The sequence below is a fragment of the Saccoglossus kowalevskii genome, chromosome 1 (genome assembly GCF_978046115.1).
Source record: "Saccoglossus kowalevskii chromosome 1, keSacKowa6.1, whole genome shotgun sequence".
NCBI classification, from domain to species: domain Eukaryota; kingdom Metazoa; phylum Hemichordata; class Enteropneusta; family Harrimaniidae; genus Saccoglossus; species Saccoglossus kowalevskii.
Genome location: NC_140641.1, coordinates 20,429,555 through 20,501,643, shown reverse-complemented (window position 1 = coordinate 20,501,643; position 72,089 = coordinate 20,429,555). Strand labels below are relative to the sequence as shown.

The 72,089-nt window shown below is 38.2% G+C and overlaps 1 protein-coding gene across 1 annotated transcript; it reads left to right on the top strand.

The window, feature by feature from the left end:
• The first annotated feature begins 47,028 nt into the window (after positions 1–47,028).
• On the top strand, positions 47,029–58,246 carry dbx1 (developing brain homeobox 1). Its single transcript, NM_001164898.1, is given in 4 exon segments — positions 47,029–47,511; positions 48,322–48,435; positions 55,142–55,341; positions 57,623–58,246. Coding segments are annotated over 4 exon segments (963 nt in total). The 5' UTR covers positions 47,029–47,195; the 3' UTR covers positions 57,956–58,246.
• The last annotated feature ends 13,843 nt before the right edge of the window (positions 58,247–72,089 follow it).

The following is a 72,089-nucleotide window of genomic DNA, read 5'->3' as shown; positions in this document are numbered from 1 at the left end:
GGTATAACATCCCTGACAATCGTATAATATCGCGTAACCAATGGTATAACATCCCGACGAACGTATAATATCGCGGAACCAATGGTATAACATCCCTGACAATCGTATAATATCGCGTAACCAATAGTATAACATCCCTGACAATCATATAATATCGTGTAACCAATGGTATAACATCCCTGACAATCGTATAATGTCGCTGAACCAATTTTATAACATCCTGACAATCATATAATATCGTGTAACCAATGGTATAACATCCCCGACAATCGTATAACATCGCGGAACCAATGGTATAACATCCCTGACAATCGTATAATATCGCGTAGCCAATGGTATAACATCCCTGACAATCGTATAATATCGCGTAGCCAATGGTATAACATCCCTGACAATCGTATAATATCGCGTAACCAATGGTATAACATCCTCGAAATCGTATAATATCGCGGAACCAATGGTATAACATCCCTGACAATCGTATAATATCGCGTAACCAATGGTATAACATCCCTGACAATCGTATAATATCGCGTAAACAATGGTATAACATCCATGACAATCGTATAATATCGCGGAACCAATGGTATAACATCCCTGACAATCGTATAATATCGCGTAGCCAATGGTATAACATCCCTGACAATCGTATAATATCGCGTAACCAACGGTATAACATCCTCGACAATCGTATAATATCGCGTAACCAATGGTATAACATCCCTGACAATCATATAGTATCGCGGAACAATTGGTATAATATCCCTGAAAATCGTATAATATGGCGTAACCAATGGTATAACATTACTGACAATTGTATAGTATCGCGTAACCAATGGTATAACATCCCTGACAATCGCATAATATCGCGTAACCAATGGTATAACATCCTCGAAATCGTATAATATCGCGGAACCAATGGTATAACATCCCTGACAATCGTATAATATCGCGTAACCAATGGTATAACATCCCTGACAATCGTATAATATCGCGTAAACAATGGTATAACATCCATGACAATCGTATAATATCGCGGAACCAATGGTATAACATCCCTGACAATCGTATAATATCGCGTAGCCAATGGTATAACATCCCTGACAATCGTATAATATCGCGTAACCAACGGTATAACATCCTCGACAATCGTATAATATCGCGTAACCAATGGTATAACATCCCTATCAATCATATAGTATCGCGGAACAATTGGTATAATATCCCTGAAAATCGTATAATATCGCGTAACCAATGGTATAACATTACTGACAATCGTATAGTATCGCGTAACCAATGGTATAACATCCCCGAAAATCATATAATGTTGCGAAACCAATGGTATAACATCCCTTACAATCATATAATATCGCGGAACTAATGGTATAACATCCCAGACAATCATATAATATCGCGGAACCAATGGTATAACATTCATGACAATCGTATAATATTGCGTAACCAATGGTATAACATCCCAGACAATCATATAATATCGCGTAACCATTGGTATAACATCCATGACAATCGTATAACATCGCGTAACCAATGGTATAACATCCCAGACAATCATATAATATCGCGTAACCAATGGTATAACATCCCTGACAATCATATGGTATCGTGGAACAATTGGTATAATATCCCTGAAAATCGTATAATATGGCGTAACCAATGGTATAACATCCCTTACAATCATATAATATCGCGTAACTAATGGTATAACATCCTCGACAATCGTATAATATCGTGTAACCAATGGTATAACATCCTCGACAATCGTATAATATCGCGTAACCAATGGTTCAACATCCCCGAAATCGTATAATATCGCGGAACCAATGGTATAACATCCCTGACAATCGTATAATATCGCGTAACCAATGGTATAACATCCCCGAAATCGTATAATATCGCGGAACCAATGGTATAACATCCCTGACAATCGTATAATATCGCATAACCAATGGTATAACATCCCTGACAATCGTATAATATCGCGTAACCAATGGTATAACATCCCTGACAATCGTATAATATCGCGTAGCCAATGGTATAACATCCCCGACAATCGTATAATATCGCGTAACCAATGGTATAACATCCTCGACAATCGTATAATATCGCGTAACCAATGGTATAACATCCCTGACAATCATATAGTATCTCGGAACAATTGGTATAATATCCCTGAAAATCCAATAATATGGCGTAAACAATGGTATAACATTCCTGACAATCGTATAGTATCGCGTAACCAATGGTATAACATCCCTGACAATCATATAATATCGCGTAACTAATGGTATAACATCCCAGACCATCATATAATATCGCGGAACCAATGGTATAACATTCATGACAATCGTATAATATTGCGTAACCAATGGTATAACATCCCAGACAATCATATAATATCGTGTAACCAATGGTATAACATCTCTGACAATCATATAATACCGCGTAACCAATTGTATAACATCGCTGACAATTGTATAATATCGCGTAACCAATGGTATAACATCCCCGACAATCATATAATATCGCGGAACCAATGGTATAACATTCATGACAATCGTATAATATTGCGTAACCAATGGTATAACATCCCCGACAATCGTATAATATCGCGTAACCAATGGTATAACATCCTCGACAATCGTATAATATCGCGTAACCAATGGTATAACATCCCTGACAATCATATAGTATCTCGGAACAATTGGTATAATATCCCTGAAAATCCAATAATATGGCGTAAACAATGGTATAACATTCCTGACAATCGTATAATATCGCGTAACCAATGGTATAACAACCCTGACAATCGTATAATATCGTGTAACCAATGGTATAACATCCCCGACAATCATATAACATCGAGGAACCAATTGTATAACATCCCTGACAATCATATAATATCACGGAACCAATGGCATAAAATCCCTAACATTCGTATAATATCGTGTAACCAATGGTATAACATCCCTGACAATCGTATAATATCGTGTAACCAATGGTATAACATCCCTGACAATCGTATAATATCGTGTAACCAATGGTATAACATCCCTGACAATCGTATAATATCGCGTAACCAATGGTATAACATCCTCGACAATCGTATAATATCGCGTAACCAATGGTATAACATCCCAGACAATCATATAATATCGCGTAACCAATAGTATAACATCCCTGACAATTATATAATATCGTGTAACCAATAGTATAACATCCCTGACAATCATATAATATCGTGTAACCAATGGTATAACATCCCTGACAATCGTATAATATCGCGTAACCAATGGTATAACATCCCAGACAATCATATAATATCGCGTAACCAATAGTATAACATCCCTGACAATCATATAATATCGTGTAACCAATGGTATAACATCCCTTACAATCGTATAATGTCGCGGAACCAATTGTATAACATCGTGACAATCATATAGTATCGCGGAACCAATGGCATAAAATCCCTGACATTCGTATAATATCGCGTAACCAATGGTATAACATCCCTGACAATCGTATAATATCGCGTAACCAATGGTATAACATCCCCGAAATCGTATAATATCGCGGAACCAATGGTATAACATTCCTGACAATCGTATAATATCGCGTAACCAATGGTATAACATCCCCGACAATCGTATAATATCGCGTAACCAATGGTATAACATCCTCGACAATCGTATAATATCGTGTAACCAATGGTATAACATCCTCGACAATCGTATAATATCGCGTAACCAATGGTTCAACATCCCCGAAATCGTATAATATCGCGGAACCAATGGTATAACATCCCTGACAATCGTATAATATCGCGTAACCAATAGTGTAACATCCCCAAAATCGTATAATATCGCGGAACCAATGGTATAACATCCCTGACAATCGTATAATATCGCGTAACCAATGGTATAACATCCCTGACAATCATATAATATCGTGTAACCAATGGTATAACATCCCTTACTATCGTATAATGTCGCGGAACCAATTGTATAACATCCTGACAATCATATAATATCGTGTAACCAATGGTATAACATCCCTGACAATCGTACAATATCGCGTAACCAATGGTATAACATCCCCGAAATCGTATAATATCGCGGAACCAATGGTATAACATTCCTGACAATCGTATAATATCGCGTAACCAATGGTATAACATCCCAGACCATCATATAATATCGCGGAACCAATGGTATAACATTCATGACAATCGTATAATATTGCGTAACCAATGGTATAACATCCCAGACAATCATATAATGTCGTGTAACCAATGGTATAACATCTCTGACAATCATATAATACCGCGTAACCAATTGTATAACATCGCTGACAATTGTATAATATCGCGTAACCAATGGTATAACATCCCCGACAATCATATAATATCGCGGAACCAATGGTATAACATTCATGACAATCGTATAATATTGCGTAACCAATGGTATAACATCCCAGACAATCATATAATATCGCGTAACCAATGGTATAACAACCCTGACAATCGTATAATATCGTGTAACCAATGGTATAACATCCCCGACAATCATATAATATCGCGGAACCAATTGTATAACATCCCTGACAATCATATAATATCACGGAACCAATGGCATAAAATCCCTAACATTCGTATAATATCGTGTAACCAATGGTATAACATCCCTGACAATCGTATAATATCGTGTAACCAATGGTATAACATCCCTGACAATCGTATAATATCGTGTAACCAATGGTATAACATCCCTGACAATCGTATAATATCGCGTAACCAATGGTATAACATCCTCGACAATCGTATAATATCGCGTAACCAATGGTATAACATCCCAGACAATCATATAATATCGCGTAACCAATAGTATAACATCCCTGACAATTATATAATATCGTGTAACCAATAGTATAACATCCCTGACAATCATATAATATCGTGTAACCAATGGTATAACATCCCTGACAATCGTATAATATCGCGTAACCAATGGTATAACATCCCAGACAATCATATAATATCGCGTAACCAATAGTATAACATCTCTGACAATCATATAATATCGTGTAACCAATGGTATAACATCCCTTACAATCGTATAATGTCGCGGAACCAATTGTATAACATCGTGACAATCATATAGTATCGCGGAACCAATGGCATAAAATCCCTGACATTCGTATAATATCGGGTAACCAATGGTATAACATCCCTGACAATCGTATAATATCGCGTAACCAATGGTATAACATCCCCGAAATCGTATAATATCGCGGAACCAATGGTATAAAATTCCTGACAATCGTGTAATATCGCGTAACCAATGGTACAACATCCCCGACAATCGTATAATATCGCGTAACCAATGGTATAACATCCTCGACAATCGTATAATATCGTGTAACCAATGGTATAACATCCTCGACAATCGTATAATATCGCGTAACCAATGGTTCAACATCCCCGAAATCGTATAATATCGCGGAACCAATGGTATAACATCCCTGATAATCGTATAATATCGCGTAACCAATAGTGTAACATCCCCAAAATCGTATAATATCGCGGAACCAATGGTATAACATCCCTGACAATCGTATAATATCGCGTAACCAATGGTATAACATCCCTGACAATCATATAATATCGTGTAACCAATGGTATAACATCCCTTACAATCGTATAATGTCGCGGAACCAATTGTATAACATCCTGACAATCATATAATATCGTGTAACAAATGGTATAACATCCCTGACAATCGTACAATATCGCGTAACCAATGGTATAACATCCCCGAAATCGTATAATATCGCGGAACCAATGGTATAACATTCCTGACAATCGTATAATATCGCGTAACCAATGGTATAACATCCCTGACAATCGTATAATATCGCGTAACCAATGGTATAACATCCCCGACAATCGTATAATATCGCGTAACCAATGGTATAACATCCTCGACAATCGTATAATATCGTGTAACCAATGGTATAACATCCTCGACAATCGTATAATATCGCGTAACCAATGGTTCAACATCCCCGAAATCGTATAATATCGCGGAACCAATGGTATAACATCCCTGGCAATCGTATAATATCGCGTAACCAATGGTATAACATCCCCGAAATCGTATAATATCGCGGAACCAATGGTATAACATCTCTGACAATCGTATAATATCGCGTAACCAATGGTATAACATCCCTGACAATCGTATAATATCGCGTAACCAATGGTATAACATCCTCGACAATCGTATAATATCGTGTAAGCAATGGTATAACATCCTCGACAATCGTATAATATCGCGTAACCAATGGTTCAACATCCCCAAAATCGTATAATATCGCGGAACCAATGGTATAACATCCCTGACAATCGTATAATATCGCGTAACCAATGTTATAACATCCCCGAAATCGTATAATATCGCGGAACCAATGGTATAACATCACTGATAATCGTATAATATCGCGTAACCAATGGTATAACATCCCTGACAATCGTATAATATCGCGTAACCAATGGTATAACATCCTCGACAATCGTATAATATCGCGTAACCAATGGTATAACATCCCTGACAATCATATAGTATCTCGGAACAATTGGTATAATATCCCTGAAAATCCAATAATATGGCGTAAACAATGGTATAACATTCCTGACAATCGTATAGTATCGCGTAACCAATGGTATAACATCCCTGACAATCATATAATATCGCGTAACTAATGGTATAACATCCCAGACAATCATATAATATCGCGGAACCAATGGTATAACATTCATGACAATCGTATAATATTGCGTAACCAATGGTATAACATCCCAGACAATCATATAATATCGTGTAACCAATGGTATAACATCTCTGACAATCATATAATACCGCGTAACCAATTGTATAACATCGCTGACAATTGTATAATATCGCGTAACCAATGGTATAACATCCCCGACAATCATATAATATCGCGGAACCAATGGTATAACATTCATGACAATCGTATAATATTGCGTAACCAATGGTATAACATCCCAGACAATCATATAATATCGCGTAACCAATCGTATAACATCCCTGACAATCGTATAATATCGTGTAACCAATGGTATAACATCCCCGACAATCATATAATATCGCGGAACCAATTGTATAACATCCCTGACAATCATATAATATCACGGAACCAATGGCATAAAATCCCTAACATTCGTATAATATCGTGTAACCAATGGTATAACATCCCTGGCAATCGTATAATATCGTGTAACCAATGGTATAACATCCCTGACAATCGTATAATATCGTGTAACCAATGGTATAACATCCCTGACAATCGTATAATATCGCGTAACCAATGGTATAACATCCTCGACAATCGTATAATATCGCGTAACCAATGGTATAACATCCCAGACAATCATATAATATCGCGTAACCAATAGTATAACATCCCTGACAATTATATAATATCGTGTAACCAATAGTATAACATCCCTGACAATCATATAATATCGTGTAACCAATGGTATAACATCCCTGACAATCGTATAATATCGCGTAACCAATGGTATAACATCCCAGACAATCATATAATATCGCGTAACCAATAGTATAACATCCCTGACAATTATATAATATCGTGTAACCAATAGTATAACATCCCTGACAATCATATAATATCTTGTAACCAATGGTATAACATCCCTGACAATCGTATAATATCGCGTAACCAATGGTATAACATCCCAGACAATCATATAATATCGCGTAACCAATAGTATAACATCCCTGACAATCATATAATATCGTGTAACCAATGGTATAACATCCCTTACAATCGTATAATGTCGCGGAACCAATTGTATAACATCGTGACAATCATATAGTATCGCGGAACCAATGGCATAAAATCCCTGACATTCGTATAATATCGCGTAACCAATGGTATAACATCCCTGACAATCGTATAATATCGCGTAACCAATGGTATAACATCCCCGACAATCGTATAATATCGCGTAACCAATGGTATAACATCCTCGACAATCGTATAATATCGCGGAACCAATGGTATAAAATTCCTCACAATCGTATAATATCGCGTAACCAATGGTATAACATCCCTGACAATCGTATAATATCGCGTAACCAATGGTATAACATCCCCGACAATCGTATAATATCGCGTAACCAATGGTATAACCTCCTCGACAATCGTATAATATCGTGTAACCAATGGTATAACATCCTCGACAATCGTATAATATCGCGTAACCAATGGTTCAACATCCCCGAAATCGTATAATATCGCGGAACCAATGGTATAACATCCCTGACAATCGTATAATATCGCGTAACCAATGGTTCAACATCCCCAAAATCGTATAATATCGCGGAACCAATGGTATAACATCCCTGACAATCGTATAATATCGCGTAACCAATGGTATAACATCCCTGACAATCGTATAATATCGCGTAACCAATGGTATAACATCCCTGACAATCGTATAATATCGCGTAGCCAATGGTATAACATCCCCGACAATTGTATAATATCGCGTAACCAATGGTATAACATCCTCGACAATCGTATAATATCGCGTAACCAATGGTATAACATCCCTGACAATCATATAGTATCTCGGAACAATTGGTATAATATCCCTGAAAATCCTATAATATGGCGTAACCAATGGTATAACATTCCTGACAATCGTATAGTATCGCGTAACCAATGGTATAACATCCCTTACAATCATATAATATCGCGTAACCAATTGTATAACATCGCTGACAATTGTATAATATCGCGTAACCAATGGTATAACATCCCCGACAATCATATAATATCGCGGAACCAATGGTATAACATCCCTGACAATCGTATAATATCGCGTAGCCAATGGTATAACATCCCCGACAATCGTATAATATCGCGTAACCAATGGTATAACATCCTCGACAATCGTATAATATCGCGTAACCAATGGTATAACATCCCTGACAATCATATAGTATCTCGGAAGAATTGGTATAATATCCCTGAAAATCCTATAATATGGCGTAACCAATGGTATAACATTCCTGACAATCGTATAGTATCGCGTAACCAATGGTATAACATCCCTTACAATCATATAATATCGCGTAACTAATGGTATAACATCCCAGACAATCATATAATATCGCGGAACCAATGGTATAACATTCATGACAATCGTATAATATTGCGTAACCAATGGTATAACATCCCAGACAATCATATAATATCGTGTAACCAATGGTATAACATCTCTGACAATCATATAATACCGCGTAACCAATTGTATAACATCGCTGACAATTGTATAATATCGCGTAACCAATGGTATAACATCCCCGACAATCATATAATATCGCGGAACCAATGGTATAACATCCAGACAATCATATAATATCGCGTAACCATTGGTATAACATCCCTGACAATCGTATAACATCGCGTAACCAATGGTATAACATCCCAGACAATCATATAATATCTCGTAACTAATGGTATAACATCCCCGACAATCACATAGTATGGCGAAACCAATGGTATAACATCCCTGATATTCGTATAATATCGCGTAACCAATGGTATAACATCCCCGACAATCATATAGTATCGCGGAACCAATGGTATAACATCTCTGACAATCATATAATACCGCGTAACCAATGGTATAACATCCCTGACAATCGTATAATATCGCGTAACCAATGGTATAACATTCCTGACAATCGTATAATATCGCGTAACCAATGGTATAACATCCCTGACAATCGTATAATATCGCGTAGCCAATGGTATAACATCCCCGACAATCGTATAATATCGCGTAACCAATGGTATAACATCCTCGACAATCGTATAATATCGCGTAACTAATGGTATAACATCCCCGACAATCACATAGTATCGCGAAACCAATGGTATAACATCCCTAATATTCGTATAATATCGCGTAACTAATGGTATAACATCCCCGACAATCACATAGTATCGCGAAACCAATGGTATAACATCTCTGACAATCATATAATACCGCGTAACCAATGGTATAACATCCCTGAAAATCGTATAATATCGCGTAACCAATGGTATAACATCCCTGACAATCGTATAATATCGCGTAACCAATGGTATAACATCCCTGACAATCGTATAATATCGCGTAGCCAATGGTATAACATCCCCGACAATCGAATAATATCGCGTAACCAATGGTATAACATCCTCGACAATCGTATAATATCGCGTAACCAATGGTATAACATCCCTGACAATCATATAGTATCTCGGAACAATTGGTATAATATCCCTGAAAATCCTATAATATGGCGTAACCAATGGTATAACATTCCTGACAATCGTATAGTATCGCGTAACCAATGGTATAACATCCCTTACAATCATATAATATCGCGTAACTAATGGTATAACATCCCAGACAATCATATAATATCGCGGAACCAATGGTATAACATTCATGACAATCGTATAATATTGCGTAACCAATGGTATAACATCCCAGACAATCATATAATATCCTGTAACCAATGGTATAACATCTCTGAAATTCATATAATACCGCGTAACCAATTGTATAACATCGCTGACAATTGTATAATATCGCGTAACCAATGGTATAACATCCCCGACAATCATATAATATCGCGGAACCAATGGTATAACATTCATGACAATCGTATAACATTGCGTAACCAATGGTATAACATCCCAGACAATCATATAATATCGCGTAACTAATGGTATAACATCCCCGACAATCACATAGTATCGCGAAACCAATGGTATAACAACCCTGATATTCGTATAATATCGCGTAACCAATGGTATAACATCCCCGACAATCATATAGTATCGCGGAACCAATGGTATAACATCCCCGAAATCGTATAATATCGCGTAACCAGTGTATAACATCTCCGACAATCGTATAATATTGCGTAACTAATTGTATAACATCCCTGACTATCGTATAACATCGCGTAACCAATGGTATAACATCCCCGAAATCGTATAATACCGCGTAACCAATGGTATAACATCACTGAAAATCGTATAATATCGCGTAACCAATGGTATAACATCCCTGACAATCATATAATATCGTGTAACCAATGGTATAACATCTCTGACAATCATATAATACCGCGTAACCAATTGTATAACATCGCTGACAATTGTACAATATCGCGTAACCAATGGTATAACATCCCCGACAATCATATAATATCGCGGAACCAATGGTATAACATTCATGACAATCGTATAATATTGCGTAACCAATGGTATAACTTCCCAGACAATCATATAATATCGCGTAACCAATCGTATAACATCCCTGACAATCGTATAATATCGTGTAACCAATGGTATAACATCCCTGACAATCATATAATATCGCGGAACCAATTGTATAACATCCCTGACAATCATATAATATCACGGAACCAATGGCATAAAATCCCTAACATTCGTATAATATCGTGTAACCAATGGTATAACATCCCTGGCAATCGTATAATATCGTGTAACCAATGGTATAAAATACCTCACAATCGTATAATATCGCGTAACCAATGGTATAACATCCCTGACAATCGTATAATATCGCGTAACCAATGGTATAACATCCCCGACAATCGTATAATATCGCGTAACCAATGGTATAACATCCTCGACAATCGTATAATATCGTGTAACCAATGGTATAACATCCTCGACATTCGTATAATATCGCGTAACCAATGGTTCAACATCCCCGAAATCGTATAATATCGTGGAACCAATGGTATAACATCCCTGACAATCGTATAATATCACGTAACCAATGGTATAACATCCCCAAAATCGTATAATATCGCGGAACCAATGGTATAACATCCCTGACAATCGTATAATATCGCGTAACCAATGGTATAACATCCCTGACAATCGTATAATATCGCGTAACCAATGGTATAACATCCCTGACAATCGTATAATATCGCGTAGCCAATGGTATAACATCCCCGACAATCGTATAATATCGCGTAACCAATGGTATAACATCCCTGACAATCATATAGTATCTCGGAACAATTGGTATAATATCCCTGAAAATCCTATAATATGGCGTAACCAATGGTATAACATTCCTGACAATCGTATAGTATCGCGTAACCAATGGTATAACATCCCCGAAATCGTACAATATCGCGTAACCAATGGTATAACATCCCTGACAATTGTATAATATCGCGTAACCAATGGTATAACATCCCCGACAATCATATAATATCGCGGAACCAATGGTATAACATTCATGACAATCGTATAATATTGCGTAACCAATGGTATAACATCCCAGACAATCATATAATATCGCGTAACCATTGGTATAACATCCCTGACAATCGTATAACATCGCGTAACCAATGGTATAACATCCCAGACAATCATATAATATCGCGTAACTAATGGTATAACATCCTCGACAATCACATAGTATCGCGAAACCAATGGTATAACAACCCTGATATTCGTATAATATCGCGTAACCAATGGTATAACATCCCCGACAATCATATAGTATCGCGGAACCAATGGTATAACATCCCCGAAATCGTATAATATCGCGTAACCAGTGTATAACATCTCCGACAATCGTATAATATTGTGTAACTAATTGTATAACATCCCTGACAATCGTATAACATCGCGTAACCAATGGTATAACATCCCCGAAATCGTATAATACCGCGTAACCAATGGTATAACATCACTGACAATCGTATAATATCGCGTAACCAATGGTATAACATCCCTGACAATCGTATAATATCGCGTAACCTATGGTATAACATCCTCGACAATCGTATAATATCGCGTAACCAATGGTATAACATCCCTGACAATCATATAGTATCTCGGAACAATTGGTATAATATCCCTGAAAATCCAATAATATGGCGTAAACAATGGTATAACATTCCTGACAATCGTATAGTATCGCGTAACCAATGGTATAACATCCCTGACAATCATGTAATATCGCGTAACTAATGGTATAACATCCCAGACAATCATATAATATCGCGGAACCAATGGTATAACATTCATGACAATCGTATAATATTGCGTAACCAATGGTATAACATCCCAGACAATCATATAATATCGTGTAACCAATGGTATAACATCTCTGACAATCATATAATACCGCGTAACCAATTGTATAACATCGCTGACAATTGTATAATATCGCGTAACCAATGGTATAACATCCCCGACAATCATATAATATCGCGGAACCAATGGTATAACATCCCTGACAATCATATAATATCGTGTTACCAATGGTATAACATCCCCGACAATCATATAATATCGCGGAACCAATGGTATAACATCCCTGACAATCATATAATATCGTGTAACCAATGGTATAACATCCCCGACAATCATATAATATCGCGGAACCAATGGTATAACATCCCTGACAATCATATAATATCGTGTAACCAATGGTATAACATCCCTGACAATCGTATAATATCGTGTAACCAATGGTATAACATCCCCGACAATCGTATAATATCGCGGAACCAATTGTATAACATCCTGACAATCATATAACATCGCGGAACCAATGGCATAAAATCCCTAACATTCGTATAATATCGTGTAACCAATGGTATAACATCCCTGACAATCGTATAATATCGTGTAACCAATGGTATAACATCCCTGACAATCGTATAATATCGTGTAACCAATGGTATAACATCCCTGACAATCGTATAATATCGCGTAACCAATGGTATAACATCCTCGACAATCGTATAATATCGCGTAACCAATGGTATAACATCCCAGACAATCATATAATATCGTGTAACCAATAGTATAACATCCCTGACAATCATATAATATCGTGTAACCAATGGTATAACATCCCTGACAATCGTATAATATCGCGTAACCAATGGTATAACATCCCAGACAATCATATAATATCGCGTAACCAATAGTATAACATCCCTGACAATCATTTAATATCGTGTAACCAATGGTATAACATCCCTTACAATCGTATAATGTCGCGGAACCAATTGTATAACATCCTGACAATCATATAATATCGTGTAACCAATGGTATAACATCCCCGACAATCGTATAACATCGCGGAACCAATTGTATAACATCATGACAATCATATAATATCGCGGAACCAATGGCATAAAATCCCTGACATTCGTATAATATTGCATAACCAATGGTATAACATCCCTGACAATCGTATAATATCGCGTAACCAATGGTATAACATCCCCGAAATCGTATAATATCGCGGAACCAATGGTATAACATTTCTGACAATCGTATAATATCGCGTAACCAATGGTATAACATCCCTGACAATCGTATAATATCGCGTAACCAATGGTATAACATCCCCGACAATCGTATAATATCGCGTAACCAATGGTATAACATCCTCGACAATCGTATAATATCGTGTAACCAATGGTATAACATCCTCGACAATCGTATAATATCGCGTAACCAATGGTTCAACATCCCCGAAATCGTATAATATCACGGAACCAATGGTATAACATCCCTGACAATCGTATAATATCGCGTAACCAATGGTATAACATCCCCGAAATCGTATAATATCGCGGAACCAATGATATAACATCCCTGACAATCGTATAATATCGCGTAACCAATGGTATAACATCCCCGACAATCGTATAATATCGCGTAACCAACGGTATAACATCCCTGACAATCGTATAATATCGCGTAGCCAATGGTATAACATCCCCGACAATCGTATAATATCGCGTAACCAATGGTATAACATCCTCGACAATCGTATAATATCGCGTAACCAATGGTATAACATCCCTGACAATCATATAGTATCTCGGAATAATTGGTATAATATCCCTGAAAATCGTTTAATATGGCGTAACCAATGGTATAACATTCCTGACAATCGTATAGTATCGCGTAACCAATGGTATAACATCCCCGACAATCGTATAATATTGCGAAACCAATGGTATAACATCCCTTACAATCATATAATATCGCGTAACTAATGGTATAACATCCCAGACAATCATATAATATCGCGGAACCAATGGTATAACATTCATGACAATCGTATAATATTGCGTAACCAATGGTATAACATCCCAGACAATCATATAATATCGCGTAACCATTGGCATAACATCCCTGACAATCGTATAACATCGCGTAACCAATAGTATAACATCCCAGACAATCATATAATATCGCGTAACTAATGGTATAACATCCCGGACAATCACATAGTATCGGGGAACCAATGGCATAACATCCCTGATATTCGTATAATATCGCGTAACCAATGGTATAACATCCCTGACAATCGTATAATATCGCGGAATCAATGGTATAACATCCCCGAAATCGTATAATATCGCGTAACCAGTGGTATAACATCTCCGACAATCGTATAATATTGCGTAACTAATGGAATAACATCCCTGACAATCGTATAACATCGCGGAACCAATGGTATAACATCCCCGAAATCGTATAATACCGCGTAACCAATGGTATAACATCTCCGACAATCGTCTAATATCGCGTAACCAATGGTATAACATCCCTGACAATCGTATAATATCGCGTAACTAATGATATAACATCCCCGACAATCATATAATATCATGTAACCATTGATATAACATCGCGTAACCAATGGTATAACATCCCCGACAATCGTATAATATCGCGTAACCAATGGTATAACATCCCTGACAATCATATAATATTGCGTAACCAATGGTATAACATCCCTGACAATCGTATAATATCGCGTAACCAATGGTATAACATCCCTGACAATCGTATAACATCGCGTAACCAATGGTATAACATCCCTGACAATCGTATAATATCGCGTAACCAATGGTATAACATCCCTGACAATCGTATAATATCGTGTAACCAATGGTATAACATCCCTGACAATCGTATAATATCGTGTAACCAATGTTATAACATCCCCGACAATCATATAATATCGCGGAACCAATGGTATAACATCCCTGACAATCATATAATATCGCGGAACCAATGGTATATCATCCCTGACAATCGTATAATATTGTGTAACCAATGTTATAACATCCCCGACAATCGTATAATATCGCGGAACCAATGGTATAACATCCCCGAAAATCATATAATATCGTGTATCCAATGGTATAACATCCCTGACAATCATATAATATCGCGTAGCCAATGGTATAACATCCCTGACAATCATATAATATCGTGTATCCAATGGTATAACATCCCCGACAATCGTATAATATCGCGGAACCAATGGTATAACATCCCTGACAATCATATAATATCGTGTAACCAATGGTATAACATCCCCGACAATCATATAATATCGCGGAACCAATGGTATAAACATCCCTGACAATCATATAATATCGTGTAACCAATGGTATAACATCCCCGACCATCGTAAAATATCGCGTAACCAGTGGTATAACATCCCCGAAAATCATATAATATCGTGTAACCAATGGTATAACATCCCTGACAATCGTATAATATCATGTAACCAATGGTATAACATCCCCGACCATCATATAATATCGCGGAACCATTGGTATAACATCCCTGACAATCGTATAATATCGTGTAACCAATGGTATAACGTCCCCGACAATCATATAATATCGCGGAACCAATGGTATAACATCCCTGACAATCATATAATATCGTGTAACCAATGGTATAACATCCCCGACAATCATATAATATCGCGGAACCAATGGTATAACATCCCTGACAATCATATGATATCGTGTAACCAATGGTATAACATCTCCGACAATCGTATAATATTGCGTAACCAATGGTATAATATCCCCGAAAATCGTATAATATCGTGTAACCAATGGTATAACATTCATGACAATGGTTTAATATCGCGGAACCAATTGTATAACATCGCTGACAATTGTATAATATCGCGTAACCAATGGTATAACATCCCCGACAATCATATAATATCGCGGAACCAATGGTATAACATCCCTGACAATCGTATAATATCGTGTAACCAATGGTATAACATCTCTGACAATCATATAATACCGCGTAATCAATGGTATAACATCTCCGACAATCGTATAATATTGCGTAACCAATGGTATAAAATCCCCGAAAATCGTATAATATTGCGTAACCAATGGTATAACATCCCCAAAAATCGTATAATATCGCGTAACCAATGGTATAACATTCATGACAATCGTTTAATATCGCGGAACAAATTGTATAACATCGCTGACAATTGTATAATATCGCGTAACTAATGGTATAACATCCCTGACAATCGTATAATATCGTGTAACCAGTTGTATAACATCCCTGACAATCGTATCATATCGCGTAACCAATGGTATAACATCCCTGACAATCGTATAATATCGCGTAACCAATGGTATAACATCCCTGACAATCGTATAATATCGTGTAACCAATGGTATAACATCCCTGACAATCATATAATATCGTGTAACCAATGGTATAACATGCCTGACAATCATATAATATCGTGTAACAAATGGTATAACATCTCTGACAATCATATAATACCGCGTAACCAATGGTATAACATTTCCGACAATCGTATAATATTGCGTAACCAATGGTATAACATCCCCGAAAATCGTATAATATCGTGTAACCAGTGGTATAACATGCATGACAATCGTTTAATATCGCGGAACCATTTGTATAACATCGCTGACAATTGTATAATATCGCGTAACCAATGGTATAACATCCCCGACAATCATTTAATATCGCGGAACCAATGGTATAACATCGCTGACAATCATATAATATCGCGGAATACATGGTATAACATCCCTGACAATCGTATTATTGCCGAATTTGTGGGTACAATACTGATTTACATGGGTACGCACTATACAGTAACGCATTTTAAGATATTTTCTAGTGTTCGTCTCTACTGTAATTGTGTTTGTAAATTAATGTCACAAGCTAGAGAGATTACAGACCGCTGACTGAATACAAACTTGAACTAGGGCGAATTTTGTCTCGTTTTAAGTCTAAGTCGAGCGTGTTTACTTTTACGCGGAGCGCAAGTTGAAATCTTTTGTCAAATTTGACATTGAATGGGTGGTAAACCGACCCATCGACAGGCTGGGTAATAAACAAGTGAGTTAGTTAGAGGAAGACTGAATAAGCTTCCGGCGAGGAATTGATCTGTTTCCTTTTTTTGTAAATATATTATTGATTTGAAATGTGGGAACTTAATATATGAATTCAGATGCTTTGGACAAACATTGGTGTCAATTTCACAATCATGAAAGGGCCATTATGGGCTCAATGTAGTTTATTAAGTGCGGCAAAATAACCGAATCATGGGTCTTTAAAACTTTGTAAATAATATAATAACGCTGCACGAAGCCAGCGGTACTCAGCAGGTGTTGGTGATGGTAAGGTCAACACCACAAGGGCACTGCCATGCAACTATTCACGATCTGTGGGCAGGCACGGTGCGTATTCGTACCATTCTAACAACAGTGCACTTGATAATCTGTATATTTAACAACGCACATCCTGAAATGGCTCCGGTGTCACTCTTTACGAGTATTTTTTTTTACCCACTCAAACATCGGAAACAATAAATGTTCGAAAAAAAAATCGCATGACAATTTATTCTGTGTTTTGTTATTATAAGCTCATTATAATCTCAAATATTAATTGTCTCTGTATTCATATATTCGTTCAAAAGAAGGTCATGCTTCAAGTTTGTTTGAATGTCTTGGCGTTACGCTGATTTCTTTGTGTCGCGAAGAGTCATTGATGTTTTCCTCGTCGCGGGACTGTATTGTTCAGCACTGTTATACCATTCAACTGCTGAAAGCTTTGAAATTGTTTCGCTACCTAATATTTGTTATAGTTCGGGGTCATTTATGCACACGATCTATATTCCTGGTTGGTCAGTCACTGTGAAAGTTCTCAACGATTTTCACCTGTGTTTGAATATTTAGTTTGACGCAATCGAACATGTTTTGTTGAAATACTACGATGCCTGTTCTTGATTTCATTTTTTTTTTAATTGGGTTTAATTCAGATCGATTCAGTGCGAATATTACATTGCATATGTCGATTTCTAGTCCGTGTGTGGTAGTTTAAGAGACTGGGAACTGTTAGCTGCCATGGGAATCGCTGGTCACGTAGCTGTCCTGGAAATATTTAATAATTGAGGGAACATATCAGTAAGCCATTCGCCACTGAATGATAATAAAACATGTCGTATTTTAAACAAAATGTTGTATCAACTCCAACACCGCATTTGAAAGTACTTGTATTTGCGTACGACACGTGCCGAGAGCGTTTGACATTCCGTATATTAACACAAATCAGATATTGATTTTGAATTCACTTTTCAGGTGACTTTGAGTCAGCGCTTGATACATAGGTCAATAATGACAACAATGTAACAATCCGGTGTGATCACGTGATGTGTACACTTGACGTTAAACTATCTGCGGTACTGTTCATGCAAATCACGGATACGTATTTCCATAGCAACAAATCTATGCCGTGTCTCTGCAGTCTGGCAGTCGTGTGGTTCAGTCAAATTCAAGTTGGCAATATTTTAACTGCATCATGGCTTCCGTAGCTCTCTGTTCTTTTGTATCGCCTGTACCACGGTTACTATACTTTAATGACCGTTTTGACCACAGAACAAAGCATAGCGTCAGCGCAACTATACGTATCATAAAGTACTGCTAGCGTTGTTCATTGAAATGACACTCAAGTCACATATATGATCGATTACATCACCACATTAATTACTATTTAATGAACTGATCATTGAATAATGATTCGTTCTTTAAGTCCTGCACTTCTAAACAGTTCGGACGTCTAGATCGCAGGTCTCACGGCTGGATTAAAGCATCATCTCTATTTTCTCTACTGTCTATGGTTAATCTCACCCGGGCCGCGGGCAGTAGAATGCGTCGATGGCCTAAAGGTTGTGGCTCAGCAACGTTCAGTAGGCACGTGTAAAGCTCCGCGGTCTCCGTTCTCACCATTTTCCGCGCTCCAGCCAAATGAATTGACGGTTCTGGTTACATTGTTTGCGAACGCTCGCTAGTACTCAACCCCCGATCCAAAACGTAACTGCGGCACGTCGTGCATAGAAGTAAACACGCTCGACTTCCGGACTTAGTCACACAACGAGATAAAACTCGTTCAAGTTCAAGTTCACATTCAGTCAGCGGTCTGTAATCTCTCTTGTCACAGGCATTTGTTGACAAGACCAACTTCATAGCTCGTCATTGTCCATGAGAGCACAGAAACCCACGTGGATTTCGTTGACTGAATGTGGATTCGGGATTATCACCAAGTCGCGTGTTAGGGATTTCTCCTACACAGTGAACTGTGAAATCTTCCTATTACCAACTCAGACCCTCTTTGCACCTGGTTTTAGATGTATCATACCGATCTACAAACAAACAACGACTCGTAGCTATCAAGAAATATATAGCGAAGACTGTCTTCACTTTCTGAGTACGAAATTGTTGACATAAAATTGTAAACGCTGCAATATAAGAGGTTGGCCATTTGAAATCCCGAGAGGGCATGGAAAATTTGCAAAAAAAAAGGGCAACCAAGCTGGCACATGAAAACAAAATGGAAAAGAGTAGTAGCATGGGGAAAAACCTGATTATTACACGATGAAAAAAAATATTTGCAAACTGAGATAATATTGCATTTCCAGCTTAGTTCAAACTTGGCATTTTTTAAACTCACAAAATATATCCTTTTTTTAATTCATTGTCAAATTCTGTCCGATTTGTTTTCCTCCAGGGAAGGTATGTGTAAGAGTATTATATCCAACACGTTACGCCGTGGCCTGTAATACCAACTACTAGTAGCCGGATATAATTTGTAACCAACAATTGAATTGTGCTGGAATAAATAAATTATAAGCAATGATTTATCCAAGGATTTATAAGATAAGTATATACAAATGTTCGGTGATATGCGATGACGATCACAGGAGAAGTGAACTCGCAGTTGTGTGCGAATGTTAGAATGCCATCCAATTTCGTCCTCAAATATAGTTCTAACCAATAGCGCCATAGAACGCAGTTGGTGTTTTTGGCTGGTTCCCGCCTCAAGGGGCCGTCATGGTGACCAAGCCACAAGAGGCCGGTAACTAGTAACGGTTCCGGCATTCTGATTGGTCCATCATTTTCTCGTTGCTTGTTCTGTTTCTCTTGGTTACCTGACGTCAGCGCTTAAGCTCGTGGCCTTAGAACAGGGTTTCCTTTTACTCTCAAAAGTCGGGCAAATATAAAAATATTTTCTATTTGTTATAAATTTGCACAGAAACAGCGAGAAACTGACAGAAACATCTCAAATATGTAAGTCTAAGCAGGCAGAATGTATGGGCATGGCGTAATGAAGACTTGTTTACAGAAAACGAATAGTAAAATGTTTTCAAATTACGTCACAAATTCACCTGACTTTGGGCCGGAATCCCGGCCCAGTGGAACAATATGGCGATTACTAGTCACTAGTACCTCATTCTCCTTCCCAGAGATCCTTGCGGCCAGAACACCGAAAGTATATATTCGTCCTAGTAGCCATTCGTAAGGGACGCCGGGAACCAGCGAATGGGGGCTTGGGAAAGTTCGATAGCGTACTAAACATGCAGAATGCACGTATTATATGCTTTGCGAACATGCAAGGACAATGCTAATAACTGAAAGTTAAACTCTCGCGTGAATACAGAATATACAAAAATCATTGGTGTTTTTTTTAACAAAATATCTTAAGAATCCAACTGCATAATGCCACGGACATGGCTCCAAAAAACTAACCATGTCTGCAAATAACCTTAAGCTAAAAAGGTGATAAATTGGATCAAAATCCGCTCAGAAATTTTAGAGAGTTTGCTTTTAAAAAGACATACAGACACACGCACACGTGAGAGCTACTAGTAAACACCGTCGGTCTGAGATAAACATGAACCAGTCCTTTCAAAGTATAATTTCTAAAAATGTAAGGTTTTCTTTCGATTTTGTGATCACGTGACTTCTTCAATTAGCGTATGATTTTAATTGCATATGTAATACTCAATAAATATTTGTTTATTGGAGTTTCTTCATGGAAGTCACACATGTAATTTCAAAACCATAATATTCCTGTTGTCTACTGTCTTGTATGACGACAAAAGATACATTAAAATAAACAGTTAACATACAGTAAATGGCGGGAACCTAGAGATGTTATAAACATTTTATAAATATAAATTTGAATAATGGCTGTTAGATTTCAAATCGACCAGTTCAGAAATGATACTGAAACAACATTGTGAGTTCTAATTATTATTAAATAGTTAGTTCATTGTCATCCAATCAAGCAAGCGGTGTTAGTTAAACGTTATCCAATCAACAAGCGGTGTCAGTTCAACGTCATCCAATCAGCAAGCTGTGTCAGTTCAACGTCATCCAATCAGCAAACGATGTTAGTTCAACGTCATCCAATCAGCATGCGGTGTTAGTTCAACGTCATCCAATCAGCATGCGGTGTTAGTTCAACCTTATCCAATCAGCAAACGGTGTTAGTTCAACGTCATCCAATCAGCATGCGGTGTTAGTTCAACCTTACCCAATCAGCAAGCGGTGTTAGTTCAACGTCATCCAATCAGCATGCGGTGTTAGTTCAACCTTATCCAATCAGCAAACGGTGTTAGTTCAACGTCATCCAATCAGCATGCGGTGTTAGTTCAACCTTACCCAATCAGCAAGCGGTGTTAGTTCAACGTCATCCAATCAGCATGCGGTGTTAGTTCAACCTTACCCAATCAGCAAGCGGTGTTAGTTCAACTTCATCCAATCAGCAAGCGATCATTTCAACTTTAGTTGTGAAAAACATGGAAGCGGTCTAAACCCAAAAGCTTTGCAGATATTAGTCATGGTTTTATGCTAACTTGAAGCAATTTATTATACTACTGTATATTCTATGGACATGAGGAAAACAAAATTGCAGACTACATGGATCAGAAAGAAATATTTTCTCACACAAATTGTCTACGAGTCACAAAACCGTTGGGATTTCAGACGGTCCATCCCTAACACTGACGTGAAACGTAGGGACGACACTCGATCAACTCGGCGTAAAGCACAGAAGCACCTGCTTGGAACCGAACTGCCGTTTCGATGTTCTGTCTTACCGATGTCCCTGATTAGCCTTGATTTGAAATTCCAATAGCCAATTTAGTATATTTTCGATTCGATAATAGAGAGCGACTGTGAAAGCCGTTTTCTAAAAACGTGCAACATCGGGACGCTAAACGGCGTCTCATATGGTGGTATATTTAAAGCGGTAATTCGTATTTCCTAAGGCATTCAGCGTTTACCAGCTGTGAACTCCAGCTCCACCGCAACGCCATGTGCAATGCGTTTCTGGAGTGCACCATCTCCTATGCTGCTCTGTTTTGTCAATGCTACAACTGATCTTGTTCTTTACCAGAAATATCGATAACAATCATACCAAAGTACACTTTCTATAATAATTGTCCTAGAACTACATGTATTTAACTCGGTTCGCATATATTTTCAATCATATGATAAGCGATTCCTGGCGACTCTATAACACAGCCCAACCCCGCCATGTGCATTCATCGTGATGTTTTAAATCACCCTATCATGATGGGAGACCCGGGATAGACCCAACATGATGGTTCATCGTGGGTTGAAAATATATGTATCTGACGGTGCACATATCACTGACGGTACACAAGCATGAAGGTGTGTATCTAATATATCCGATGAAACATAGAGCTCGAATATGTATCTGTATTACTGATCGGCAACCCAGACTAGCCCAAAAAATGAATTCACTTTCATCTGTGTATCTATATAAATGCGAGTCTAAAACTAGCCAAAACATGAGGGTTAATCTGAATGCTGTGAGAATGGAATTATGGTTAACGCAATCCAGGTCTCATACGTAATCATCCCAGATTGTTAAGTACAATTTGTGTAGGCATGCACAGGGAAGACAGTGGACAATGTAGTCATCATCACCTCTCTTGCCTAAAATTGTTCTTTATGTCTCACGTAGAAGTATCATTTATAAAAATCTAGTGAATTAAGTTTATTTTTCATGGCTGTTATTTTCCAAGACCAATTGATGTAGGTTTGTATATTTTGTCGATATTCGAGCTATGTATATACCACGTTTAATGTTCACCCTTCCAACTGTGACCTTATTCTTAATTCCCTTACATCACAGTCTGGTGTTATTCTACGAACTTGATGTGTAATATACATTATGTATGGTTTAAAGGGCGGTGGTCGCCGCGCCACGCATGTGCGAGAGATATGTCTCATATAAACAAAGATGGCGACTTTGACTGTTGTCGCAGATCAACGAGTACAAACTGAGGCGTTACCAAGCTTTGATTAGGTAATTTTTTTAGGTATCGAAAGAGCCACCGGCGGTAATTAATGCAAGTCGTGACCAGGTCAAAATTCATTCGAAAGTGATTTACATTAGTTGAGCGCGTTTGATTGTGGGAAATCAATGTTTATCAACACAAATGTTGCACATGCGCGGCGCGACGACCAACGCGCTTCAATGGTTAGTGTGTCCGTTCAGCGGCAAAAGAATTGGGGTTTCTATTCCCGTGGTCGGCTCCACGCCCAGCAGCTCAAAGAGTACCAGCTGCCCACTTGTCAGGCTTGTGGCATTCAGGGTTCGGTATATGAGGGAACGTAAACCTGTCGGTTCCCGGCCGTGTGCTGTTGCTATCGTAACTGTGTGTAAACAAAATTACAGAATCCTTGTCGAAACGAGTAGCGGATTACCGCGATATCATGTCACCGGAAGTACACGTGCATTCCCGAACTGGAGGGAAATAAAATTGATTTCTGTAAATTCCTGTCTTACTCTTCATGTATGTCAATATCTGTCATCTTATTGAAACCAAATGGTATTTCTAGCCAAATTGTTTGGACAAATTCCCAAAGGTTCGACAGAAGTAGGGACCACCACCGACATACCGGTCCAGACCCTAGACTGGTACTGGTACTGAAATGCGCACAACTTATGGTATGAACACACAATCACGTAATATACCAATACTTGCAATTGCAGGTCATGCAACTCATCCACAAGTGTGTAATTTGTGGTATATTTCTTAGTTCCTAAGCATTGCACGTTGAATGTCTGACTATAAATAAATAAAATAAGACAAGGCTTTGGACCAAAAATCATATTTCCATGTCGAGTTATTCAGAGAGCTTCAAGTGTTTTATTGTTAGATTTATATATGATAGATCTCATAATATAATGAGTTGGTTGTCAATTTACATAGCATAATTTGAAATCTATTAAAACATTAATAAGTAAAGTTAAATTACATTCAGAAGTAAAACAGATACAAATTTATAAAAATTGGAATTGAAGCATATTATTCTTTATTTGGATTGTGAAACAGAAAAGAAATTCCCAAGACTTTTCGAGTCGGTTTAGTTTCCACGATTTCAAATTGGAAAATTCGAGGGATATAATAGCAAACCATGACATTGGTCTATGGTTTTAACTTATAATTAACCGTTCACAGAAAACAACATGGCGGCGGTGACGTACGTGCGCATTACCGGGAAGTCTCACAATATATTGATTGGGCATAGAGAGTTCGATCACACAAACCCACGAAGACCATACAATATAGGGCCGTGATTATATCGACCAAAAATAAAGACATTCAATGCCCTGGGTTATTGATAAGAGCAACCCATTGGCACTAATCCTACTGTTGAACGAAAGACCAATTACGAACCCAACGGGAATGGCCTCAAGTTAGTATTTGTTGTTATGTTCCATTCATATGATTTGTATGACCACGGGGATCGTTAATGAACATGTAAGCGTGGATTTGTAGAAATATCGTCAATCTCGTTATAAAGAGAGTTGTAATAAGGGGAAAAAGTCATCGCCTCCAGCAAGACTGGTGTCAGCTGAGTTCTCCGCTGACCAATCGCATGGTAGCGTTCAAAAAACGTTGTCGGAATTGAACTTAAAGAGCACCGTGACAACCACAGTCAATGTGTAGACAGGTGGACTGTAGGGCTAACGCTGTTCTTAGCCTCATGGAGCGCTATCATTTTTATCTTGGTATAACATCACCTACATTTGTATGTGTTTTTCTTTTAACTTATTTGTTTATTTATGAACTAAGTGATTTCTTTAAATATGCAAGGAGTTGCCCGTGACGCGCTATATTGGGTATCAAATAAGACTGTGAATCTGTGAAGTAATAAACGGTCTTGAATAATGAAAACTTTGGGAGGCAACAACCTGAGGTCATTACCAACCACGTATCTTGGTATACCCCACGGAAATTAATAGATAATAGTCCTGTAATACAATAGATCACGTAGGGAACGCGATGACAATTGTGAGTTAGGTCGCTGGGGGGCGCGCGCCTGGGAACAGACCGGAACTAGACGAGAATGCATTAAACAATGTATTTGTTTTAACTTCTAAACAAAATGTGCAAATGAAAACCTTTACCTCATGATTTGATCATGGGAAAGGGCAGTAAACATAGTTTCAGCCTATAGTTACTAGTTAATTACACCTCCCCCTCATCGTCCTTCTCTGAACAAATCACCGACAGTTGGAAGCTTGTCTATTATCAGGAGTCAGTCAACACGGTCTGGTGCCGGGGGCGTCAGTGACATCATTATCACCGTTCACAACATCGTTTGGATTATTCATGTATTGATGTAACTGGATACATTTGAAGAGATCCACGAACATTGAGTAACAACGAGTGGGACCCACAACGGCAAATCCCATTAGTGCGTATAAAGCTGGTGCCAACGGATTGTTCCAAACTCATTATCACTTACGTAAATCATTTGGTACTGACGCACGCCTTCTGTCAAGAAAAAAAAAACGAGCATTTACTTTAGTATCTTTTATGAGTATCATTGCAAATTACTTGCAATTGAACTTGTATCTGGTTTCAACTGCACACCCTGTATTACGGAGATTAAATGGTGAGGTTTACGCCAGACACGTTTGGGGTGCTCGATATCATCTTTGTCAGGTTGACAATGCACAGGTTGAAATAGATACATAAACTACGCGTAATATATACAAATACGGCGAATGACAGTATTGTTACGTTAAATGTTCAAATATTTGAAATTCATGAAGGAAAATGTCTGTAAACATGCGTCAGTCATCATCGTGTCGTATTTTTTTTTTTTTTTTTTTTTTTTTGCGCTGAAAAGTATGTTTTATATATCAAAAATATCAATGTGAGGCCTTGACTTGAGTCAGAATCTCATCCCAGAACCTTCGTGTTCAGGCTGATCGCCATCTTAATATTCCCTGTTAAATTAAGACTATATCTTACCTGCAAATTAAATGAAGTTTAGATTTCAAGTATGCCCATTCTACTATGTCTTAAGGTGTAAATACAATATAAGAAGCCCCAGGCAACATTTATCAGTCTTGAAATTCACGGCCCAAAATATTAAAAATTATACGTAATCTTAATAAAAATATACAGCTTCTAATGTTTAATAAACAACCCATGAGATATGTAGGAATTATTCCAGGCATGAGACATACAGTAAAAGGTATATCAAATCATATTATTATATTATACAATTATTGACCCTGGCCAAGTCGATATACCGCAGCTGAGGTTCATATTTTTATTATTATACCCAATAAAATAAAGAATGCACTGCACGATATCTCTCACCCCAGTTGCCAATAATAACAACAACAAGTAGCTATTTATTACATTTCGTTATGTATTTATATTCCGTAATCCCTTCTAAAATTATTGTCATATTTATCATTTTTGAGGTCAAGGTATGATCTAGCTACGGGCCACCGCCCGAAATTTCAGAGGCCGCGATGTTTACACATGACGCGCCCGCACATGAACAAAAAAAAAACCAGCACCGTGACTGCACTGGGCCATTCGGACCTGATGAATAAAACGCAATTCAACAACACATTCTCGGTTAAATGAACAATTTAATCTAACCCAAAGTATATGTAGGATACACAAAGAGTCATAAAATTGCCTTGATGAAATAAATAGAAGCATTAAACATCGTTGTGTATACGATAATGTACGTGTGGGAGTGAAATTGTTCGTATATTGAGTGATATGAGTGTCACGGGACCGAGTAAAGTTCAATATTTAAACGTTTGGACGACCACGAGTACATTACTCGGCTTACAACGCGTCAACCAAGGGGGAATAAACTGATTTCGTGCGAAACTCCCTAAATCTGAGGATTTGAATGATGTTGTTCTTTATTTTTCTAGTTTATTTTTCTGTTTTATTTACGTAGAAACGGGAAAATGACATTCTGAACACATCGTCAACCGCATCTGGAGTTTGTGCTGACCAATTACGTTCGATTGGTTGTGTCGATATCAATGTTTATACGTGTTTCAGGCTTTGACATTTTACATTTACATGTTAAGTTATCGCAGGTGGACGAGTTACACTGTATATTAGCTCATAAATATTCCTTACTACATTGCCAAGGCGACACGGTACAACATCCGACCACTGACATCGAATTCATGGTAGACGAAAGAGAAAGCATTCGAGCTTGGAGTTGTTAGTTCGAATCCATCCAGCGGCGCTGCTTCTAGCGGCGTCAGTTCAAAATTTAGTGTTTTGTGAATTTATAGTGAAGGTCGCTAAAACAAGTGTCACAACTTTGTGTATATATGAGTCGTGACGGTGCAAAATCTGGACATGCAATTGCGGCGAACGCAGTCGTACACAGAGAACAGGGAACTTAAGATGCAAGAGTGTCGTAAATGCCATGTGTGCGAAATTCAAGTTTTAGCCACACAGTGTGGCGACTACGGGACGACTGTGGAATTAGTCATGTTGTTCGATGATCATCTCTTGGTTACAAGTATTCATATATAACATAACTCGGTACAATACCCTGTGGAGTAGACATATTACGTTTGGTCGACCTGTTCACAAATTAGAGGTGAACCATTGAGAAAACGCTGACAAACCTCAACGGAAGAAAACATCCGTTTTCGTCGTCCTGTGATAGAAAAATTATATTGGAAAATATTGCCCACCAAATGCGCGAATCTGATTGGCTTATGGGGATGGTATAACTATAATAATTATTTACTATAATATAAGAAATATTATAAATTGGTATACAGTATGTCGATGTTTATCAATAGGTGAAGACGAAATCCCTAATATTTGGACAGCTGGTAATTGTGTGTGTGTGTGTGTTCATATACACAATCTATAACATAATTGTTTAACACGTACAGCTTATTTTTTTGTTCTAAGAGGGACTGAACATTTTAATATTTCATATTGTGTTTATTTATTATTTCAATGCTACCTATTTAACAGATTTCACCCTGCTTATCAATATGTGTTAATATCTAAGGTAAAATGGTACTTTATATATTGACATATATATATTTATCGTTTTTTTTTTGTGTTCATTTGTTTGTAAGGATGTTTGGGAAATTCGCGGTTTTTACAATTTTGAACTTATTTTTGAGCTAGATTTTTCCCCGAGACGAGATAATGCTGCAGCAGCTGTAATTGGGTCTGCTTTTTATTAAATATTTTTTTCCCGGGGCAACGTAGGAATAATTCCTTTCATTTTCTGAATATTTATAAAATTCACAATTTAACCTAAAATGAGAGGTTTATATCAGTTTATATTTGCCGGTTGAACGTGAATGACATTAGAACGTTTTTAAATGACGTTGCTACACGCTGTGCTCGTTGATTGGTTGGTTTGATTCAACTGCCATTGAAATGTATAGATAATAAAAAGATGAAGGGAATACATTTGTTGCGTCGGGAGTAAATGTATGTCTTTTTTTTATATAATTTTCCGTTTATTTTCTTTGAGATTACTCTATGCAGATTGTTTTTTTTTATTTGTCACCCCAACTCGTTAGTCATTTCACGTGACCACGTTCTCGAGTAGCTGATTCACTGTGGTTCCAATTGTTGGAATGTGTTCTATGATCTTACGCTCCATTAACAATACTTAGAAAATCTTTGCTTGTGGTCGATCCGAATAACCATTCCGTGTACAACAGTGGAAGCAGTGTGCTAACATATAAATTAAACCCGTGATGTCCCACTGTCTTCCTGGTTTATATTTCAATGGTAAGTGGACCATTTTCAGAAAAAAGCCGTCCAATATCGTGGCCGTTATTGGCGATAGACATTTGAAAATATTTCATGGCGGTTTGAAATGTAGAGAAATAAACAGACCGTCCATGGACGTAGATATTTGTTGTCATATTAACAATAATTTCTGGATCCTGTCCTTGAACCAGTTTTATTTTGTTTAAATAAAACGAGTATTGTCATATAATTTCACTCTAATGGACTAACTGTTTTTAAACGATAGGTCAATTAACACGCTATGAATACGTCCCAGCGTCCCGTGAGCATTGTACATTACACGACACGCCTAGCGATAAATGATGTCCATTCTTCAATTTTAACTGTTTCCAGTTGCCTGGGTCGAAAGTAACACGAGTAGATATGTAAATGACTGAGGGCGGGACAGGGATTGTCGTTAACTGTTTTTATTAGGCCTTGGCGCTGATGGCCTATTGGACATACAGTAGAGCCGCGGGCTAAAACACATTCGCCAACTGGCGCTTCTCGTCGAGGGAATGGAATAGTGCCGTTGCCACAATCCCGGACATGGCTTCGTAAGAATGATATGAATTAGAACACTTACACTGGCAAAATTTTGTATTTAATTTTTTGTTTCAATCCTCAGGTGTTAGAACTTGGCATTTTGTTTGTTGGTGTTAATGTTGTGATTTCTTCCCCCAAACATGAGACTACCATTTCGAGTATTCAGCACAGCTCGAGAGTGTACGGGTATATGAACAAGAATAGCCTGGATATTTGTTAAAGTATATCCATTGAAATCAAACGATCTCAGCGGTACACCCCCATGCTCTATATTGTTCACACAGTGAATGGTAAACGGAATCTAACGAAATGTTACCAAATCGAGGCTTTGTCTGTGTTCGCAATAACTGTTGCATTAATTTAGAGATGGGGGATATTCACTGTCACTGTGAACTTTGAAGTGTGTCTCCCGCACTGACCGTGAAGGCCACTTCTGCATACCCTTGTTTTGAGGTGTATGGGAGCGACAAGCCATAGTATCACGCGAGAAATGATAACACTTTTCTGACATGAGTCAGTCCAGCCAGATTTCAACGTACTGGTGTATTTCTTTGAGTATTTACTTGATGTCTGTCACCATCATTATCCGTAATCAATATATCATCACCATCATCATCACCATCACCATCACCATCATCATCATCATCACCACCACCATCATCATCATCATCACCACCAACAACAACAACATCTATTCATAACCCGCTTTGTTGAAATTGGACGTAAATGAAGGTACATTTGTATTGTTTATACTCAAAAACTCTTCATTAGCCACTGTCTTCATCGTCGTTTTCGTCATGTTGTGACTAACATCATCATCACTGATCATGATTATCTCATCATTATCTCATCATCATCGTCGTCGTCATTGTCATCTTCTCATTATAATCATTATCAGTAACCATAAATGGCGCTGGAAAATGCCACACTTAATACATAATACGTACATAACATATATAATACATAATAAATTATAATATATCAAAACGTATCGATGGAGTAATGTGTATTGAACATTGTCCGACAACTGTTAACACATTATATATTTCCGCGATATACTTACCCATGACCGCAAATGATACCACAGCCGCCACATTATGCATTGTATGCATGTATGTCAATTTCAAGTGCTTCAATGAAGATGCGGTTTTATTCAACCGTCGCTCGTTGCCCAGGGTAGCCGATACAAGAAACGTGCTATTTCGATAGAGATTTCAACCTTTGCCGACGTTTGTAGTATATTTTTTGCCTTCTGTCCGTTCAGCGGCACTTGATTCTACTCCCCCCCTTCACCACCTGTTGAAATATATTGGAATTAACGTGAAAATCAATGTCTAAAGAGACCTACAATTTGGAACTAACCAAGCGAACGGGAGCTGCTCCATTACAACAGTCCATCATTGCGCGCGGCGTTGTCCTGGTAACTGAATGCCCGAATGTTTTTCACGTTTCACCCTGGGGATATTTAAGCCGTTAAATGAGGAACAGGGGGATTAGTGGCAACATTCAAAGCCAAATTGACTGGACCATTCTGTAGCATCGGAATATACCTTCTTTGACTTAGTGTGGATCCCGATACGGATGATTGCACATGAATACATAGATGTACCCCCCCCCCCTTCAGATGCGACTATGCAATGTACATATTGTCTGTTAGTTTGTTAAAGCATATCGTTTTGACATGTGGCTTATTTCCCAACCATTTCAAACTAATAAAAACAGAAAATGGGCGAGGTTTTAAACTAATCCTTCAAATGCTCTGGGGAGAAACCAACTTCAGGGAAAATATCATTCAGTAAACTCCCATGGACAGCAAAGAAAGGGGGTTTGTTAACGTGTACGCGTGTACGAGAAACCTCTATGCTTGGCAGCAGAGTCACCGAGTAATAAATGTAGCAGTACTCTCAAACACGTGATACAGTTATATCACAATGGGAATAAATCAATTGAAAGGCAATTATAATATTTGTTCATGTCACCATTACGCTATATTCATTGTGTGACTATCTATAGTGGTGTAAACAGTGGGAAATACACGATATTTGTAATGTCTATACTTTTTACTTGTCTCTGAACCGCAACAATTGCGCATGCGTGCCGGCTTCAACTTTGTTTGAGACTACATGTAGTGACGGCGACCGGATACAAACAATCTCCGAAGAAAACTAGTAACGTTTCTGGACGCCAGTATTGGGTAGTATATTATTATGTGGGGTTTGCGTGGATATCCACCGACGACGATGTTTCTAAGTTTCAGTGACACTTGTCACTCCACGTGATAAAGGGCGGACGATTATAAACTCTGGAGGCGATGGTAGAATTGAAAACAAAATGCACAGGACAAAATCCTGCAGGTATCGTTAACACATGGAGCTAAAAAAAGATCTTTTTTTAGCTCCATGGTTAACAGAAACAATAAATCTGCACGCCTATTTCCTATGGAAAATTATTACACACAGAGGAAATGGAAAAACAGTGAATTTATCATTCGAAAAAAAAGGTACACAACTTAGTGAAGAAGAAATATTTTGCATAGATTTGTCTGCCATCGCCCTCCCCAAGAGATTCTAATACTGTACCCCGGCCTAATACGCACTTTTGTCCGAGGCAGTGACCGGACGTGTCCCACCGGTCTGGACCCGTGTGCGAATATACCGTCTTCTGAATACAAATGTATCTGGTTCCGTGTATATTCAGGCGATAGTAACCCTAAAAAATACTAAGTGTAAAATGGAAAAACGGTAATATACGGTATACTAGTACCTAAAAGGGTTTACCTGCCTACCTACCCCATTCCAATTGGTTGCTGATAACCCAGTAGCGTACAATTACGTCATCGCGTCTCACACCAAGATATACGTGTAGTTCCTATGGCCAAGTTCAGCAGTATGGCGTTAAACATATTCCCTGTTTTATCTGACATGGTTGAACTTAGGATCGTTAGCGCGAACAATACCTTATTCTCGTGGAAATCGCCATGAGCGTTCTTTTTGGGGGGAGAAATGGTGATACTCTTTGCATATGAAATAAGGTCGCGCGTCATAGTTACCAATGTATACGACTCTCCTCTATACACGTAATTGTTTTCCATTGGATCTCATTGTGAGAAATGGCCAGGGGGCTGCGTTCAATGGGAGCGATGAGACGCTAGTTAATGTTGGCCTTGGTCCCAGCGTCTCCGGTACGGCGCATATTCCGCGCATCTTGACAGCACAAAACCAGGCATATGATCGTGTCGTAATCATGACACATACACGCATACACACGCTTGCAACACCGATCAGAGCGTGGGTTTCCGTAGCAAAAATGATCTGGTAAAGTCCAGCGTATTGTTCTTTGTTTTCGCTAAAATACAGGTCACGTAGGAAGACGAACTGATAATATTTGAACTAAAATCACTGTAATAATTTAAAGAAGAAAACAATTATTGTGTTTTCTAAACATTACCGTGCTTAATGTTCTCGCAGAATGTTTTTTTTTTTTTTTTTTCCATATGGTTATTGACCATAAGCAAATATACACATACAGCCCCTATATGATCATTACATTGTGACGAAGGAATAAGTACAGCAGAACACTTTACCATGCCTATACCCACCTATACATTAAAACAATACCTTCTATTTAAAACACCCCAAGTTTACCAACGTCATAGCCCTCTACCACCCACCCCCATGCACGTCCGCGGTCATTGGTTTTATTTTATTCTTCCAGGGGGCGATAAAACAAGGTTAGTAGTCCGAATATGTCCCGTGCATTTATGGGTTTAAGCAATAAAACAGCAGTGATGCGAACTTAAGACTGCACCGACACCTTGCACCTGGGTTTATATGTGTTCGACGTGTAATCCTGTTGTGTAGAAAGTAGGGCAGTCATTCAGAACAAGACTTGAGGTCGTCTTTCTTGTTAAGGTTGACTGGCTCGAAGAACGGTGATACTGTTCTTCGACGGCCATTCACCGAGTACATTCTTTTGTACGGCAATTCACCTTAACACAGCTCCTTAGCGGGGTAATAAAATAAATATACTTTGTGTTATTGGCTTATACAGAATTGCCCCCCCTTCTGTTGTCGCACTGCCATGGCGTGTGTGTGTACCTTCCAACCAACTAGACACGACGTTGACGAACAAACACAAATTCGTCGTTATATAGACGAAAGTGGACATTCTGTTCATTGGCGTTTAGCAGCTACCTCGCAAACACCCCTCTCCACCCCCGTTTACATTATGCCATATATTTCCTCTGCGACATGTATGAGTAATCGTCAGTGAATGTGGTTTTCTCTTACCCAACATGCATCGCGTTGCCATTACCTCGATATTTGTTTTTGTTTGTTTTTTTTGGAGGAGGGGGGGTCTTCAATTCTCGTGACATCCGCTTCGTCGCGTCTTGTCGAAGACAGCGAATAGATTATAAAGGGTCTTGGACCCCCAAAACGTATACGTTATGTTATGTCCACTACTTTCGGTACCAGGTGAAATATAAACGATTAAAATGAGGCACTTAGCAGTAAAATAGCATGCCGGTCGTTCGTTGTCTTGTTTTGTAGTTTTTACACAGCTTGTATATGTTATCCGCACTGCTACACTATGCATCGTCTTCATTACGCATGCGTAATAAGTAAGACAATGTTTCGCCTGAGCTATTATTTATGCAACTTGGACGTTAATTAGTTAGTTAAGTCATAAAAATGAGTTCGGATAGTTTAATAAATACACGTAGAATAATTCACCTTTATTGGTACAAAAAAATGCACATGTCTTTTTGACAACGTATTTTGTACAGTATTTCGAACAATGATACAAAATAAGGGGGTTGAAGGATAATCAGCCTAGCTAATTTTTCGAACTAGGGACCGAGTCTTTGAATGCGCACGTGTTACCTACTCAGTCGTACCCATGGTTATATAATAAATATGAAATATAACGCCATAGTTTCTAAAACTGTTCTTTCCGTCTTAAATATAATTTAGGGAGCGGTGTTCCTCTGGAAGCATCATAATCATAAATGTTATGAATTGTCATGAGAGTCCCCCGTCAATGTCCCTATACGTAGTTAGTGAGTATGGCGTGTGCGGCAAATAGTATTAAGCAAAGAGAGAATATTTATACCCATATGTAATACAGTTAGTAAAACAACATACATTAAAGAAGAAAAACTGTAACATGCATTTATCATATGGCAAGTTTGTAGCTGTATTAATTTTATACTGGTTTTAATGATACTTAGTTTCATTCTTGGATACGATGTATGTTAATTTAATTGAACAGGTGGATTAAGTAGGTCGAGTTCCGTAAAGTACCTTTCGGAAGACAAAAGTTTAGCGAAAGTTGGAAATCACACTCTTTCTTTCTGTCCAACTGCAGTATCATCTGTATAAATCGAATAAACTTATCTGCAATGTTAAACTCCACCGAGGTAATAATATACACGGCATAGTATTTGAGACTAGGAGACAAATTTGGTAGTGGCTAACATTTGGGAACTGTTGTTGTCTGTTTAGCGTGTTGAATCAAATAGTCAAATAACCCTCTACACGAACGGTCATGGCGTGTCTTCTCCCGACTGACGCAGTCAACCAGGCGTAGTTCTGATTTGCTTAGGAGAAATTTGAACGGCAGATGGGGAAAAGGGATCTGCATTTTTGACATTTGTTTTCCAGCATCTATAAGTTCTTGATAACGGGGCAAGTAACAAAAACGTTCGGGTTAAGCTTTTGTTCATGTCTGTCTGCTGGTTTGTTTCTGTGTGTAGTCTGTATGAATTATGGGTAGTGTCGGGCAAAGCGTGTTCAATATACGTGTCCCAAACAGCCAATACGCCCGATGGTATACCATTTGCAATCTAATTTCTTTTCCAAGACGTATTGTTTTGTCGATCTTAATTTTCCTTTATTACGCCCCAGATTGGTAGCCTGCGGCCCGTCATGTATCCAATTCGCACATTGTTTTTGATTTGCATACAAGTCTCGGCGAACGCGTGAGCGTCGGACCAGAAATACTCAACAAAATAGGCAAACAGCGCGTCGGTTATTGGTGCCCGGACGCCGTTTTTTTCTTTGTCGTATTTCCCACTTTTGACAAATTTCATTCGGGGTCGCCCTCTGCATCGGATAAAAAAATATAATTAAAAGCCATAATCAAAATATAAATAGGAGAGTCCTGCATTAAGTATGTATTGGGTGTCCACGACTGATAGTGCTAAAACCATGGATACAAACGGGGTGCTGCCTTGCGAATATTTAAGCCTGCGCCCACTCACAATAGGGTTATTACATCAAAAACATTATATGTTTTCATATTGTTTGTTTTTTTAACATTTTGTTTTCTATTTAATGAGTAAATTTGCCGCAAATTGGACTTTTCTATTGGTTGTTAATAGTCCTTTTGACCCTATATGGAGGACAGGAATGAGACTGGAGTACTAGAGTGTGGACCCCAGTCTCGAGCTTTCCTCCCCATAAAACCCGCTCATAAGTCGTTACATTGCCTATTGTTTATGTTTTCACTAAAAACATCAATTATAAGAACAAAAATTGTAAAACTTTGCGCATTTCTAACGACCGAAACGCGACTGGCCAAGCAAATACTGAATCGAAACAGGCACCTAGGCGAGCCCGAGCTCTACTAGCCACAATACGACGGGGTTCCACTTAAACGACGCTTAACAAAAGCTGTCTATTATCTTACTACACAGTGCCAATAATAGGTAATTGAACTGCGTTTGCGCACTGTTTGGAAGCATTGGGAGCGCTTGAAAAAAGTTTGCCGCGAAGCGAAATATTAACGTAAAACGCTTATAACGGACGCGTTTTGGGGAACAGGTTCATCGCCCATTTACACCATGAGTGCGTTATATATAAGAGTCGTGCAAATACGACCTGAAAACGACTCTTTCAGAGCCTTTTTTGTCGTCATTTTGAAAGCGCTTTACATTGAAAATGCCGCGCCAGCGTGCTTTTCGCCCGCCGAAAAATCGTAAATTTTCGCGAAACTCGCGTTTGTTTCGTAGACGCATCAACTTCAGTTGGAAAAAAGTGCTGAAAGTTGTTTTAACTTTTCATGAGGCATCGTTTGCCTACAAAATATCGGGAATTATTCCGGTCATTGGAACTTTTTAAGTACTTTTGCACATGTATACCTTATTGAGTTTCAAAGTCAGGCGGCGGGGAGCCTCGCGGAGGCCTCGCTCGTCGCCGCACGTGTAGCCGCCTTTTATCAGCTGAATGAATCAAAGTCCATGGTATATGCTGTCTCTGCCACTTTTCATTTCTGCCCATATAGGGGCTTTTATCAGCTCTACGCTGCAGCTGCCCTCAAACAGATTGGCCTTTTTTTCATCTGTCTCCTTGATGAATCTCTGGCGGCTGCAGCCAGTGCCCCCCGTTTTGTTATCGTCATATAAATGAGAAAAAACAGCTGCCTTTTTTAAATGAAGTCTTTAAAACATATAAATAATAACTATAAGAGCTGACAATGCGTGAGACTTGGTATTTCCACACTCGGTACTTTGGAGAAAAATCTGAATAACAATTCATATACCCCTATGTTGAGCCCAGTGTAGGACACATATGAGCGGTTTTCATTTGCCTTAAAAACACTAAATAGACGTAATTACATTTTGCCGACTAAATTGTAATGCTAACTGAGTTTTTCCTTTGTGAAATATACAAATAAAATGCGTAAAAGTGCATCCATTCATAGCATGAAACAATTGTGGCTAGCAAGCAGGTGCAGGGTGTAACGACGGTGAGCATTTTCACTAAACAAGACCCCCCTACGCCTGGATGTTCGGTTCAGCCAACACATGGAAAAAAACTCTCACTAAAGAAATACATGAATAACGTTTTTCAAGTTCTGAAAGATTAGCCTGGGTTACTTTAAGCGATAGTTTTTTCAAGTCGAGTTCGAGGGGGTAAAGAAGCAATTCTTTGGTAGGAGTTCAGCAACAAACCAAAACTCTTGGACGTGAAACTCGACTGTCAGTTTCTTAACGAAGCACGTGGTAAAGGGTACCTTAAACGTGTGTTGTTGTTCTGAATAACCCGCGTTAAATCGTGCCCAAATTATGCTACGAACAACAGGCGTAGGAGCTTTGTCCGTTGCACACTTCGCCTCCTCGCTGTATCCAATTTACCACCGCCAACGTGGACAACGTTTGTTTGGAAGAAACGGAACAACCAATGGTTGGACGGTTATAGAACGTGTGAGCGCAGGACATGTTTTTTTCCACACTGCCTCTTGTGTCTTTTCCGATTCATCCCCATTCTGCATTTTTTTTAGGAATTCTCTTCTAATACGCTAGACACAGTTTCTCGGACTAGTTACTATACAACAAGCCCCTAAAGGCCATACGTCTTTTCACACTGACACTGTAAAGGATAACCCAAATCGATTTTATTGCCCCCAACATAACGTTTTTCAAATTACACAGTTTAATGGTAGGTGCCAACAACAATGAAGTTCAAGAGCGAATTGGCTATTATCACCATGGTGTTTAACGGATTTCTTCGCCTTTCATACTTTATATGTTTGCGTACGAAACACTCAATAAACGGCCCTCCATTACCACGCACCTGCCCGGCAAACAAGCAATTTCTTACTAGAACCTGTAAGATTTTGTTTCTTCTCCAACTTTCGGCTGCCGCACAACTTATTAGTTGTTATTGAGCAAATGCAATATAATTAGACTTCGTAACGATGGCAAAGCAGGGTGAAAGTAACAGAACCCAACAAAGAAATTGCGATTAGAGCAGCTGTCATATTCTTCATATAAGTTCGAAAACCGTGTTTTTCCACTTCTGTGCACTCACCACGCCTCCAGAAAAACTAGACGTTCTGATCGTCGAGTCGTGCTTTTATTTCAGAGTCATCTGTTCTTTACCTCTCACGGGAGATACTGTGTAACAATGCCCACAATTTCGACCTGTACTCACCGAATTAGTAGATTACTTGTAGTCTAGTATAAGTTAAAGAAGGATACGCCAACAATAATAATAACAACAACAACAACAACACTGAGAAACAACATAAGTTAGCCAAACATCCATAATCCAATTATCTGCGGCGTGGTAATTTTCCCCATCCACTTTGCTCCAATCATTTTGCTTTCCATTTCAAAGAAACGAAACAGATGTTGTGTCAGTTCATGATGGTCTCCCTTTACCAGCCTGCTCTGTTCCATGCATTGCATTAAAAAGCCCATAAATTCAAGACTATTTTTCACTATTCACCTGATAGCATGCATTTAATGTTCGAAGAGTGTGTCTGGTATTTAAATCGATTGCGTTCCCTCCTTTCTCACAAATAAAATACCATAAACCAAAATCAGGGCGTGCACGGATAGGACGCATGTGGCTACAAGTTAAAGCAATTGTCCGGGCTTCCGAACGCAAAGCATAATGCCTTCATACGGGGAGCTGGACATATCCAGGAAAACAATCTACAAGTTCCAGACAACAGGTGGGCTTTCGAAAGCAGCCAATTGTAAAAAGAATCAAAAGAGTCGGTCTGCTTGGCAAACTTTTCCGCAAATTTAAGCTCTGGCTTAGAAACCGCGTCAACTTATTTGCAACCCCGAGAGGGGGGTTTTTGATTTCAGAATGGATCGCAGAATGTTAGTATGAGTCGATTGGATCGATTGGCTAGCTAGCGAAGTTTGTTAATCCAACAGATTACTGCTGTGTCTCAGTAACGTGCCTGAATAGCGATGATTTGACGAGGCATTCTACTACTATTTGACTTATTTTCATTACAAACTAATCGATATAGACGTTGAGTGCTTCAGATTCAGGTTCTGGGCACTGTGAAACATCAACGCCTGAAACACTACAGAAGTTAAGTTTGTTGAAATCATGTCCACGTCCAATGTATGCGCGATTTAAAGCTGAGTCATCTAATGATAGTAAAAGTACGATGTGGAGGCAATCGTAGGTGTACCGACATATATTCAATGCTTGCATTTCAACTCTCTAGAACCGAACTCGAACAAACTTCATTTACACTCCAATTCACTGAATCAGCTCAATGATGAGTGATGATTTGGAAATGCGTAATTTACGTCACTGGATACAACACTAAGATGTACCCGGGTCGTACCTGTCATATAATACTAGTATACGTTGTTTCAAGATATTGCGAATGAATCGTCGCGATATGCCAACAAATTATACTTTGCATTATAATGACGAGTGCAGAGAGGAACAGTGTGGTTTTCATGTGCGTACATGTCCCATTGTTTAACGCTTACGTGGCAGGTACTGTGGGTCACAATATGGCCATCTATTGTGTGCAACCCACATGACAGGTTAACGATTAATGGTCATCACGTGACCCGTGTCAAGACGACACACTTGGTTGGAGTCGACGCCAAATTGTGAATCCGATTTTTACTGTATTCTTCATCGAATCGTGTGAATGAAAATACACCTCTGGGACTGACTTAAGAGGCATTATAAATAGCGACAGATTGCCCTTGTAATATGAATCACGGCAGTGTTCTTGGGATCAAGAATCCGGTAAACTAGCGAAGCGCACTCGTGAAGACTACAGCTAACCCGGCCTGCGCATGCGTAAAAACTTCGACGAGTCAGTACAAAAGCAACGTCATGTTCAATACGCACAGAACATATAAATCTATACATACAACTGTTACTTGGAAATCACTGTGCTTAGGGATGGGTGCGACTAAAATATAGATATTGTGTATAACCCGACTACTGTGAAGTGTACCTCGGTTGTATGTATTTTCGACCATTTTTCAAAATTAATTGAAAATCAAAAAAGTCATTATTTCCATGGAAACATTTGCTCTTTATGTTCTTGGTTGGAACCTTTCGCTCAGTAAAACATCATGAAATTGTAGTGATTTTACATTGTCCATGTGCTTGCTAGATTTAACCGCGCCAATCTTTAACATCGAAGAGCGTGACATTAAAAATAACAGCTCCCAATCCAATTTACCCCGCTCAAACTATTCGAACATCATCTATCTATCTTCAAGGAATACATCGTAGCCAAAGTCATCCCCATTTATGATTCATTCATCGAGTTGTACGTGACGTCAAATTATACTTAACATCTTCATAAAAGGACCCCCATGCACCTTTTGACAACTTCAAACCATTTTTTTTTTACTCTGGGGTCACTGTTTATGTTTCTGTAACCATGGATACAGAGCATAGTGCTATAAAGATGTATGTGCTTTCCCGGTATGGTACGATGTCGTAATACTGACACCAGGCTGGTGTTCGTGGCTCTTCATCTCAAAGCAAATGGAACTGAAAATGAATTATCTGAGATTTTGAGAATAAAAGTGTCGCTCATTATGTCATCTTGGTACACTAAACAGTTTGGGTGTTTCAGAGTAGGGAAGGGGCCCCAAAAAGTGGCTATCCCAAACACTTTTCTACACATTAGTTAGTATTACACAAAATTAGAACCTAAAATATGGTTTCAGTTTTCACAAAAGTCGACAAAACTGGCTATTTACCGCACAATCAGACTTGATATATGAATAGATTGTATACATATATAAATTTACAGAATATCCTACTCATGTTTTCGAGCATAAAATTAAATCCCGTCAGGTCAAATAAGGCCAGGTCATAAACGGGTGGGCCAGAAGGCAGATAACGTTATTCGGTTTTCAGTGAACTTGACTTTGTGTAGTTGATAAAGAATACGAAAAATGTTGATAATCTTGACAATTAATCATACAGATGATATTCGTTGTAGGTGTTATAATAGTTGAGTATAATAGATAAGAACATTTAACCAACCTATCCAAGGAACATGTGACCAAAATAATGTAAACTTAACAAGTCAAATTCAGGGTATAACAGTTGTTGTTTTGAACTCATGGCCGGTAGATACCTTGTTAAGGGTTTGACCCCCGACCCCATCCACAGCCCCCGCCATGATCACCCAACAATACGCAGCCCACCCTAACCCGCGTTCCACACTGAACGCTTAGCGTGATTTGATATTCGAGGCGACGTTAGGGACCAGTTAGGTGATTGAGTCCCATCGGGTCTGGCATTAGATTACCATTATGATAGGTAGATTGTTATACAGTCTCGCCTCGCCACGTCGTCTCAAACACGGAGCAGAGCAAAATGCACAATGTGCGCTATCATCACTTGTACTTGTGTTGACAAAAAACAACAATAAAATTAATTATTCAAATACGCACAAAGCGATATCCAAAACACAATATAATTTGAAAAATATCGTAATTGGAATATTTTTATGAATGTTCACAACGTGACAGGACTCAATAATAAGGACATCACTGTAAAGATTGTGACAAATTTGATTTACAAAATATAAATCATTTCTGTAAATGGATATCGATAATCAGTCGTACTTACAGTACTCGATCGGGAAAAATCTCAACGGAGCGCTTGAATTCGTAGATGGGAGAGTCAGTGTAGAATGAATCACGGTTGTGTGGTCACTGGTTGAAATCGTCGGACGGGTGGAGCGGGGGCGAGAGGCAACAATCATATATGCAAAATTATCAAGGGCCATCTTTTTAACTGTCTTTTTTTCAGTGTGTTTTTCGTCAAAGCTCCGGAGAGTACAAGATAACATCGTAAGGTATAGATTGTTGGAACATGCGTCCCAATTTGGACTTCCCGGACTAGGTCGAATGAGTAAGTTCCTAATATGGCGTTTACACTAATACCAACTGCTGCCGGCCAGGTTACCCCACGGCCCGCTTTGTCTCAAATCGCGCCGCGTGTCACCTTCTTGCGAGTCTTTGCCATCTATCCGTGGCATCACTGATCTCTAGGCTCCGTTTTATTGTGAGCACCTACTTCTTTCAAAGCACAGACAATAACCATGTTTTGTCTCACGAAGACACGATTAGGAAGCTTCAACATTTTGCCTCACGCTTCACTGAGCAGGTACCTCTCATCTGGTCGTCCATATTGTCATGGGAGGTCATGGGAATCATAAGACCGATAATTTCCTCAGAATTTCTTAGTAACAATTATAGGAACACAAAATGGCCAAGCTTAGCTAACAAAATATGTACGGAGAATGAGTAATTATCCTGTATAAATGTCACTCAACTACAAAATTTATCTGAACTGCTTGTCAACATAAATCATTACGAAGCATATAGTCGATGTAGGGCCGTGTACTATGTGGCTGCATCGATACACTGCTCATTCCTCTGCGAAACATTGGGAAACGGCGAGTCACTGAACCATGTCTTTCAGGTATTGAGTAGCGTAAAGATTCTCGAGTATGTAAAATCGGATGATTCTCATTTTACAAATTCTTTGTGTATAAAACAGTAAATTACGGAGATTTTAGGAATAACGGATTCGCGCCAGTCTGCGCCATGTCGTGACTTCGAATTCCGAGCCTACGGTACAGGGTATATTTTCTAATTTCAGCTCATCACAGCATAAGCGAAAAGATATATTAAGTATAAAGTGTGTTTCCGAAAATTTGTTGCACTTGAAAAACAATACAACAGCAGCACTGTCACGGTGTATTGCAGTTTCATGGTCGTACGGATACTATGACCACTAGAATAATTCCTCAGGGTACTAATATGAACGTACATTATACGGCGTGTGACATAACCCGGTGATGCGGGCTACCGGCACCTTACACCTGCTTACCTGTTTTTAGAATTTCAACATTCTGTCGAGGAAGAAATACACGATACTATTTCCTAAACTTGGCGTTTTGTGTACTAATATAAGGGTTTATTAAGTTTATGCTTCGTAACAGTGTCGCTTTAGTCTCACCAGATACGATGACTAACAAACGTGGTAGTTTTGTGGTTTACATTATTTTATTCAAGTAACCTCATAATGCCTGTTCCGGGCGACGGTCACAGGGCCAATAGCGATTTCAAGTTGCAAACGAACAAAGCTCCGATGCGTACGCGTGGTACTTAGCTGCACGGACTATATAGTTATTGTCATGATTGTGTATTTTATTGGAATTTACATTTTCTTTTCCCCTAATACGTCGCGTGGACATCATATTTACTAAACTGTGTATGCTGGCTCCGCCACCGGGACAACATTGTGCTGTACGAGTGTCCGAACGATGCAATATCCTTATCTAAACCTACGAATAATCAGTTGCGATTGTAACATTCGCCCAATCAGAAAACATTACATTTCATTAAACAATCTCGGGACTTTCATTGTTTCAAGATGTCAATTCCGACAAAAACGCGGCCATTGATTCTGTCTGAGTGATGGGCATCCCTTGAATCGCCTGAACTTTGCAAATTTATCCTTGTCGAGGCTGCTCTTTCCAACACTTTTCGAAACTCAACGTTTAGCTACATCAGTTATACTAAGGCCCCTCTACTGTATTCATGTTGCTCATTCGGTTTATGACGTCACTGTGATAATTTGCATATTCACAGTGATGCACCACGGGTACCAATAACAGAAGTAATGAGGGTGTTCTTCACTCGATTTAATATTTCATGTATAAATGATTTATAATGATTTAATCAAATACGATTAAAGCGCGGTAGTCGTCGCGCAGCGCGTGTTCGAATTTCATGTAAATAAACAATGTATTTTACACGCGTTGTATACGTCGCTATGAGTCCCATATCGAACAGGACGCGGCACGACGACTGCTGCCATTTAAGCATTTCCCTCTGATTCTTCACGCTGGCAGTAGCGTGGAACTACAGTAACGAAATATGGATATCTCCACTACATGTACCGCTCGAGAATCATTCGCGAAAAATTTCACAGAAAAAAAAAACGATAACCTGTGAAGTCGTTTTGGAGGTATTGAACAGTTCGAACATTCAGAATGTTTCGAAGCTCGTAAAATATACCGAATAATTTACAACTTCCAGCGTCATGGCTACCATGTGGTTTACCTTGAGTGTTACCATAGTTACCGCCACGAAAGTACCTACATTTGGTGTCCTCGCGAGGTCCCTACTTGTATCGGCAAGCTTTCTTCATTTCCCAAGTTCTGTTAGAATTGTCTGTTTTTTCATATATAAGTGAAATATGCACCAGACACGATTTTGAAATGAAGCGACAAACCGTGAACAGGGGTAAAATGCCAGTTTGCATTATTATCTGATTCCTCTTCAAATTAGAAGTCGAATTCACCTCCAGTCAAAAACCGAATCCCCAATTCGGTAGTAGTAGGATTTTACGACTGTTAATTAGGGTTCTATTGTCGGTGGTTACACTCGGACATGCCAAGATTCAAAGTGACAACAACAGAAAATAATAATAACACCGTTTAAAATATTCATACACTATATATATTGCATTTTGTGGTATTCTGCTCAAAGCCATTTCCAACGCGCTGCCGTCATGGCAGTATAGTCGTTCACGTTCAGTTGCAATGGCCGCTGGCGGTGCCCAGCCCCGGATTAAACATCTTTCAGTTTTATGGAATTAAAAGTCTATATCGGGGATGGCATTTTTTGGCTACCTACATACTCCAAATTGCTAATATAGCAAAAAGCGCTTGTTTTATGGACGTTTCGCTTCGATTTAAACCAATGTTGTTATCTAATTAAATAAAGTCTTGAAAGCACCGAATCATCATATATACTGTTGACTGAAACGCGGCGGAAACATGCTCGATAACATGACTATGGTTACGATGTATTTATTTATTTAATAATTCATTCATCAATTTTTTTTCATTGAAATTATTAAAAGGGATATCATAATACATACGTCACAGACCAACAAGCACGCGATTCCAAAACTGTATTTATATATTGAATTTTATTGGTGCCCTGGAAACTTGATTTCCCATTTGCCAAGATTGGCTCTTCGTAATCTAATCAAGTGGCTTTTCATGGGTCGTGGAAGTATTTCAATGATTCCCTCGGAGGGGGCGTTCTTCTAGAGCGACAATGAAGCCGCACACGAGTCCATTCATTAAGAAGAAAAATTGCGCCCGCCCTTTTTCATTAAAACGCGTTGGCAAGTATGGCTACCGCCGAAGCGATGGACCAATCCCCGCCCACTTTCGAGTGTCACTCACTTTGACGCTTGAAAGGCACCTGTAAATGGATAGCACTGTTATAACCAGTATACAACACAACTCTCACACATCGAGTGACCATAACACGCCGTAAACTGTTGTCGTTGCTGATCGTAGTGCGAAATCCGGAAAATTGTATGTGCTTTTGTGCATGCTCTGACTACATTCACCGACGTCCAGTGGAGGCCTGCTTTTCCGCTGAACGGCCTTGGAATAAAGCAAACTCTGTTGGTGTTCACAATGTTTCACAACGTACTCGCTCCATCCCCAGTATACCAGAATGTATTTCGGCCACCGACAGTACCTCAGCCGGCTCCGGCCGCTAGCACTTCTTTCTACGTGGAAAATTTACTCCGGAACAGTGCTCCGGCGTGCTGCATCGCGAGACCAATCCCCACTACACAGACTGCCACAACGGTATCTACGCTATGCATGCATTCAGACTGTCGAACGTGTAGCTCTTCTGCGGCAGTTACCACTGCAGCGTCGGAGACCTCTGGAACGTATCTGAAATTTGGCGTTAATGCAATTCTGTCTTCAGCCACCACATCAACAGGTAACTTACACAAACATAGTGTCCATTCCATTTATGTCACTTTCATTTCATTTGTTGTTGCTTTTATAATATTTTACACGGATGCAATAAATGTAATGCTTCCGTAATTGTTTAGCAAATACGATAATAAGGCTATGCATAGTCAGTGTAATTCACATTGCATGGAATATGTATATGCCATAAATGTAACATTCATCTTAATGTTGTGTTTGCTGCGATGATGATACTTTACGAACTTTTACTTATTAGTTTGATAGACGAAAAAAATAATGTTTTTGTAACTGTAAATCGGATACGACTATTTACGTTTCTCTCTTCGATGCTATCAAGTGAAAATTAAAAAAAAAATCTTATTACTTTTTTTTTTATTAGGTTTGTATTCATGATTTGGCGACATACGTTGTTGTGTCATTTGCATTGGTCGGAGCCCGACTCCGCCATGTGACGCAGCTTGTCGCGGTGTCGGCAACGTAGTGTCGAATTAGTGATTCGTCGTTTAATAATACTCAATTAAAACATGGATTAGTAGAAGAGATGGAGAGGATGTTGTAATGCGCCAAGTTGTAATTCACGGTCGCCCGACTTTCTCGTCATTCCCTAAAACCAACCTTGCCGCACGTACCGTTTGTGGAACCTTTGATTTGCAACTACGATTTGTTTGCTTCATATGTTGACAATAATAACTTCAGCTCAACCATTGGCACGGTCACGGCCCATCAACACGCAAATTAGGCGAAATACTGCTTGCTCAAATAATAATAAAAAACACTCGTAATTCAAAAATGTCTTATTTTATCTTATTGTAAATAGGTGCTAACACGAGTGCCTTTTCTACGTATTCGGCGGGAAAACCACTTGTCAGCTTACCGAGGCCGTTTTATGATTCACCTGTACAACCTTTATCGAGGAATCCATACTTTCCAGGTTAGTTTTTAAACGTAACTCTTTTGTTTTTTACCCTTTAAGCTTCCGGGACTGTTTCACCACCAAAGACACATCTCAACGACAATGCGTTATCTTGTTTCCAGGGTCGTTGCAATTAACATTTTCGAGTGAGGCGCTTTTGGTAGTACTAAGCCAGTGATTGTGTTCCGTTCATCGACCACGACACAGCACTTATGGCTTACAGCTAAAACCACGGTTTACAGCTGAAAAAATAAGAAAAAAATGTTTCAGCTCTCGAGCTGACACTACGGAGACATAATTAGCTATATTGCCAATGACTGCGTCGTTGAGAATCCACGGCAAGAGTAATTCACATGGCGCGAACCCGCCGTCGGCTGAGGGCGCTCTTCGTTCTGGCGTACTATCAGACCGTGGACACTACTGTTTGATATATAGGCAGGGAAATAGGTATACCGCAATAACACCCAGGGACAAAGCAGAACTGTGCGTCGATGCTAATCTAAAATCAGCGTCCTGGAAACACTGAGTTCTCCCTTCATTGTATTTTATTATCCGGATCTGTTGAGGTAAAACGTTGCCCCGTTCTCTACTCAGAAACAGATAAGAATATAAATTGCCATATTTCATATTACCGTCCGCACACAGATGTGTATCAAACCAATGAAGGTTTAGTATCATTATGAAAGGAGAGAAACGATATCGGTCTTTGTCATCGAACAAAAAATTATTGACGAAGTACAAATTACCAACGCGGGACTAGACCCCTCCTAGACTGCACTGTATAACGTGCACTCATTGCCCCCTGCTGAGAGGACAATCCTGGAACAGACATGGTCGTTTCTGTGATCGCGGATGAAGACAGTGCATTTCGACATTTTTTTATCTTCTCAAGCGATTTTGTACATTATAAGTATTATTCACAGCAGATTTGCGAGTTATCGCCAAATATGTGAATACGTGTTTAATTATATTATATTATATTATATTATATTATATTATATTATATTATATTATATTATATTATATTATATTATATTATATTATATTATATTATATTATATTATATTATATTATATTATATTATATTATATTATATTATATTATATTATATTATATTATATTATATTATATTATATTATATTATATTATATTATATTATATTATATTATCAGATTGTCATGTATACAAATGTGCTCGGCGCGCTTTCCGTGGCATTATCGGTTATTGAAATGAACATGAATACAAATTGTTGTTATTTTCGTGCGCAATATGGCACATCATTTTAATATTACTTTTTTATTAATGATACACACTAATAACGGTGTAATCATACTAACATATTGTGATGCACCAAATTTGTATTATTCACTCACAAAGCTGTCACGCTCCGATTGCTCATAATAGTGAGTGCTCTTGGTGAAACACACGGTTTTACAGTCAAAGTTAGTTCAGTGGTGTGACACCAGCGATTACTTATCAAACACAGACAGCTCAAACCGATGATAGCCGGTCTTTGTCTCCCCTATTGTCGTCTGATTGGATTTTACCGCCAATATCCGCTGCCGTCATTGATGTTGTTTTTTTGATCACGTTATGATTCATGATGAGGTTTCATCCCTTAACATTTTATTTGTTTATTTGACGACAAAATCAAAATTATTTTTATTGGTCGGGATCATTCGCGCTTTCAGATTGGTGGTACACAGTTTTCATAGCAAATATAATATATAGTGTTGTTTTCCTTTCACTATAAATAAATAAATAAATAAATAAATAAATAAATAAATAAATAAATAAATAAATAAATAAATAAATAAATAAATAAATAAATAAATAAATAAATAAATAAATAAATAAATAAATAAATAAATAAATAAATAAATAAATAAATAAATAAATAAATAAATAAATAAATAGTTTTCATGACACATTCATCATCAATGGAAAAAATCACCTGGGTGTGGGTTGCATAACAACTTGAAAAGAATTCACAACCCGAATTCTAAGTGAACCCGCTCATGCTGCATGTATGGCAGTCTCGGCTCAGTGGGTACCAAAACTAGCTACGAGTAAAGTTTCCGTTCCGAATCCGTTGTCCGAGTTTTTTTTTCCGCTACGCGTTTCTATTTAATTTTCGTATTTTACTCTCATGGGAAAAAGAAAATGTTGCTATGATGTCCCTGGTTGTGTCGGCTTCTTTATTTTGTCAGCCGAGCTGTTGTTGTTGTTTTAATTTGGCGCCGTGGGCTATTGTTAAAGTGTTTAGTGTCCATTTGGGCGGGCGCTTAATTTTGGTATCACTTCTACTCGGCATTGGGAGGTGTTTCTACGGACACTTCTTAGAACAGAATACACAAGAGACTATTAACTAGCTGCTTGTCCATAGTGAACATAATATAACTGTTATTTTGTGTATGGCACGTAGACGCGATGACTGCGATGTGGTGAGACTAATAATAGAACCAATATCGTCAGATGGTTTGGGGTAAAGACCGTTCAAGGTACTGATTTCGTACATGATATCGTCACGCTAATGGTGCTGTTAATACCTGTTATGTGGGCTCTTGTTTATCGAAGCGCTACTAAAATCTGGGAGTTTGTTAACTTAAATAAGTCACATTAAAGTAGAGAGTGGTTGTAGACAGTTAAACGACGCACGACATACAGATGTAGAGTTACTTGAGTCCATCGAATCATGGTACTTGTACTTGTTGAAATCGAAGGAAACTGGTATGATGACGAGGCGCGCTCTTTGTTCGTGTCGCTTAAAACAACTGTATGTATTTTCTTCTGTATTCCTTATGTCCATATATTCTTTATGTATTTGATGTGTGTGTCGAGCTGAGTGGGTGACTGGGGCGAAAACATAGATTTCAAGAGAGTAGAAACGATATGATAAAATGAGATCGAATGACGATGTAAAGTCGGCTATGAAAGCGCGTTCCGTGAGGTTGAAAGATCCGCTTCAACACTAACGGTGAGGACGTGTTATTTCGAGTTATTTAGCGCCGTGAGGCAGGGTTTCAGCCTTAAAACCAATGAAAAGACGGGTATAATGGACTAATTAGATGACAAACTTTGCAAAGAGGAAGAAATGAACACTGAGAACGTCAGTCATGAAAGGGACAGAGTAAACAACATCAATGAAATCGTGTTAAATTTCTTTTACTTGGGGACATGTAGCGTTGTTTATGCGACGGTGTTAAAGAAGACGGTGAAAACGACAAAGAACGACAGTGGTGGGCCACATGTACTTGACTCTCTGTCAACATTGTACCGCCGTAACACCATTCAAGATGTCAATTTAACCGGAAAATAAAAAAGGAAGGAGTCATTTCTTTTTCTTCCGTGGTAATAATTATTTTTTACATTTGACCAGAGCATCGGTGACGATTTGAAAAATCTTTTAAACTTTATAAGCCAAATTTTCTTTATGGGCTTACCAACAATATATTTATACTTCGTAGTATGCGGAATTTTCGAGAAAAAAACATTTTCTATCAATTGTTAAACAGAAAACTATCCGATTTTGTTGTGTTCAGAAAAAAAAAAACATTTATGAAACACGACTAAAGTAGACAGCGTACCAGGTACCATGATCAAGATGAGCTCCGTCGTTCCAACAAAGATACATCATCATGAAATACACATAATGACGACTATGCATCATTCAAATTTTCAGCTCAATTGGGCAATAATTAAGAAATAATTGAGAAGGAATAACTTTTCAATGAAGAAGACTTATACAATTATAAATTATAAAATGGAAAATTATAAACAGTGTTTGAAAATGAAACACTGTCCTGGAATGTCCAGTGCTATATGCAAGGTGTGCACAGTAGCACAACTAGCATCCGTCCTGTCACTCTCCCTGTAACTGCAAACTACGAAAGCAAGCCAATGAATTGGTAAAAAGCCTGTCACAGTCACTAAAAGCTTCTGCTTTCATTTTAGTATTTTGTTGACAAGAACGATAAGTGGACAAATAATATGGCTTTGTTGTTTACTCTTGTATAGGTGCACTCATTTTCGTGCCATTCTCTGGGTTTTCGGCGCGAGATAACAGCCGGTGAATGAGTAGATTGTCTTTATTATGTCGTACAATTGTGGTGCGAGATCTTGTGTTGGGTGTGATAAAACAGTTTACTAGTATTCACTGCGAAAATAAAGATCCGTGCTTCCGTCCGTTAACGCCTCTGCATCCCGATAAAGGCGGGTGGAGTGGTTTTGCTGGTAACACTTAAAAAAACAAAGTTGCCGATGTGTAAACAAACTTGAAACGGGTAAATGTCCATTTCAGTTGTAATTTCACAAATTGATGATTAATTAGGGTTAGACTGTCATTAGTCGTTCCTGTGTACATACGGAGAATCCTGAGTGCGGCCACCTGAGAGTGACGATAAGCTGAAACTTTTCAACTAAGATTTCGACAAATCCCTACTTGCAAAGTCGGTGTACAGACAAACAACTCGAGCGGTGAAATTCTGTGCTGCTCGCTGGTTCTAATAGTCAACTAAAATTTAGTAAAACGGACAAATTTTTAAGCGATTGAATCACAGTCTTCAATGGGTCGTGGAATTTTGACGGCTGTGTCTCATTTTCTTTTTTTATTTTCTTGTTTAAAGTTTCCCATGGAAAGCGAAAAGCCAACAAGTACTGACATCATGTCTGAAATTCAAACTCGTGTCCGTGTTCAAACAAAGTCCATCATGCCATTGAAACCGCTGATTGAATTATTAACTCCGCGCACAGAATGATGAACAATACGGAGACGTTTCTCAAAGATTTTTAATGACATTTGGCGATGAAATAATCTGTTTTAAGCGAAAACAAAAGATACCAACAATTATATGACGGTTGGTGATCCATCAATGGGCGTCTGTCTCACTGACTGCGTACTACATATGTACAGTTGTAGAACAACACAGAAATGACCTTGCTTTTCCTCGGTGAAATTTACATCTCTTATTCAAGATCATGTGTTTTGCTCGCCACAATAGATAGACCTTGGCTTGTTTAGAGGGAGAAAGAATCGTGTGTTTTTTTTTATACCGGCCTTATATCACATGTAAACTTGGCTGTATAGCTTGACTTCAACCACCGTGGACACAGTGTAAATAACCGTACCTTCTGTCGCAATTTAATTTTCTGGTGTCATCCGAAAAAGTCGAAGTGAAGGCCTTGGTGAGAGTGGGCGACAATACCCATTGTGCGGTACGACCATAACGCGTGACTTTAGAAATCTAACCCGGTTAGAAACATACGTACCAAATTTGAAGAAAATTTCACGGATGTGAGCAGACTTCAGCGGGCAATATATTATAGCGTTATTGTGGCTCCCTGATGACCGAAACAAAACGGTATCATCATCAGGCAAAATAATAGTGGGCATCGAGGGAGACGTATAAGGGGCAAAATATATTGCCCTTGTCCGGTCTTCCCAGACCAACTGGTAGTTTAACCATCTGCTGTTTTGGCATGGTACACGGTCTTTAATACTTTCTATAACTCAGTGCTCGATTGAACTTTAAACACCTACAATGTGAATTTTAAAAATCGCTGGACTTCAATAATAACAAATAATTAAAACAAATAATTTAATAATAAACATGATATTGATAATAATCTGAATAGGTAAAATTTGTAATAAGTCATACGTATTGTTTTCAACGGGGAGTGGACGCAGCAGAGATTACGCACAAAAGCCAGTCAGTTGCATGTGTTGTTGGCAGCCACTCGCCAATACTTATCACTATTGATTTTAAAGATAAATGTGAGTAATGCACTGATGTATCTGAAATGTACAACCCAGCGCACAATGATGACTCTTAAATTTAAAACGCACAGAGAAAGAAAGCGTGGTCGCCGCGTCTTCGCGTGGCGTGGTGTGCTTAAACGACGCCTGTTATCAAGGGCATCAAGGCTGAAATACGGCCATTTAGTAATAACAGCAATAAAGACACAGTAACAAAGATTGGTTTGAAAGCTGGAGTGGGGAAAAGTGGTGGTCTCCACTTTCATTCGCAAAGTCATCAAATCAAAACGACACTCTTTAGTAGTCACAGATAAGAATCTTTCAGTCAGGTCACGTGACAGAGCACTAAACGTAAGTGCAAAAATAACATACATAACAGCAGCCAGACAACCGGCTAAATGATAAACTGACTGGTAGATATGACGAACTGTGTCCAAGGCATCATTGAATTATAATTCCCATCATGTCGCTGTATCCAAAATGTTAGTTTTTAAAGTTAGTACGTACGCTCTCCGTCGCATGTGATGTGTCTTGTAATCGTTCAATGGCAGTTAGCATCAGCGAATGGCAATTGATATTTTTTTCGGCGCAGTCCGGCGAGTCTCATAGAATTTGCCTATCCGACCCATTCTCTCCAGTTTGTTGCGTCTCGATGTTTCTTGTTGACGTATTATGATTGTCAATTGCAATTGTGTGTATTTCCCATCCACTCTAATAGTCTCAGTAATATTTACAATAATAATCAAAGTGAAATAGAAAATCGATTTTTTTAAATAGTTTAACGAGCCTTAAACAATAATGGGATCCCAGTTTCTTACATTGCGGCCGAGTATATACATACACATTTCGATATTATTCGGTTTAAAACACACTCTTAATTCTGTGATTTTTTTGTAAATGTCATGTATTCTTGAAAACAAAGCATGGTTGAATTATATTTGTCTGACATCTGTTTCATTCTGTGTCCAGCTTCAACAGTTATTCCTGTACCTGGTACGTATGCGTGGCCAGCCACAGCCAGAGGAAAGCCACGCAGAGGTATGCTGAGAAGGGCGGTGTTCTCCGATGCGCAGAGGAAAGGACTGGAGAAGAAATTTCAACAACAAAAATACATCAGTAAGCCAGACAGAAGGAAACTCGCTTCGAAGCTAGGATTGAAAGATTCCCAGGTAAGTTATTTTTTCTCAAAATTTACATCTTTCTTTGTTCAATTTGAAACGATGAGGTTTTCTTGGAGGGATGAGAAAAGTGACAGTTACGGCACAATTGATCGCCAAGTCAAAACATCGATGACATTATTATCTCTAGTGTCAGTGTCTATAATAGCAATTCAAGGGAGTGATTCATAGTGTGAGAAATCTAGAATATATGTTGTCTCTAGGGGGCAATATTTAACGTAGGGTAAACACTTAATTTTTTAGTAGGATGGTGTGGAAGAGCTTTATCTTAAACGTATTCTTATCCTACAACAATTTTCAGATGAAAATAGTCAAGATAAAAAGTTTGTAAACTCCCTTTAGAGTGTATATATGACAAATTTGACAATACAAAAACAAAAGAGCATATAGTACAGTTTAACTTACATAAATAATAACAATTTGTAAACTTTGAATATGTGGTTTATTTTGACGTTCTTATGATCAGAAGTGAACACGCTCTCAATACTACCTGATTATACCTGAAATGGAGTGGAGGGGTATGAGGGAAACCTTGGGATGTTAGATATTTTAAAGTACACTGCACTTTTGATGTTGCCCTTAAGCGTCAGTGGTTTTTCAATATTCGAAATAATTGTTTGGAATCGGACAGTTAGGGGTCTCTTGGGTGGTATCACCTGTGCGATAACTGTTTATGGGCGTGGTCATTAGTGCTTGTCGCAGGATCATTAACCGCACCGTTGTTATCCTCCCTACGACACAGAATGAATGTGTTGACCGTATCATGCTGTTGATACGGTATTAGTGAATCGGATCACAGAGCCAAGCTGACGCGGATTTAAGTTTCTCTTTTTAATATAACATGCATTATCAATATTACGGGCTTATTAAAAATGGATCTGGATACTGTTAGTGTTAGTAAATTGGTGCACACTTGGTGCTGTCCGCCTCAAGGAACACGTATAGTGGCAGTGTGTTGATTTCTAAAAACATGGTTATTTTCCAGTGAAAACAAAACGTAAATCCAATTATCGCTCCCCGATCACAGGTTTTCGTGCCGCCATACATTTTCTTCTCATGCTAGATTTAAGCATCAACAAGATTACACTTCAAAATTACTGTCTATTTTCGAAAGGAAATATAGTGATTTAAATATTCTAAAACAATATATTGGTTGTGAAGGGGTCCAAGGAGGGATACAAAATATTAAAACGTATTGCACTGGCGATATGGCATTACAAGTTTTAATTACCGGTATAACACATTTAATTTCACCATTCTTTTGTTCCGAGGGAGGATGTTATGCCTTTGGTATATGTTTGTCAGTGAATTACTTCATAATATGATGAATATATGTTTTGTAATAATGTTATATGGGAACATGTGGCAACAATTGATGTCCCAAAACACAGACGCAACCCCCAACCCCAACTCCCTCCCCCTCCAATCATCACCACGCTACCGCGCTGTTTGCAATGCAAAACAAGCGGTAAATAACCTAACTTATTTATACATATCGATTACAATGTGAAACGTGCAAAGTTTCCTTAACGTGAAAGAAGCAATTAGGCCAGTATTTACCCCCAGCGTGTTTCGGAGTAATAAAATAAGTATGAAAAGACGCCCGTGGGGTGTTGTAAGAATCGAGGGGGGACTATACATAGAGGCATGGAAGTAATGGAGCTCCTTTGTGTTGTCTGTAAGGGGTGAATTGAAAGCTAATTAATATTCATTTACGGTGGTGCTTATTAAGTTCATCTGCTTGGGACGGTGTTAACAAATCATCTCTCCGATAGTGTGTCGCCTCCGTAAATACTGTCACCGGCATGAGCAAATCCATCGGTGTGCGATGAATACAAACCCGCGGCTCGATTACTCCGCTGATTTATAAAATGAGAATTCGGAATACTGTGGGAGAGTTGGCCTAACGCGATGAATAGACATTATTATTCAGATCTATTTTGTTTTTTGGGGTCGGAGAATGTTTCAAACGTGTTGTCGTGTAGGGTTTCCATTTAGTGCCCTGCCTTAATTTTTCGATTCGTGCAAAGGAGTACTACGTCGGAAACAATCGGGCGACTGTGCTCCCAACTCCGTGTTTACTTTCCACATAAAGTCCACGTTATTTCCCGTAGAAAGAGGGTACTGATCATGAACCGCGAGTGTCAACACAAGTGACATTAATCATATGGGAAATAAAATCTTTTGTCCATGTTTAGTGTATTTATTGTGTAGCTATTGGTAGTGATGTCACAATATTAATAATGATATTGATTTTTTTTATTATTTGTAGGTCAAAATCTGGTTCCAAAATCGAAGGATGAAGTGGAGGAACTCGAAAGAGCGGGAATTACTGTCGTCCGGGGGCTCTAGGGAATCTACTCTGCCTAATAAATCCAATCCAAATCCAGATTTGAGCGATGTTGCAGACGACAGGAAACACGAATTAAGTGACTCCGAAAAGGAGATTGACAGTATTGCGAGCAGTCCCTGCGCAAGTCCCACAGCGGAGGACCATAACGGCGACATCATCGTACCACATGACCATCACATTGACGATATGGCCGACGACATGATCGTCGACGACGACGATGACGATGACGAAGAGGAAATTAAAGTTTTGTAGTTCTGACATCATATGATTGCAGTGCGTCGTCATTTTGGTCTGCAACTGCCGCCACCCGTGTTGCTATGGGAACTCTTGACATCGCCCTCTATTCCCTCCACCATGAATCATGATGGCGGAAATGAGGATTGAGACATTATCACGTGACCTGTGTGGAAATCCTCACCATGTCTTCCGCGTATTTTTCAGAACACACAAAAAAACATTTATTTTTCAAAGGATACTTTTGATTACTAGTACTTAAATAATGCAATGCGTTGTAATGTTAGAAACCTAGTAACTATTGCGAGTACAACGTCCTTCACAAGCGTTGCCAGGTAGACCAGTTACATGATGCAAATCCCTGTTCGTCGCAACTGCTGGCAATGCAAATATTGGGCCAAGCTGACGCTAAACTAACAATCTTGCAAAATGAAAGCTCTCAAACAAATGTATATTTTCACGAAAGCCATCTTTGTCAACAAGAATGACTGTAGGAAGCGTAAATGATAAGTCGATCAAATCGAAACGTATTTTATGTATGTCCGAGTAGTAGGACATTGCTCACCTAATTTAAGCGTGAGTTGTTGCTAGGGAAATTGACACCCATAAATCCAAGATATGATACCATAATTCGAGGTCGTTAAAAAAACACCCAAAATTGCATTACTGGTAGACATACTACCTCCAATGCAAAACAAATGTACACAAAGTAGTGGCCAGAGCGTGTGATTACAAATGGCACTCGACTTTGATTGGCAGGTTCATATCACGTGCTGAGTACACACGGGGTGCTTAATTTGTCAAAGTTACGAAAGTGAAAATCATTACGATCTGTATGCGTCAGTGCTAATTTTTATTAAATGAACGCATATAAAACATTGGACACCGGCAGATTTTGTTATGTTTGTTCTGTTTTTATTGTGGCTTCATTTTGATTGAGCATACCAAATCGCATCAACCAGGTCCAACCCAACCTCAAAACGTCGATATATTTAATCGAGAGCCATGTTAGGGTGCCAGTTTCGAAAGTTTGGATTGCGTTAACAAAAAGAATCATTTATGATGAGTGGTTCTCTAAGAAGTACTCAATTTCTGTCGAATGTTTTCTTGTTTGTTTTTCGTGGCTTCAATTTTGTAGTATTCTCGCTTAAATTCGATAGCTCACGCCTAAAACTGAACATATATTCTAATCAAGGCTTTTTTTTACCAATGGCTGCACAGTTGAGTGATTTTTTTTAGTCGAATAATTATTTATTATCTTTGTTTTCTAGAGTATATATACATTTTTAAACCTGTATATTATTTTATCGAATATGAATTAAAACAAGCAACTTGGCGTATATGTGTTTTTCATGAGATTCCTTGTTACACAAATCATCATAAAGTTATCACAGTAAATGACAAAGATCGCTAGACGCCTAATTATGTACGTGGTAGCTGTATCCCACGGTCACACTATACCTGACTATGCTCGTTGGGATTCCGCCCAATTCCTTTACATCCGCAAAACAGTTATTCACGTTCTCCAGTCATGTATATGTATTTGCATTCAACAAACAAATAGTCATTTCAATATTAGTTTATCTATAGTAATACATTTATAATAATATGTATTTTTCCGGATATTCTGAACGTTGTTAAATTTGAGTCGATGTTAAAATAATCATGACGTCATACTGTAAAACACCTTGAAATAGCTACGATGCTATTTTAGCGAATTCGGTTCAATACGCAAATTGACGGAATCTTAATTTCGCTAAAGTGTCAGCATTGTAAGAATTTACTTTTTTTAGATTATCTACATCTTGAATTAGCGAAATTACAGATTAGCTACATTAGCTAAAATAACAAGCTAGCTAAAATACACGTCTGACATATGGATGTTTTCGAAATAGATGATAAAAACGTGGCCTATATAACCTGCCAAATTATATAGCGCTATGTTTACAATGATTGATTTCACTATTACAGGCTGTCTGGCACAAATATTGGTATACAAAATCACGGAAACGGTACATTCAAATCAAAATAAAGTTACGAGGATAGAGGTTGTAATAAAAAAAAATGCCAGATCATTCCAAAGATGGAAGATTTAGTTGATCATGGCAAGTAATATACGCCCAAGCGTCGCGCAGAGTGTGCTGTGCGGCGACCGTGGCAGTCAACGCCCTACAGTCGCCGCCGCGGCCTCGCGTCCAATTCGATGCCAATAGTGGCACTTTGTGGCACTTTAATTGAACATGTTGCTATTATTTTGCTGATATAAATAGCCCAAAAACGATATTCTAGTATATACGCCGGCTTGCTCGTACAATGGAATGTCACTGTACTCGTCCCCTCCTCTCACCACCACCCTCCTCCTCATCTTCATCCCTGTTACTCGAGTTGACTTAATATCCGGCTGGAATTTACGTAAATTGAGAAGGGAATATCACAGACTCTCGTAACCCTCCAGTCTACACACCCTGTTGTCTGATTGTCCACGGATCAGAGTGACTAGTCATTTATTCCGTATATTTAAAAAAGAAATTAATATCTTTTTTGTCATTTCGGACTAAGCTTTATCCTGGTGACAATTTAATCTTGTTTTTATTGCTCGTCGACTAGTAAAGCATGGTGATGCGTGTGTATTGATATTACAACCCGTTATAAGCGTGCGTCCGCTGCGTTTAATTACAATTGTTTTAAATAGGAGACGCCCCTTCCCCCAGCGGATCAGGGTAGCGGTCGTGGACAGTGACCAAATCGGCGACCCCCTAAGCTCAAGGATTTCTAGCAGTCACGTGCTGATGGCATTCGAGACTTGCGTGAAATTTCCGATAATTGAACAAGGATATTCTCCTTTAACACAACTCTGCGCGTGAATGGAGAAATTTGTGAGAGAGAAAAAATGATTATGGAGCAAGCATAATCTACGAAACATCTGTTGCGAGCATTAAAAATCTCATAACAAAGGAATTAGTATTATTGAAAATTCATTTTGTATTCCTTAATCATTGGACCATATGTGTGTATGATTGAGCGATGTGGTGTTTAGAGTGAAAACACTATGCATATTATGAAGGGATATAAGGAGAGATTTATTATTCCTATATAAAAGGCGGACCTGCGTTTGAATAGCTGACTGCGCTAAGCTGGAGTAAATGTCGCTATATATATACATACATACATATTATACGCTCGTTTATCCGGGTGGCAAAATTGCGCGTGTGTTGGCGCGTCTACGGCGGAGGCGTTGGTACGTGGAAACAGAAAGGAGAGGAGATTCCAGGGACTGGGTGGGGGGGGGTCTGAATCTGAGACCTTGCCGAGCGCCATTTTTTTTCTATTCTCAATGTAGTTACAACTTAGTCTATTACATTTTTGTTACAACTACTATTTATGCTATAAATTAGTGTCTAAACCTAATATTTTTTTTATTATTTCCTATAACGTTATAAACCTAAATTTACGCATACCAATGAGGTTTTTTAATTCAAGTAATCGGCGTGTAGTTGGTGTAGTCATATGCCTGTCACTCAGTCTCGTCACTCTCATCCACTTATTCTCCTGCGAATACCATAAGCTCTTTTTTCTATGCGTGTGTCATTTTTTTCTCCTTTTACCGACACGGTCCTTGTAGGTTCGTGACTGAGCTTATATTTTATATATAAAAAAAAACATGTAGTCTGTTGTTTTTACATTATTGTTGATCTGAAGCAGCATAGTGATCCCAAAATCTCAAGACAATGTGTTCTTATACGCGCACTAGCACCGGTTGTGTTCCTATGTTTTGGTGTAATAAATCTGGCCTGTCAATACGTTGAATTTTAGTCACCGTCAATACGGGGCTGTATTGACACGATAGATCATTGTCAACACGCAGTTGGCGTTATCCTTCAATTTTTAAATGACTTGTTTTTGTTAATAAATTGCGGGAAACATCTGTACTATAGGAGGTTTGGGTTTTCGCAAAACTTACCCTGTACTCAAAATGTTAAGCGTTTTAGCTTCCATCACAAGGACTCGAAATACCCCCCCCCACTCCTGTTCTCATTGGTCACACGGTCATCCTAGGATAACCGACTCATCCTAGTCCCCAACCCACCCCACCCCTCTCACACATTTAACCAACCACACCTTCACTCGGCTAAATTTACCAGTACTAGCCATCTATCATGTAGAATCATGATAATGGACATATTTCAGATGGTTTGGTGACGACGTCATACTTGGTTGGTTCGCTTCAACACAAATTAACAAACATGACAAGCCGCTTACATGACAGTGTTGGTTTTTACGGAAGCTGAAAAGTTGATTTTACAAAACTTGAAGAGCAAATACAAAGTTTGAAGCGGTACATGTAAGGGTCTTGCACTGTGAAAATAAACAATGTGCATCGAACTTAGCGCGAATTAGTATGGCTCCGAATACGCGTCACGCTGCCTCCTTTGTCACTGTGCACAGTGCGAAACGTATGAATGTTTGAGGGCACAAACATTGATAATAAAAGCTCGTTTGTGTGGTTCGGTTTATCAAGTGCTGGTTTGTCGTCATAAAACGCTGCATTTGGCGTGATTCGGACACCATGATAGATTATCTGTTTGCTGAGCTCCTGTGTGTGCAGTCGCATACAAGCAACAAGCACGTACGTAAAACATTCATTTGTTTGCAGTGCCGCGGCCGAAGCCGAAGAGATTAATACACCAGTCCAGCTATTGGATGCCGTCATTCATCATGACTGGTCACGTGATACGACTTCTCGAAACAAAATGTTATCGTCTGCGTGCGAAAATTGCCTTAATATGCAATATTTGTTCATCTTTCCATCCTTCCCGCCGCCCGGAAAAAAAATGGCCAGAGGCTTTCGATTTTATTTCAGCCAGATAGAAAAAGGTTTACTGTTCCGCAGACGACAAAGGTTGTCAGCTGACTGTCGGAAAAAGGTAATCTCTCATGTATGCTACGAGATGTCAAAGGGGGTATATTCATTCCACTAATTGCTAACAAAACAACCCTTAGAAGGTGCGAATTGACGATAAGTGACTTATTCTTTGTCAACAAACCAACACCTACTTCGACACGTCTTTAAGGACCCAGTGAAAACCATTGAGGAGTCTATTGAGATAGCCCCTTCATTGTGTCCAGCATGCAAAGGCACGTCTCAATCTTCCAGCTTCCCACCAAATATTCAACTGGTGCCCCAGATGTCTGGCGGCAAAAGACTGGCTTTTACCACATGGACTCCCAATGCTACGTAAGTTGTTCATCATGGTGACTCACATCGCGTTGGCACGCATATACTTCTACCGAGTTTATTTATTTATTTATTTATTTAACGCTCCGCTGACGAAGATCCAAGAAGCTGAAAAAAGTTATATACTTGAATAATTGTTGGACAATCATTTCGTATTTATATGCGTGATTACTGGCGGTATTGCTCTGTGGCACGCTCTTAGTAAATGATAACACTGATGTCAGAGAAAAGTCTCGGGCGACATAAGAACAACTGTAGTCTTAATATGTTTGACGGTCAATCGCTATGGTTACAAAGTACCAGATTATGTCATTTGCTAAATCAGAGGAGACCCCCTAATTTTTCTGTGCAGTGAATACATGCCAACCACATGATACATTTGTTTTAATAATAACGGTAAAATTTCAACCACAAATGTAAATAAATATATTTACATGACCAAGTTGAGGTAGGTGGTCAAGCTCAGAGAAGATATTTAGATGCGATCATAATGTTCTCACAATTTCAACTTTTTTATGCAGAATGAAAAAAAAAAAAACTCCACAGCCGGAGAATCGTTTTTTTAGACCCCCCACCCATACTAATATAGATCTATTTTCATAAATTCATCCAATCGTTATAGAAATAAAAGAAACAAAAGCAGAGAAAGGATATCATTGCAACATTCGTGTAACTGAATTTAAATAATGGCAGTCGTTAACTTCTTCCTAGAGTACCCCGATCAGATTATTTCGGGCATTTTTATTCTTCTAGGCAATTTGTTTTTAATGTTTCTTTAACACGCACTCCTATTTGTGTTTCTGTGTTTATCCTTAGTATCGCAGTGCATGCTGGTTCGCCCTTTATATTTGGTGGGCGAAAGTGTTAACGAATTTCTTAATTAATGCACAGTAAGTCTTGATGAAGCAATTTCGTGATTATTGCATGTAACTGTTATTTACACACATTCTTTTACGTTTTTCATTGAAAAATATGAAACAAGTCTACTGCACATTTATTTTAACAAAGACGAAGACTGAAATTCGACGTTGATGGCGCTTCCGCAGTAGATGAGATTCCAAGTTATTGCCACAACTTGAAAGTTGCTGGTTTGAAGTCATAACTGTTAGTTCGCGTCACAGCCGTTGCCCAGAGCGCGTTCGCAATTCACGTAACCAACTATATGCGTTGTATACGTTTCATGGGACTCACATCTCGAAGACGCTATCTATTGAATGAGCCTAGTGCGAACAACGCAGACGTGAGACAAACATGACACGGATACTAAATGATGGGCGGACATGGTTCATACATTAAGGAGTTCCCTCTGGGGAGCAATATGATTCGTCTGCGCATGCGTTGTTGTGAAATATTGTGAATCGATTGCTCACCAAATACTGGATCGTACAGTTACAACCGTGTGTGTGGCAACCGCCTCGACGATGCGTGTGTGTCTCAATTAAACAGTTTTATTGTTATCATAATTGACCCACAATATCGAATTACACGTAGAGAGCACTTGTATAGCATAATCAATATCCAAACTGATTTGCGTACAGTAAACACGTGCACCGCTTACATTAATCAGTGCCTTCAATATTGATACAATTCATGAATCGTCATTTAGTTGCGAATTCACCGCTCCGGATACATTTGTTGTTGACAAGACACGACATATCAGAGACATATATTAAATTCCATCAATTTACGGTAAATGCTCACATCTCTGTGCATGGCACGTACATCGTAAATTTCAGCGGCGTGCCTCGCATACAAAGTGGGTCTGCCAGCTCAGAACTTCCCACCCTCCTAGGATGCCCCGACATACACGGAGTCCATTCAGTTTAAAAACACCCGATCACAATCGATACAGCTTAACAGGGGACGGAGACAACAAACAGTGAGCAAATACGTTCGATTGCGTGCAATTAAACATTCAAACAGGTGAATATAGTTGTCCATTTCACACTGGTGACGTCACATTTACGTCGATGTATAGTCAATTGAAGCGCTGTTTGCAACGATTGTATGTACGGTACGCAGTAAATCTAGTGTATAGTGCCCCTCAAATGGATTATAAAGCTAGTACCAATATTCCGAATTTTCATTGTATACAACAGCTGTGGCAGATATACACCGATAAATCCCTCGTCGTATTGATGCTACGCACTCATGATTAATCAAAATATTATTAACAACATATTTTTTTATCATAATTCCATGTCTGGTTCACTCTATTATCCGTTAGCGCCCTGCATACACCACAACATACGGGGAAACGTGTACACTGGCAGTTGTTATGCTGTTAAAAGCCACTCAACACAACTCAACTATACTGTATACAGACTGGATTTGAATTCACGCAACTTGTCATGATTAGCGAACGTAGTCAGCCGAAATCAAAAGACGCACGAATATTGACCTCGATATCCTACGTTGACCTTTGACACCGTGTCTTCATTATCAGTCTGTAACCCTCTCCCACGTTCGATGCAGCTACTTTGAACCATTTGGCGCAATAAACAACCCCATTGTACCCATAACTGTACATTCAACGTGAAATCGACACCAGTCTTTGTTGATGACACCTGGTCTAATTTACCAGTTCCCACATTAAGTGCAGCGTGAGTCCACGTAACATACATAGTCTGGTTGATTCGGAGCACAAGGAATACGCCCAATTACAGAGTTGCTTAACCTTTTGTCATAATTTTCCCCGCGAAAATTGTAATGCAATATTTCGCGCATTAGTTTCTCTCTCAATAATCTCTTTGCTAATTTTTAGACCAGATGGACATCATTTCCCATTGGCCGCAGGAACTGGTCAAAATTTCAGAGAAAATTATTCGGGTTTATTACATGACTTTGGCGTTCAAATGCAAAATATTTACAGTCGAATAGATATTATGTCTTATTAATGAAGTAGCCATCAACGCTGTGATTGTTTGGTACATGTGTATGTATTACTGCACACAAATAATTTGAACAGAATTTGAAAAAAAAAATGTATATTTTAACGCCACTTTATGAACACTGCTCGCAGTACTCCCATGATGCAGTTTCCCTTTGACCTTTCAGGCTGTTGGACACCAACAAGACTGAAACGTGAAAAATTATTACACCAAAAGAACTATTGTATGAAAATATTTTTTTCAAAAAAGATATGCCTTGTGCGATAGGGCTTTATTAAAGTAGTGATACATCAGGTCGTGCATAATTTTGTTATAGTTCTCATTTGTTTATTTTTATATTTTCCTGACGATATTTATTTGTTTTTCATTATTTCATCAAAATGCAGAAAACAGAGAGCAGATTTTCTCTCCTTATTTATTAATTTATATCTTCCAGTATCAATGGTTCCATTCTGCGAACCGAAAGTCACGTGAAATGTTGAACAATAAAATAAAAACACTACAATAATGTTAAATATTATAAATGTGTTCCCAGTGATACGCGGACTAGAACAAAACCCTTATCACATGGTGTCAGCAAACAATTGGGGTGGTAATTATCATCAATCAAAAAGGTGCGTGTGAATATTTCATCCCAATTCCATGACAGGCGCCAATAGTGGACCAACAGTGACCAACAGCTTGCAGCGTTTAATGGTATAATAAAACAAATACCGGGACGTTTTTCAAAATAATCAAGCTCCATGAAATGATGAAGAGACAGTTATTTCCGTTGATCTATCCGAACAAAGACTACCTGTCAGCGCAAGATGTTACCCATTGAAAGCCATAAATTTGAGATAATACCAAATGAAATCCAATAAAATTAAACACCTAAATATCCCGAATAGCAGTACTGAACGATGTGATAAGCATATCGTGTTGGAAGCACACACTGTGAGTACGCCACTGATCAATCTTGGACGTTCCAGTGACGACATCACTGCCACCGCCCAATTCAAATAGATGTAGTAATCTTGAGCGACACTTTGCTCAGAACAACAACATGTCCCCGTGAAGCGTTCAGACCCTGAAGTGATAAATTGAATGGAGTGATCTAATGATGTAACGACTACAATAAAATGTACATGAGCATCTTTTTCTATATAATAATTCGCCAATGATAGTGAACAAAACAAATACTTACGCCGGCTGTAGCAGACAATTGTGTCGTTTGTTTTTATCGCTCGTCAATTTTGTCATGAAATAGCAGTTATTGAGAACTTTACTGAAGAGAAGAATGGTCTGATAAATACATGAAAGCGTACCCATTAAAAATTATGACGCAATTGTCCAAAGGTGCGCGGTCGATATACACATTGTTCGAATGGTTAGTGATAATACACTTTCTACGGCGGCGTCTCTAATATCTAAAGTGAGTAAATCATGTTTTAAATTGTGTAATTGTAGTTTAAATATTTATTGAGTAGACTAGCAGGGAATACTACGATGTATGACCACATGGTGCTGTGTTTTCAAATATCTACAATTACTCATGCACAGTAGATAGTTTCAAAGTGCTAGTTTTATTTTAAAATACACTCATTACCTAAACTACATAGTTGAATATATTTGATTTACCGATCTGACCTACATAGTATGCTATGGCGCAGCGTGACGTCAGAATCAAGCATGTATCAACGGGAATATGGGGCTAATAACAGCACGCTGATTGATCACCACCTCATAAAGGCGCAGTTCCACCACGCCCATCCTTACTTCCGGAAACTTACACCATATAGCAAATTGAAGAGCACTTTCAAAAGTATGATACTAGTAAAATTAATTTGAAGAAGATTTTTTAATAGGTGACGTCATTATTATGAATCTATTTCCATTGTTTACAGGTAACTATGGGTATGGAAGCCCTACTGATATAGTGCGAGACACCAAAAGAGAGATGCCTATAAGTAAATGATACCGTCTGTAACAGCTGTACATTAAAAGATTAGTGATATGAGATTCGATTAATATTGAAAGATGAGACAATATTACAACCGAAGTAATAAAAAAGCACCCTTTGTTCATCATTATACACAGACAATTCTTTCAATTAAAAGTTATCAATTCAATTAATCCGTGACGTCACATACATCAGTTGCCTTGGATCGATGAAGGGAAGGATGCTCGTACAACTACACTTTGGGAAATGTGATCTCCCACGTGGTAACCGTAATTAGACGAACGAGTCAGTGTACTCTCATGTTGGTTTCAAGTAAACTTCCACTCAAATAACAACTCGACGGCGCTAATACGAATTTGGTTATGCAATTAGTCATGTGAGGACTTTAATTAGTGCGATTTCTTGAGCGTCATATTCTTTCCTGACGATATTTAGATGCAATATTTTTTAAATTTGTATTTATTTTTTGTTAGTTTGTTGTTAATTTTGAAGTAAATGAACACAACAATTTCCCATTGCTTATAGGTCTTGATGACATTTCTTGCAAAAAATATGCATATGTATTTGGTAAAGGATATGGCAAACGTTGATTTTCGGCGTTTGAAATGTTAACTTTGACTGCAAACCAATCTCATAGAAGAGACAATTATACCGAGTTTGCGACAGCTGATTTTCCAATGGACCTAGAAACTCCGTAGTTACATGATTATCGAAACGAAACGAAACGAAAGTTGGACAGTTCGAGGACAGACATCCTATTGGCTCTCAATGGCATACGAATATTTCAAGGCTGATTATTGGTCCAGCGGTTTAAGAGACGAAGACACCAATAGGCCACGAAAACATCCTAAGAGCGTAACATTTGTTTTAAAGCTGTGCAGGTATGGAGCCAGTATGCATTCGTAAATGTTTCTTTATCTTCTTCATTTTCAGAAAAAAAAGTAAAATGAATATAAAAACAATGGTCGCGCACCAGCATCGTTGATATACACTGCTGCACTGGGTGGGCACGCCAATGTTTTTAAAACACAATACGATATAATACTTCGAATACCCACATACATATTGCGGCTTGAATTTCTCTCTGTATGTTGCAGTCATATTGTATTTAAAATATGAACAATATAATATTCCGCGCTAGTTGTTCATTATTGAAAAACACTCCGTCGAATATTCAATACATTAAGGTAATTGCCCTCGTATGACTGGTAATGTATAACTTTAAGTAGAAATTCAATACAAAAAATCGCGGAATAAAAAGGAATAAAAACGCGGTTAACATATTGTTGTGACAATTGAAACGTATGTTTAGTGTGTTATGAGTTTTTATTGACGTGGTCGGTGACTCGATAGAAAACCCGAGAACCATTTATTCTCTGTGACGAGTTTCAATACCTATTGAACAAATGCCCCGGCAACATATGTACTCGTAATTATTTAGATGAATTAGGGCTGCGTTTTTATTTGACGTTTGATTTATTTTGAATCCGGGGAGTTTCCTATTTTTTTTAATAACTGTAATCATTTGAAAATATGTTTGTATTAATTTCCCAAGGCTATGTGGCGATGCTGGCGTAATTGCATTCAAATATTGAATATTCATACTGTTTAACGGCAGGCATAGTTTTCGTTTTCCCGCCAACTTTATGAGTGGGGAAAATTAGATGTGCACATGATGTTAAATTAATAAACCACTTTGTACTGATCAAGATATAACCATTAATACTGTTCTTTCAGAATACAGTTGCCTTGTATCTCATATAATAATAATAATAATAATAATAATAATAATAATAATAATAATAATAATAATAATAATAATAATAATAATAATAATAATAATAATAATAATAATGTTTGTATTTATATCTTTATCAGCTCAAAGAGGTTTATTATTATTATTATTATTATTATTATTATTATTATTATTATTATTATTATTATTATTATTATTATTATTATTATTATTATTATTATACAACTTAACGGCGTGGTTTTCCGATCTGGGGGTGGTACGCTGCGAGAAGAGCCTGATAACAACAGCCGATGCATGATATTGCAAAACTGTTCTTACTTACCGCTTACGCTTCTAATAAATGATTATTGTTCTAATTGAATTTTTATTTTCAGTTGCTTGAGTAAATTGTCAAATCATACGATCAACCCAACACATCTTGAATTCAAGCACTGAAAACGTAGTAGACTGCAACAGCGTATCAAAATACATGTATACAGATATTGTCGTAAAATGTTGATTTTTCTAAAATCAGTGGCAACCTTTGAAAATAAAAAAAACGTTCAGTTATAGAACACGTTTCCAATTACAGGAGATGTACATGGGTATATTTATCGCAACATGCCATAACTTATGGCACGTACATTGATGACTTTGAAAACGAGATCTAATCTAATGTTTTCAATGATGACAACCAATTAAGATCTAAACATATGGTCACCAATGTATCTAGTTTTAAATATGTATTTTATTAATCCATTTTTAATAATGAAATATTTCATGTTAAAGTTTATGAACATGATCTACTATAATCTGGCTCTGACAATTTATCTATCCTCTCATAGTGACGGGGAGTTACCCCTCTTTTACGTAACGCGACAACTGTGTCGTAATTCATTTGGACGAAAAACCATAACGGCCCTAAAAACACTCAACATACGCACTCCATTAAATTTATTTAGAAAGGATGGGAAAACAGAATTATGCCATTTCAAGGAGCCCAGTAAACATGAATGATGGCGAAGAAATGGCAACTCCTACTCGCTCCTTACTGAATATATATAAGAACCCTTCTATATATATATATACACAGGTTTTTCATTGGGTCATTTATATTTATATCTTCACCTTTATTTATACCTTTTTATTATATACCTTATTTAAACCATTTTATTTTCGTTGAGTCTGATTGGATTCCATAAGGATGATGTCACATTGGAACTAAGAAGTATTTCACCGTCGAAGTGATGAGGTCATATTCAATATGCACATTGTAATCTTTTGTTTCCATGGCAACACGACACACGGAACACTTCCTGGTATTGTCTCACCAAGTTGAGGCTACCACATTGTTATTGTGTTTAATATCCTTTCGAACGGTAACAGACGACGGGCAAATAAATAAAGACGTGGAAAATAAAACATTGACGACCGCGAAAATCAAGAAAGCATGATTTAGATCATACTAAATCAGTGGACAATAAATTAACTTTCAAATTAACTGAGATATTTAACTCCGACTTTAAAACAACATAAAATAACAAACGACCATGTAAAACATTTGTAAACGTGTTTTGCTGCCAATGTTTGTTACAGTAATTGTTTTTTAAAAAATGTAATTGTGAGACACATATCCATTGCATTTACAGTTGTTAGCACTGAAATTTATTAACAAAGGTTTGACGACATTAACATCAGTAATATTGAGTATACGAGAAAGTACATGAATATTACAAAATACAAGAACCGCCCATAGTTTCATACACATATACCAACAACTATTTAATTATAACCACATTTTGATATTAGCAATGTATCTGCAATTCATCTTCTTTTTGTTATAAACAATTAGATCATGTTATTCCTAGTGATTTGTCAATGATAATCAATGATAACCAATAATAACCAATGATATAACTTGATAGTTTGTCCCAAGGTGCCGCGAACCACCTAAGATAAACCGGAATTCTAATTTCAAAACTGTCATGGAAGTTTTTGAAAGGTTATGCCAAAAAAGGCCAAGGTTGACGTGGAATGTTTATCTGATTTGTTGTGTACAGTCAGAGATAAAATTAAATCTCGCATTACACGGCTTCTTTCTTCTTTTTATGTTGCTAAACAGTTATCTGTGTTAGATGAGCGTCGGTCCAAGGATGCTTGGATACCTTACATGAGAGATATACCGTTGTTCCAGCAGACAAAGCTTCCAACAACACTATCGTTGTATGTAAGCATTCAATACCTAATAGATTAGTTACTTATTATATAATAATAACACGCATCCTCTCTATAACTTATCTGATGAACAAATATACAATCAATCCTTTGTGTTTTGATATTCTACTGAA